The following is a 64,891-nucleotide window of genomic DNA, read 5'->3' on the forward strand; positions in this document are numbered from 1 at the left end:
CTATTGATTCCTTCCCGTCTATTTTTCATTTCAGTTATTGTATTGTTCATCTCTGTTTGTTTGTTCTTTAATTCTTCTAGGTTTTTATTAAACATTTCTTGCATCTTCTTGATCTTTGCCTCCATTCTTTATCCGAGGTCCTGGATCATCTTCACTATCATTATTCTGAATTCTTTTTCTGGAAGGTTGCCTATCTCCACTTCATTTAGTTGTTTTTCTGGGGTTTTATCTTGTTCCTTTATCTGGTACATAGCCTTCCGCCTTTTCATCTTGTCTGTCTTTTTGTGAATGTGGTTTTTGTTCCACAGGCTGCAGGATTGTAGGTCTTCTTCCTTCTGCTGTCTGTGGTCTGGTGGATGAGGCTATCTAAGAGGCTTGTGCAAGTTTCCTGATGGGAGTGACTGGTGGTGGTTAGAGCTGGGTGTTGCTCTGGTGAGCAGAGCTCAATAAAACTTTACTCCCCTTGTCTGGTGATGGGTGGGGCTGGCTTCCCTCCCTGGTGGTTATTTGGTCTGAGGCGACCCAACACTGGAGCCTACCCGGCTCTTTGGTGGGGCTAATGGCGGACTCTGGGAGGGCTCACGCCAAGGAGTACTTCCCAGAACTTCTGCTGCCAGTGTCCTTGTCCTCACGGTGAGCCACAGTGACACACACACACACCCGCCGCCACTGCAGGAGACCCTCCAACACCAATGGGTAGGTCTGGTTCAGTCTCCTGTGGGGTTACCACTCCTTCCCCTGGGTCCCGATATGTACACTACTTTGTGTGTGCCCTCCAAGAGTGGAGCCTCTGTTTCCCCCAGTCCTGTCAAAGTCCTGCAATCAAATCCCACTAGCCTTTAAAGTCTGATTCTCTAGGAATTCCTCCTCCCATTGCTGGACTCCCAGGTTGGGAAGCCTGACGTGGGGCTCAGAACCTTCACTCCAGTGGGTAGACTTCTGTGGTATAAGTGTTCTCCAGTTTGTGAGTCACCCACCCAGCAGTTATGGGATTTGATTTTATTGTGATTGTGCCCCTCCTACCATCTCATTGTGGCTTCTCATTTGTCTTTGGATGTGAGGTATCTTTTTTGGTGAGTTCCAGTGTCTCCCTGTTGATGATTGTTCAGCAGTTAGTTGTGATTCCAGTGCTCTTGCAAGAGGGAGTGAGAGCACGTCCTTCTACTCTGCCATCTTGGACCAATCTATTCACATGATTTTAATCATGACTTCTTTAACCAGGGCTTGATAATTTGATAATTTTGATAATTTTATAAAGTTAAAAGAAATGAAAGTCTTCTTTTAGTAATGCCCTATCATTATCTTTTTAACTTCAGTGTCTCAATCCCTGTAACTTGAAATGTTTATGATAAAACATTTGTTAACTTTTTGAGATACTAGCAAATGCAGAATACAGGCATGCCAGTTTTTATTCTTATCCTGTAAGAAAGCACTTCCACTTCCACTATGGTTGATTATTTCTAACTTGCTCTGGCTGAGGGCTTAGATCTAATAAGATGCCAGTCTTGCCTGCTATCTTGCTTCCCATCGCTTCAGGGGATAATGGCCAACAAAAAGCCTTTTTTCCTATGATCAGGACCTGTTTCCTTTTACAACAATGGCTCACTAGGACTGCCACAAGAAGATAGTCTGTCCGATTTTATAACATGAGGCATAGCACTTTTATAAAAGGGGAATCAATGATTGTCTCAGAAAAAGTGGCTGCACAAAGATTTCATAAGCTCCCAAATTACAATAATGTGTTGCCTTTTTTGTAGACCCCAACTTCTATTTACCTAGAACTAGAAAAGTTTGCAATAATGAAAGAAATGAAGTCTGAGCTTTATTAAGTGGGTTTTATCAAAGATAAGGTATTGGGCTTCCCTGGTGGCACAGTGGTTGAGAGTCCGCCTGCCGATGCAGGGGACACGGGTTCGTGCCCCGGTCTGGGAGGATCGCACATGTTGCGGAGCGGCTGGGCCCGTGAGCCATGGCCGCTGAGCCTGCACGTCCGGTGCCTGTGCTCCGCAACGGGAGAGGTCACAACAGTGAGAGGCCTGCGTACCACAAAAAAAAAAAAAAAAAAAAGATAAGGTACTTTAAGAAAGTGTCAAGAAAGAAATAATGTTGAAACATTCCTGGTTCTCAGTTTAGACTCTACCTCTGCTGGAACCTAATTCGACACAGAGCTGCAGCAGTGGGCACTTAAAGGACAGCCTGCTGCCCCAAATCAGACTTTCATATGAACTCATTTGCCAGATCAGGCTCAGCTGCAGCCTGTCTTGGGCTGGTCATTTTAGAGAACATTTACTGCCTCTTATAAATCTCTTCCCACCCAGCCTCAATTTTAGCTGGTGGAGAGATCCTTTAGAGGTGAGAAGAAAGCAGCTTCAATTGGAAAGTTAGAAGTGTCATCCTCTTCGTTTTTTATCAGAGTTTAGCTTCACTGATTTCACTTTTCTCTCTCACTAGCAATTTGGATTTGACTTTATTCCTCCAATGTCCTGAGACTTTCCAGATTTTCTTCTGAGACCCAAGGATAAAAATCAAAACTAGCAGGCGACATCTGCAAAGAAATAGACTGAAATGAAACTGAGAGTCCAAGGCTATCACTCAGCAGAGGAATCACTGAGAGCTATGCTAGTGAGAGAGTTTGACGTGATTTCTCAACTGGAAACTTTATTTTTTTTTTAATTATAATAGCCATTTTTATATTTGACAATTTGTTGGTATTTATTTGTGTTTGACATTTGACTGACGTTTTTTAAATTTGGAAATACTTAAGAAATACTAATTACAGTTTTGATTTGTTATTTAATTATCAGTAAAGTTATATGAATATGACAGTTATAGTCATATCATTAATCTATTTTTCCACTTGTTTGTCTTCTTTATTGGTTTATTTGTTTCTTTATAGACCTTTACACAGATGTAGAGAACAAATGTATGGATACCAAGGGGGAAAGGGAGGGTGGGTGGGATGAATTGGGAGATTGGGATTGACACATATACACTATTGATACTATGTATACAATAGACAACTAATGAGAACATACTGTATAGCACAGGGAACTCTACTTAATGCACTGTGGTGACCTAAACGGGAAGGAAATCCAAAAAAGAGGGGATATATGTATATGCATTGCGGTTTCATTTTGCTGTACAGTAGAAACTAACATTGTAAAGCACTTGTACTCCAATAAAAATTAATTAAAAAAATAAAATGTTGTTAGGGCAAAAGGAAACATAAACAAAGTTAAAAAGGAAACAACTGAGAAAAAATATTTGCAATCTAGATAACAAAGAGTAAATTTCAACTGGAAGCTTTAACTTCTATTATTAGAAGACATTTTAGAGACCGCTTATAATAAAAATGAAAGAAAGGTCCATTGGATCAATTAAAATAATGTTATTTGCTTCATGTTTGGGGCCAGTTTGAAAATTATTAGGATGAGAAAACCTAATATAATAATTTTCTAGGTCAGGTTAGACTCAATCACAGTGGAGCTTGTTACTCATGTTTAGTGAGTGAGGACTGTAAGTTCTTTGAGGGAATGACTATGTCATACATTTTGGAATTCTCTTTACCTAACCCAGGTACTGGCACTTAGTGCTCAATAAATAATAAAAAATAATGAGGATAGATTCCATTTTTTTGCACACTTGATTCATACCCAGTGACAACTTCTTTACAGAGATTAGCCCCTCTGAGTCTTATTACAAATGCTTTTACCACAATATTAGAGCGGTTTAATAATTTGTTAAAATCACAAGGCACTAAGTATGATTTGAACCCCAAAAGTTTTCTCCAGAACCCATGCTATCAACCACCTCACTTAATACCTCTGTGTTTGCTGAGTGAACAATAATAACAGTAATGTTTCTTATTTATCAATTGCTTCCCAGGCCAAACTCTTTACATATATAATTTGAGACTCATAATAATGCTTTATGATATGGGTAATTATTATCCCCACTGTCCCAGGAGGAAAAGAATCAGGAGGTAAGAAATATGTCGACCTAAATGTTCTTTGTTCAGTTTAAAGGATTATGTACCCTACAAATGTTGAGTGCAGTGTTCTATGGATATTTAATAGAACTCAACAGAATTCAGTGGAATTCCTTTCTTTGCTCTTCATTCCATTCTCTGTCTCTGAGTTTCTATCTGGGTATATATACAAATATATACCAATATAATATAAATATGAATAAAAGTAATCTTTACCTGAAATGGGACATACTCTTTAGTTGAAGAGAGAGTTACATAATAAAGTACTAAATGGGAAGATTAGAATCGGTGGGAATAAGAAGGGCGAGTGTGGACTGAAAAAATTGTAATGCTAAAGCTATAGTGGATGCCCATCTAAAATATTATCTCAGACTTATGGTTAAGCGTTATGCCCCAACCGGGAGCAGAAGGACCATCCAGGGAACATTTAGAACTGTTACAGGCAGAAATGATGAGTTTTTAAATGAATGGGCCTGGGTCAATGAATACCCATCAGGAAAAACAAGGAAATGACTTCTACCTCATACCATACACAAAAAGCAAGTCAGCGAGATTGTGGGATTCAAAATAAAAGGCAAAACAATAAAGTCTCTAGAAAATAATATGGAAAAATATTTTCAAGTGTTTGAGGATAGGGAAAGATTTTTTTAGGACACAAAATGTTCTAAACATAATTGTAAAGGCTGACGGATTTGACTATATAAAATTAAGTTGTTTATCATAAGACACCATTAATAGAGGAAAAAGGCAAAGCACGCATGTGAGAAGACATACATAAATGATAAATGACCATATATAAATATATAAATAACTATATAAATAACTTCTATAATGATAGGTACTCAATAGAAAAAAGGATAGGATACTTAGACTCTGCAAAAAGAAGATATCCAACTGATCATAAACATTAGAAAAGGGTCTAGTATCATAAATCATAAGAGAAATCAAGTGAGCATCACTAGGATATTGTTGTTCACACCTACCACAATGGCTTAAATTAACAATACTGATGATTGCAAATGTAGACTAATATATGGAGCAACTGGAATGCTCAGACATTGCTCCTGAGTAAATTTAGTACAACCACTAGGGTAGCCTTTGATTTTGATATTGATGGCACCAGGAGATGTCTCCTGGTGCTTATGCCCTTGTGTAGTCCCCTCCACATTAAATACAGGCTTGGTCTTGTGACTTGACAATGATACATCAGCAGATATGGCCCAGAGTTGTTTAAGTCTCCTGAATGGAGACTTGTGCTTTTGGAGCTGAGCCTCTATAAAGATCAGGCTAGACCACTGAATGATGAAAATTCCATGTAAAGAGATTGGTTTCTGTCTTCCAACAATCACCACCAAGACCCCATAGATGTGGATGAGTCCACCTTGTATCCTCGACCTCCAGCTATTCACCAGTAGAAGGTAATAGCTACATGAGGGTAGCAGGTGAGTCTAGCAGAACAATTCACCCAATTCACAAATTTGTAAGAAATGAAATAATTGTTGTTTTGAGCCACTAGGATTTGAGTGTTTATTATACAGCAATAGAAAATGGAGTCAACCACTCTGGAAAACTGGCTGGCATTATATACTAAAGTTGAATATAAGTACTCTATGGACTTGACCATTTCACTCCTAAGTACATTACTATCAGAAATATATGCACATGCATATCAGAGACATATATAGAATGACCGTTTCATAAGTATTTATAATATCGCCAAACTGAAAATTATCCAAATGTAAATCAACAGTAAAATGGATAAGTGGTATGTCTGCACAATGGAATATCTTATAGCCATGAAAATGACCATACTACACTTATACCCAATACTGAAAATTAATCTCCAGATTGTCATGAGTGAGAGGAGTTGGACCCAATAATGTTCATTCCATTTATGTGAAGTTCACAAACAAGCAAATCTAATCTCTGATGTTATAAGTCAGAAAGTAGTTATTTTAGAACTGGAAGGAGGGGTTATTGATTAGAAGGGGGCACAAGAAGACCTCTGGTGTATTGGTGCAAAATGAACAGGGTGGTTGTATTCATTTTCTGATATTTCACCTACTGTGTACTTTTGAGCTGAGCAATTTTCTGTTCCTGTCTTATACATACACTAACATTTTTTAAAAATGTTATGGGACATGTCTTTACCCTTATAAAAAAGCCAGCTGGGGCCTAGTTTATGAATGTGTTCTCCCCACAACAAAGAAAAACAAAATGACTATGCCCTGCCTTGCTTCTTCCCCAATGTCACAGTCATCTGACAATATTTAGATGACTTTGTGAAATAACTGGAAAATGTAAAGCCTAGTCCAAATTAAGTTTCTTACCTGCACTTTCAGGAAAATTGGCTCAGATCCTAAAATGATCGGTCACTGTGTCAACAGAGTTTGGGGACACATCAACTCTAATCTGAGAGAAACTGGGCAAGGACCCTCCTATCCTACCTGTCTCTTTTCTTGCCTTCTCTAACTTACCCTGATCAATATTTTGCAAATTATAAGGTCTATAATTCATCCCTATATTTTTCATGAATGTAAAATTCTGGTCAAAGGTAAATTTGAAACTTTAGTTACTGTTACTACAAGTGAGATTGAAAGTGCAAGTAGGTCAGGGCTGCTTTGAAATAGGGCTAATGCTGAGAAATCACTTGTTGCTTCTCCTGACCAGTACAATCTGTTGTTTTTATCAGGCAACCAAAAAATAATTCCAGGAACAGTTGAATCTTCTTATGAATTGTGTGTAATATAAGGTAAATAAAAGTGAACAACACCTGCTGGAAAAAGCTCATTTCCCTATCCCCTTTTCAGAGGGTCTCTTTGGTAACAAAGAATCAGTGTCTTTTCTCTAAACTTATGAATGTAAATAAAACTCCAGGGTCTAAATAAAACCATTGGCAGCTATACAAACCGGAGGAGTCTCCAAGTGTTTGGGCTTCACCCCTATTGAAGTATGAACACCCAGAAACCTAGAGCTTCAGGTTTCCTGACAATTGAGAACTTAGAAATGTTTTATTATTCTTTCAGATGAGGACAATTAACTGGACAGTAGCTACTTCAATTTTCAAGTGAGATTAGGGTGAATTCTTTAAAAGATAGTATAGGAAGTTCAGGATGTCACAGCAAACTGTGCTGCACAGTACTCATGGGAAAACAGGATACCATTGATCCAAGGAAACATGTCACATACTGGCTAAAAACAGTGCAAAAGGATGTTACCTGCTTGACTATAGAAGAAGTGTGAAATTTTATCCTGACTTTCTAGTCACTTTCAGCCTACCTATATGCATATACTTGGTTCTTTTTACTCAATAATAAAAGTCTTCCTTCTTTTCGAAATTGTTATGGGGAGGATGTTCTCTGTTGATTAAAATTTTAATTCACAACAATATGAAGCAATTGAATTTGCTCTCTACCCCCAAACCTTTTTCCAGATGAACTAAAGTTAATATTCATAATAAATTTGGCATGTTGGTTGAGAATAATTCAATTTATGGTAGGTATAAAATTATTCTATCAATGAAATACTTATAAATCAATAATTAGTATAGAAAAGCCTGGAATAATATATTGTATACTCCAAAATCAACCTTATTTCTCACTAATTGAAGGTATTAGAGATTATTTTTTATTTTTATACATTTCTGAATATAGTGGATTTTTTTCAATGACTACAAATTATTTTGTAATAGTAGAAAAACATACCCAACAAAAAGTAATTTTCCTTTTGAAAAAGAAAATCATTTTTTCAAGCAATATTTGTTTTGAGTATCACAATCTGTTGGTCATTCATTTTTTAGAGAAGTATTTAATAAGCAATGGTGCCATACCGTAATGTTCAACTGTGTACAGACAGGGAGTTATTATATTAAGGTAGGTCATGTAGGAAAGATGGCTTGGAATGAGGGATTGTACTGGTCTCCTTGGTTTGGACCAAAACCAGTCTCATTTGTTATAGTTGCACCATCCAATGTTTTTATCCTAGCGGGCAAACAAGAAAACAAATTATTAAATTATCCATGTGGTAATTTAAAGTATTTTTCAATAAGCAGTGTGCTATGTGCTTCCAATCTGCCTCTGGTTTAAACCTATGGGGTCATTAATGAGCATGTGAATTGCCCTAATCTGGTATCATCACCTTAGGAGTTAGCAGAGGAAGTATTCATTTCTAATTTACAACAAGGAGTTTATTAATTGACATAAGGGTTAGCAGAAATAATGAAGTCATTAGTGTTGAAATTATATGATAGCTTCGGAGAAGTGATCAGAACCTGATACCCTGCCAGCTATGCATATTCCAGGGCTAGAACCTGAGGTCCTGCTTCTCGCCCCAGAGAGAGAATCCTGTCCCTGCCACAGAATCTCACTGCCTCCACCTGGAGATGAATCTTTGCTGCACACAGAGGGACCTCCCCAGGCTGTAGAGAGATTATTTAAATGCTCTCACCTTCTTGTTATTTTCAAGGTACACATATGTTGCAGAATTTAATCTGAGACTGAGGAGGCCACAAGAACCCACCTGACACTTGCCAGCTGTCCTGAGCTTCCTTAAGCTCTTTCCTGTGTTCTTAGAGGGAGGCCTCCTCTCTCTCTCTCTCTTTTTTTTCTTTTTTGCATTTCTCATAATTTCCTGCCCCTAATCCCTACTTCATCACAGAAGTATTTCCTTAAGAAATACCCTGTTTTGAGACCAAGCTGACAGGTGAGAAGACAGCATAAGCTGTCTTCAAGCTGAAGATAAGGCTGAGAAGTAAGGAGAGAATTCTAGGAATGGCCGAGTTGCTGACTTAGTGTATAAAATACCACGTGCAAGGATGGTTGAGAAACTGGCTTCCAAAAAATTTGTGCAAAAGTTACTTGAAATAGATCTTTTATTCCTGCAATGTCAATAATTATTAATTAGTTTTCAAGTATGTGAGAGGCCTTTTGCCTGGAACTTTTGCTTTGTGTATATAAAATATGACAACAGATGACAACTTATGCTTGAACTTCAAAATGGGTGAATATTGCTTTCACTCAGCTTCATTGTCCTTTGTCTCACTCTTGACCCCTTTTTAATTGTTAAACATCTCTAATTGCATGTCAACATTCTTGTGTTGAATGTTGCATATTCCATTCACTGGTCATGTATACTGGGCAGATTGATGGAGACACAGCACTTTTCCCTGCCCCTTTATCCCCTTTCTAGACCATCCAGACATGCAGTATGGAGCATATTTCTCTAGATGAGACCAGTGGGCTTCAGGACTTGCTCAACTCTCAGACTCCTCATTCCAGTGTTGGTTGGAGAAACTGCAAGGTGACTAAGAATTACCTCACCTCCCTCAGGAAAGCAGAGCTGTGCTCCTCCGCCTTTAGAAGCAAAGAAGAAATGAAGACTGATTACAGAGTTGCTGTTTCATGGCTCAATGGATAACGTTCAGATTCTACCACGCTGTCAGCCTGTGTGTATTACGTGCACTGAGATATTGGTTCTCGTAGAAAAAGCATGATTTTATTTCAGCAGAAGCACCTGAACTGATTTAAAAAAACATCAACTACAGTGGAACTATGAGGGGTTTCCATGATTCTGGTAATTTCTTTACTGTTTTAAACACCATAATTACCCTGTGAGATAAAGGCAATAGCTTAATTCCTGGTAATTGTCATGGGAGGAAGTTTGAGGACACAGAGCATATAGAGTTTCTGTCCCTAAGAGAACAAGACAACAGGTTCAGATGGGAGAGCACGTCCTTTCTGCCTTGGTGATTCCCATCTGCACTAGTTCCTAAAACTGTGTCCAGTATTTTGAGATACCTGGGAAAGCAGGGAATATAATGGGGACATAGTAAATGGAATGGCAGTTCTTGTATTTACTCAGCCTACACTGGTTGTTTATTTGGTGGGCTCTGCACTGGCAACTAACAATATATGATTCTGACCAATATATGAGATCAAGAGACAGTAGGGGAGACAAAAGTGCACAGGCAATTTCAAGTTCACAATTATATAAAAAGTGTTGTTTCAGGAGTGACAACATGCAAGGCATGGCAGCACAGAGGTGGGTCACCCCTTCCAGCCTCAGGAAGTTAGGAAGTAGGGGATCATAAGGAGGAACAGAGGTTAACAAATAAGGGGTATCAGATGAGGAAGCACAAGTGTCTTTTTAAGACAAAAGCCCAGAGTTAAGAGAATATGTCCGGCTTGTAGAATTACAAGGAGTTCATTCTAGCTACTGCAGAGTCTAAGGCAGTAGACAGCATAAGAACTCCCCCCAAAATGGTGTTGACCCTGAAGAAAAAATTTTCTTCTAGTTCACTAACTTCACAAATTTGGGGCTGGGATTTAGATGCCATTCCAGCTAACTTCCCATATGATTTAGTATCTAAAGAGATTAGGGGGATTAGGAATTTTAAAGCTTTATTGAGAAACCAAATATTGATGAACCCACAGTATAATCAAAACTCCACCACATATACTGAGCACAGAGATATGCTTTGGGACAAAGGTGACTCATGGTTCCCAGTGACAATGATCCCCTCTTTTGGGGGTCTTAGTAGTTGCATGGGTGAACAAATAAGAATAGAAAATTTTTGAATGCACCTGGAAGTTACTATTCAGCTAGTCTTCTGGCATGTTATCAACTTGTAATAAGAGATTTTTGTCACTCATTGGCTGGTCAAGGACAAAGCACTTCCATTTTAGAAAGAACCACCTGATAAAATCTGGGCATGTTGGAATTTTGGATTTTAAGACTCTTACCTGCAGTTGTGGAAAAATAGTGACCATTGTAGGGGCAGCCTTCAGGCAAGGGTGTTGAGGACTTTCATTTCCAGGAATCTTTGCATCTTTGTAGCTCCTATGCTTTCAAAACTCCTTTAATCCAATCTAATGTTACCTTATTGCAAATCAAATTTGTGCTAATCAAGCAAAGACAAGGAAAATCATTTTCTGCACAGGCCAAGAGTCAAGGATGTACTTCAAGAGAGAAAGGAGAGGCATGCAGCGCAAGTGAAGAAGCTTATGGTTGGTTTTCTTAGCACTGGTATGGAGTTTGGTGAATTAAGTACTAATTAAATGTTTATTGAATGATCGATTAATGAAAAATATGGTCATAATTCTTTGTGATCCTAATATCTCCATGGCAGAAGTGAAGAGTGGGCCCTAAAATAAAGTAATAAACTAATGCCAGAATGAAAACAACATTGTTTGTTAAAATGTCATGTGGAAGAGAGTGATACCCAGGTCAATAAAGAAAAAACTTAGAAATCAGAGCTAAGTATATCTATATATATATCTATATCTATCTATATATATATAGATATATATATCTCATACACAATTGTGCATTACACAATTGTGCTTACACAATTGTGCATTTGGGGTGTTTTGTTTGCTTGCTTTTGTTTTTTGTTTTTACTGCAAAGTAGGATAGTTATCCAAGGAAAGAAGCTTCAAACTTCAATTAAACAGGTAAATTAGATTATTAGATTGTGTAGATGATCAACAGTTTACAAAAGTTATTATCCATAAGTCATCTAGCGTGATGATAAAAAATGTCCCAAATCCCTATTTGCAGCAAGTACCACAGCTAATTTTGATGTAATTTGTTCATGGACCATGCATTTAAAAAGTGCATGGTAAACAAATAAGAGTAAACTTTATAGTTATTTTTAACAGTTGGTGAGTGTAAACGAGATTAAATTATTCCATGTAATATAGCTTTGTAGAATTTATGAAATTTAATATAGTTAATACAAAAATAAGCAAGAAACTATATCCTGGGATATATTGTCTGAAGGTAAGGACCCTCTTGTCTTTTTTCTAGGTTTCTCCAAGGCTTGGCAGGGGGCAATTAGAAAACGTTTGAAGGAGGGAGGAGGGGTGGGATGAAGCCACCCCACGCAGCACCTCAGCAAAGGGGCTGGATTTTGGTCCTCAGTCAGAGAATGGACTTCAGCCCCCTTTCCGCAGTTGAGGTACGATGCGCTCCTTCTCCTTTGCAGGGCTTTTTGTGCAGCCCTGGGTGGATCTCGAGGGGGAGCAGCGCATCCCAGAACAAGGTGCCCTCGATTTGGCCTCGCAGCCGCGACATACCATCGCCCTGCGCGGCCGCCAGCTACCTTCCGGCTTGCAGTCTGGGGCCGGGATGGGCGGGGGTTCTGTGCGGTTGTTAGTTAACGGAAAAGTGCGCGAATGACCACATTTGGGAGGGAATTTATTTGGCGCGGGCGCTGTAGCTGGAGTACAGGCTCTCAGTTCTCACCTGCCTTTGCTCGCCCCTCGCCCTCTTCCTGCGTCTGGCTCCTCCGGAAATCGACTCTTCTAGAAGCTGAAAATCGAGCAGGATGTTAAAGCCGGTGGGGATAAGGAGAACCGAAAGTAGATGAGCTTATTTTGTGGCTTTAACTGTTGGAGTTTTTAAACTGTTTTTTTTTTTTTAAATCAAGGTTGGAGAACGGTTTGTGGGGTGAGGCTGTGGCAAGTCCGCGCGGTTCCTCAACACCTGGCGTTGGAAACCCAAGCCTGGCCCTTTTTTACAGTTGGCTTAGGTGTCCTTAGCCCGCCCTAAATACAGAACAGCAGGCGTGAATGTGAACAAAGTAACTGTAGGATGAGATAGTTCAACAGCCTGTTTCTCAGGGGTGCTTTGTCGGGAAAGAGGTTTAAGGTTTTGTTTGTGTGAGTGGTATTTTTGGTAATTTTTTTTTTTTTATCGGGAAAGAGGTTTAAGGTTTTGTTTGTGTGAATGGTATTTTTGGTAATTTTTTTTTTTTTTTAATCGGGAAAGAGGTTTAAGGTTTTGTTTGTGTGAATGGTATTTTTGGTAATTTTTTTTTTTTTTTTATCGGGAAAGAGGTTTAAGGTTTTGTTTGTGTGAATGGTATTTTTGGTAATTTTTACTTACGCATTTCTTGTTTTTTCTTTGCTCTCTCCTACAGGTTTTAAAAAGAGTACTCTTGTAGTTAACCTGCCTTCTCTATTCAGGACAATAAAAATATGTGCAGTATGTACGTGCATATATAAAACCCTTGATTTTATAGTCCAGAGATAATCACTACGATTTTGATGTACATTCTTCCTGATTTTTTTCTTTGTTTATGCTAAGGTGCATCTGGATTTTGATATCTTGAAGCTTATATAATTTGGGATTCTGCTTTAAAATAATAAAAAGTAAAAATTCAAAAGAAAATAAATTAGCAAATAAATTCTAAGTAACATTTTCTTAAAGCTGACAATGCTACAGAATTTTATCTCAGCTTTTACTTTTTACTTCTGTTAGAGTACTTCCTTATCATATTTAAATTTCATTGTGAGCAATAATTCCGGCATTCTCAATAAAGTTGAGGCATACAGAAGAAACATTTTAATGCACTTTAAAATTTCATTCGATTATACCGAGCAACAGAATGACAGTTATAATTAAATTGGCCTTTTATTATAGGCCAATTAGAGGCCTCTGTTGTCTTCTGAATAGATATAGGTAGGAGCTGTTTTGCTAGAACAGTGTGGTCTTTGGTTCATTAGCTACCTTTCTATTTCCAAAATGTTCTGAGTGAATTGAGAAGACCTTAAGAGTCTTTCCCAATTTCACCAATATATTTTTTTGAAATTGGCTCTTTGACAGTAGCAGAGGTGAAAACTAAGTACTAACATTTAGATGTTAGAGATTCACTTTTCACAGCTTTAATCAGGTTCCTAATATGGCAAACTTGTATCATAAGTAATAGAATAAAACACCATGTAAATAGAATTTCATACTGAAATTATTTTAATATTGAGTTATAATTCATGTACAATATTATATGTTACAGGTGTGTGAAATAGTGATTCACAATTATTAAAGGTTGTATTACATTTATAGTTATTATAAAATATTTGCTATAGTCCCTGTGTTGTATCCTTGTAGCTTATTTATTTTATACATAGTAGTTTGTACCTCTGAAACTCCTACCCCAATATTGCCCCTCCCCGCTTCTCTCTCTCAACTGGTAACCACTAGTTTGTTCTCTATATCTGTGAGTTTTTCTTTTTTGTCATATTAACAAGTTGGTTTTATTTTTAACATTCCATGTATAAGTGATATACAGTATTTGTCTTTCTCGGACTTATTTCACTTAGCATAATACTCTCCAAGTCCATCCATGTTGTTACAAATTGCAAAATTTCATTTTTTTTATGGCTGAGTAGTATTCCATTGTGTGTGTGTGTGTGTGTGTGTGTGTGTGTGTATATATATATATATACACACACACACACACACACACACACACACATCTTCTTTATTCATTCATCTATTTATGGATACTTAGGTTGCTTCCATATCTTGGCAGTTGTAAATAATGCTGCTATGAACATTGTGGTGCATGTAACTTTTTCAATTAGTGTTTTCATTTTTTTTTTCAGATATATACCAAGGAGTAGAATTGCTGGGTCATATGGTAGTTCTATTTTTAGTCTTTGAGAAACCTCCTTATGGTTTTCCAATTTACATTCCCATCAACAGTGTATAGGGCTTCCCTGGTGGCGCAGTGGTTGAGAGTCCGCCTGCAGATGCAGGGGACATGGTTTGTGCCCCAATCTGGGAAGATCCCACATGCTGCAGAGCGGCTGGGCCCGTGAGCCATGGCCACTGAGCTTGCATGTCTGGAGCCTGTGCTCCACAATGGCAGAGGCCACAACAGTGAGAGGCCTGCGTACCGCAAAAAAAAAAATAAACAACAGTGTACAAGGGTTTCCTTTTCTCCACATCCTCACTAATATTTGTTATTTGTGGTCTTTTTGATATTAGCCATTCCGAAAGGTGTGAGGTGACATGTCGTTGTCATTTTAATTTGCATTTCTTTGATGAATAACAAAGTTGAGCATCTTTTCATGTGCTTATTGGCCATTTATATGTCTTCTTGGGAAAAATATCTATTCAAGTCTTCTGACAATTTAAAATTTCTTTTTCATGTTGAGTTGTATGAGATGTTAATATATTTTGGATATTAACACTTATTGGTCATATAATTTGCAAATATTTTCTCCTATTCAGTAGGTTGTCTTTCTTTTTTGTTAATGGAGCCTTTTGTGTGTAAAAGCTTTTAAGATTATCTAGTGCCCATTTGTTTATTTTTACTTTTGTTTTCCTTTGCTTTAGGAGACAGATCCAAAAAAATGTTGCTATGATTTATGTCAAAAAGTGTTCTGCATAGGTTTTCTTCTATGAATTTTATGGTTTCCAGTATAAAATGTAGGTCTTTAATCCATTTTGAGTTTATTTTTGTATATGGTGTTAGGGAATGTTCTAATTTTATTCTTTTTCATGTAGCTGTCCAGTTTTCCCAACACAACTTATTGGAGAGACTATCTTTTCTCCATTGTATAGTCTTGCTTCCTTTGTTATAGATTAATTGACCATAGGTGTGTGGGTTTATTTCTGGGCTTTCTAGTCTGTTCCATTGATCTATGTGTCTGTTTTTGTACCAGTACCATACTGTTTTGATTACTGTAGCTTTGTAATATAGTCTGAAGTCAGGGAGCCTAATTCTTCCAGAGCTGTTCTTTCTCAAGATCGTTTTGGCTATTTGGGGTCTTTTGTGTTTCCTACAAATTTTAAAATTATTTGTTCTAGTTCTGTGAAAAATGCCCTTGGTATTTTGATAGAAATTGCATTGAGTCTATAGATTGCCTTGGGTAGTATGGACAGTCTAACAATATTGATTCTTCCAATCAATGAACACTGTATATCTTTCCATCTGTTTGTGTCATCTTCAAATTCTTTCATCAGCATCTTTTAGTTTTCTGAGTACAGGTCTTTTGCCTCCTTAGGTTTATTCCTAGGTATTTTGTTCTTTTTGATATGATGCTAAATGGGATTATTTCCTTAATTTATCTTTCTGATATTTAATTGTTAGTGTATAGAAATGCAACAGACTTTTTTATATTAATTTTGTATCCTGCAACTTTACCAAATTCATTGATGAGCTCTAGTAGTTTTCTAATGGTGTCTTTAGGATTTTCTATGCATAATATCATGTCATCTGAAAACAGTGATAGTTTTACTACTTCCTTTCCAATTTGGATTATTTCTATTTTCTTGTATGATTGCTGTAGCTAAGACTTCCAAAACCATGTTGAATAAAAGTGGTGAGGTTGGGCATCCTTGTCTTTTCCCTAATCTTAGAGGAAATGCCTTCAGCTTTTCACTGTTGAGTATGATGTTAACTGTGGTTTGTCATATATGACCTTTATTATGTTGAAGTAAGTTCCTGGTATGCCCACTTTCTAGAGAGTTTTTATCATTAATGGAAGTTGAATTTTGTCAAAAGGTTTTTCTGTACCTATTGAGATGATCATATGGTTTTTATTCTTTAATTTATTAATGTGGTCTATCACATTGACTGATTTGCAGATACTGAAAAATCCTTACATCCCCGGAATAAACTCTACTTGATCATGGTGTATGATCCTTTCATATGTTGCAGGATTTGGTTTGCTAATATTTTGTTGAGGATTTTTGCATCCATATTCATCAGTGATATTGGCTTGTAATTTTCTTTTTTTGTGATATTTTTGTCTGGTTTTGGAATCAGGGGGATGTTGGCCTCATAGAATGTGTTTAGAAGTGTTCCTTCCTATGCAATTTTTTGGAATAGTTTGAGAAGGTTAGGTATTAACTCTTATCTAAATGTTTGGTAGAATTCCCCTGAGAAAGACATCTGGTCTGGGACTTCTGTTTGTTGGGAGTTTTTTGTTTTTTAAATAATTGATTCTATTTCATTATTGGTAATTGGACTCTATATTTTTTATTTCTTCCTGGTCTGCCTTCAGAGATTGTACATTTCTAGGAATTAGTTCATTTCTTCTAGGTTGTCCAATTTATTGGCATATAGTTGTTCATAGTAGTCTCTTATAACCCTTTGTATTTCTGTGGTGTTTGTTGTAACTTCTCCTTTTTCATTTTTGATTTTATTGATTTAGGCCCTCTCTCTCTTTTTCTTGATCAATCTGGCTAAATGTTTATCTATTTTCTTTATCTTTTCAAGGAATCAGGTGTTAGTTTCATTAATCTTTTCTATTTTTTTTTTAGTCTTTATTTCATTTACTTCTGCTCTGTTCTTTATGATTTCTTTCCTTCTACTATTTGAATTTTGTTTGTTCTTCTTTTCCTAGCTCCTTTAGGTGTAAGATTAGGTTGTTTATTTGAGATGTTTCTTGTTTCCTGAGGTAAGTTTGCATTGCTATAAATTTCCACCTTAGAAATGTTTTTGCTGTGTCCCATAGATCTTGGATTGTCATGTTTTCATTTTGATTTGTCTCTAGGTATTTTCTGTTTTCCTCTTTGAATTTTTCAGTGATCCATTGGTTGCATATTGTTTAGCCTCCATGTGTTTGGTTTTGTTGCAGTTTTTTTTTTCTTGTAGTTGATTTCTAGTCTCATAGAGTTGTGGTCGGGACATATACTTGATATGATTTCAGTTTTCTTAAATTTACCAAAGCCTGTTTTGTGGCCTAGCCTGTGATGTGATCTATCCTGGAGAAAGTTGCATGTTCACTTGAAGAGAATGTGCATTTTGCTGCTTTTGGATGGAATGTTCTGTATATATCTATTAAGGTCATCTGACCTAATGTGTCATTTAAGGCACTGTTTCCTTATCGATTTTCTGTCTGGATGATCCATTCACTGATGTAAGTGGGGTGTTAAAGTCCCCTACTATTATTGTTCCTGTCTATTTCTCCCTTTATGTATGTTAATATTTGCTTCATGTATTTAGGTGCTTCTATACTGGGTTCATATATATTTACAGTTGGTATGTCTTCTTGGATTGATCCCTTCATTATGTGTTGTCTTTCTTTGTTTCTTTTTATAGTCTTTGTTTTAAAGTCTTTTTTTTGTGTTATATAAGTATTGCTATCCCAGATGTTTTTTGATTTCCATTTGCATGGAATACGTTTTTCCATCCTCTCACTTTCAGTTTGTGTGTGTCTTCAGTCTGAAGTGACTCTCTTGTGGGCAGTATATAAATGGTTCTTATAGTTGTATCCATTCAGCCACTCTGTGTCTTTTGATTGAAACATTTAGTCCATTTATATTTAAATAATTATTGATATATGTACTTATTGCCATTTTGTTAATTGTTTTGGGGCTTGTTTTCATAGGTCTTTTTTATTCCCCTCTTCTTCTTTTGTTGTCTTCTCTTGTGATTTGATGACTATCTTTAGTGTTATATCTGGATTCCTTTTTCTTTTGTGTGTGTGTGTCTGTTATAAGTTCTAGGTTTGTAATTACTATGAGGTAGATATAGATATAGATATAGATAGATAGATAGATAGATAGTAGATCTTAGTTGTAGAAGATCTTTTCCAGTAGGTTCAGAGTCTTTTTCTTCAATGGTTGTTCTGCAAATAGTTGTGATTTTGGTGTGCCTATGAGAGGGGGTGAGCTCAGGAGAGTGTCTTTCTACCCCACCATCTTGTGTGGTCTCCCAAACTTCATATTGAAGTATTAAAATCCTTCTTTTTTCTTTGATATATGATGTAATGCTATTAATCTCATCTTCATTAGGAAACTTTACCTTTAAGATGTGATTATATACTATTGTTCTTAATATTAAAAGCTAAAATATACTCTTCCAATATAATATCATGGTGAAATTAGATGATCAGTGTTTTTTCTTTTTTAAACTTCAAAACATGTATGAAGTAAGCATAATTTTCTATTTCAACATTGCCAATACTTCAACTTTTTGGCATTAGTCTTTCTGGCATTAGTCCACTAAGAGTCTGTAAGGACTTTGGGAATTCTGTTAGTTTTTCTTAGCTGCAGTTTATTTATCTCTAAGTGGATTTAGCTAATCTCTAGTATTCATTTGTGCTTTTACAATTTAAGATACTAAAATCAATGTAGATTTTCAATTTCCTTAACTCAAAGTTGGCAATAAAAATATTTACTCAATATCTACCTCAAAGGGTTGCTACATATGTATGCTACCAGAATGAATCTTCCAAGCAACAATGGCAGTAAACTGAAAGCTGTATTTCTTTTTTTAAACTATTTTAGCACTTAGTATGTACCTGCAAAGATGGACTGCTTAATCTTTTAGTCAATTAAAAAAATCAACACAGGTAAATGAATAATAAATGTGAAGAGCACTATATTGATTCAATTCAATTTGACAGGCATATATTGAGTAATTACTGTATGCTAATCCCTGCAGTAGGTACAGATTGTGACATGGTCCCAGATATTGAAGTGTTTACAATCATGAAAGGAGAGAGAGGTTTATGAGAAAAACATGCAAAGGAAATATACTTATTCAAATAATAAATTAGTATATGAATATGTGTGTGTTTACATGGATGAGTATATGCATATAAAATTTCAGGTGAAGATAAAGAATGGTAACAAGTCAATGGGTAATGGACAGAGGAGGTGGATATTCTAGCTATGTTAGTCAGATAAGGGTTCTCTGAGGAGGCAATATTTTTAAAAGTTGTAACTGAAGTGAGTGGGTAAGCCATTTGACGATAAAGTGGAATAGTGTTCCAGGCAGGAGAACAGCAGGTTGCGGAGGTGAAAACAAGCTTGGTGTGCTCAGAAAACCATGAGATGGCCAGTGTGGCTGCCACACTGATCAATGTTTTCAATTGTCTTTATTTGGGATTATTAAAATTGAGCAATGCTATCTTTGCCTGCAACACTTGAACTTACATTTTACTGGTACATGTAATCCAATTGGAGACCCATATTTACTGGGTATTTAAAGCAAATTTCTCACTCTTGGCGAAACTATACCTTGAAGGGGGCAAATAGTATAAAATAAAGTGAGAAGATATCAGTGCTAACATAATGTAACAAATGAAATATTTGAGTCTATTTCAAAGCAACAATTATATTTGGAAAGGTTATAGATGGCTTCATAAGGAGGTGTAATTTCTGCTGTATCTTGAAGGATGACTCAGATTTCATCAAAGAGAGATTAGAGGAAATGTATTTTAAAGGAAGGGAATGAGCAAATATATAATGGTAGTGAGTAAATGCTGCACATCACTTGAAGTCCACTGTAGCTGATGGGCTCATTGAAGATGAAGTTGAAAGGTCAATTGTAGCCTAGGTCATAGACTTTATTCCAGAGGCAGGCAGTCTTTGAAGATTATCAAGCATGCTCAGAGCTGTGCTTGTTGCATCACTCTGATTGCAGGAAAAGAGGGAGAAAAAAGAGCTCACTGGAGAAAGAGCTCATTTAGGAGGCGGTTGCTACAGCTTAGAACAGGGGTCTCCAACCCCCCGGGCCCTGGACCAGTACCAGTCCACGGCCTGTTAGGAACCGGGCCACACAGCAGGTGAGTGGCAGGTGAGCGAGCAAAGCTTCATCTGCTGCTCCCTATCACTCCCCATCGCTCGCATTACGGCCTGAACCATTGCTCACATTACCACCTGAACCATTCCCTGCTCCGCGCCTGTGGAAAAATTGTCTTCCACGAAACCGGTCCCTGGTGCCAAAAAAAAGGACCACTGGCTTAGAAGACATGTTATAGTCCTTTTGCTCTTGGCTTGAGTGGAAACTTTGCTCCACAAGATCATTCAGGGATGCAGCTTCCTTGCATACTGCTCTTCTGTACCCATCAAGTCATAGTATTCATCTGCAAGATCAAAGTTTGACTGCTGCCACGTTAGTGATCCAGGCAGTAGGAAGGAAAAAGGGATTCACAGAGTGAAAGTTCAAAGTTCTCTCATCCAGATCCAGAAGTGACATACATATACTTTTCTTTTTTAACATCTTTATTGGAGTATAATTGCTTTACAATGGTGTGTTATTTTCTGCTTTATAACAAAGTGAATCAGCTATACATACACACATATCCCCATATCCCCTCCCTCTTGCATCTCCCTCCCACCCTCCCTATCCCACCCCTCTAGGTGGTCACAAAGCACCCAGCTGATCTCCCTGTTGTTTATATTTCATGTGAAGCTTAATCACATGGCCATACCAAGCTGCAAGCGTAGCTAGAAAAATATAGTCTCTAGTTGGGTTGCATGAGCTCATCTTGTAAAATATAATCATACAATATTTAGAGGTGAAAATTCTGTTATAACTCTAAAAATATATGCAACAATATGTCAAAGACAGATTTTTTTTAATGAGTCCTGAAACAATCTTGGCCATTTTGAGAGATGAACCCAAGGTGGGCTAAGTATAGTGGCCCTGTACTTCCTGAGACACAGAGACTGACGTAGAAGGAGGGTGGGCACATGACCCAAGCCTGAATAATAACAGTCCTTTATCGCCTACCTGGATCCAAGAAGCTCCCCTTATCTCTTGTGTTTTTGGTTTTATTTTTAATATTGTTTATGATGCTATAAAGACAGGTTTCTAGAGAAGAATAATCTAAGTCTAGTTAGTTCTTTTTGACTATAAACAAGGTTTCTTGTTAATTGATAATGGAGGAAAAAGTAAATTTGGATTATTTCTTCCAGATTCCATGGTTTGTAAATGTTTTGAGGAAGAATACCTTTTAAAATTACATTCAGAGTTCAGTTATAAGAGTACAGTATTGTAAAGGACAATTTGTTAAAATGGGTTATTAAAATGATAGAATTTAATGGGACTCCATTTAGTTGATATAAAGTTTTTCATATTCTGTTAGTTGAATTCCTGAAAAGATGGTCTAGCATCTTGTTTTAGAAATTGTGGGGGTTTATTTGAAACCTAGAGTACTCAGCTACTGAACCTAGTGAAAATACTCAGACAGGAACAGTCTCATTATTTAATATCCTGCTACACAAAGTTTGGTAAAACACTAAAAAGCTGGCCTCCATCAGGTGCTCACAGAAAAATATTAAATGTAGGGCAGGAGAAATGAGGGAGCCCCCTTGGTGGGACAGGCAGGTTGGGCATTTCATGGTTTGAGGTTGCACAGCAGTACCTGGAGAACAGAGATGACCCATGCTTTCACCAGGAACCTTGAACTGAGTTACAGGTACTAGCAGCCCATCATTGTGATAGGAATAAGATCATAAAGAAATAAAAGACCCATGTGACACCAGTGTTCAGGGTCTGCTAAAACTGGGAGTGGAACAGCAATACTGAGACAAACTTTCTGGCACTCCAAGCTTTATATAAAGAACAGTGTAATTATAGAACTCCACTGGAGAAATCTGAGGCTTGTGGTACACTGAAGTTAGCTGTAGAAAAATCAAAACCCATATCCAACTGAATTATAACTACATTAAATAAATGGTCACCACAAACATCTTAACAGAAAGGACATGTACCCATTTCTAAGCATAAACATTATTTCAATCTCAACTGTTTTTTACACAATGGCCAAAATTCAATAAAAAATTATGAGACACAGAAAAAAATGAAGTGAAAAGTATCCATTGTGAAGAAATAAAACAGCAGCAGAAACAGAGATAGACCAAGTATTGGAACCATCAGACAGGGCTTTTAAAATCACTATAATTATTATGTTAAAGGATCTAGTGGAAAGATGAACACAGTGAACAGATGTGAGTTTTCAGCGGAGAAGTGGAAACTATTAGTAGAGTCAGATGGAAATGCTGTAAGTGAAAATGAAGAAGTCCTTTAATGGGTTTAACGGATGACTGAATGAGTACCCAGTGGAGGAAAGAATCAGAGAACTTTAGATAGGTCAATAGAAATTAATCAAACTGAACCATGAAGATATTCAAGGAGTGAAAGAAATAACTGAGCAACCAGTAGCTCAGCACATCTCACAAAACAATATCAAAACAATATACATGTAATTGTAATATTAGGAAATGGAAAGGAAAGGGAACTTTCTAAAATTACTGAACGCACACTACAGATTCAGAAGTTCAGAGAAACCCAAGTAGGATAAATACAAAGAAAAACACACCTAAACACACCATAGGCAAAATAATGAAATCTAAACATAAAAGATCTTGAAGGCTACAAGAAAAACAGACACTACATACAGAAAAACAAGAGTAAGAAGGTGAGCAACTTCTTTCTGGAAACTGTGCAAGTTAGGGAAAGTGGAAAAACATTTCTAAAGTACTGAATAAAAAAACAACTCAAATTTCTTTACTCAGTAAAAAAGTTTCAAAATGGATGTAAATACAGAGATTTCAAAGCAGAGCTGATAGAAATATTTTTTAATGGATTCAATGTAATCCCAATGAAAATTTAAACTGTTGTTGGGGGGAGTAAGGTGATTACGAAGATTTCATATTTGTAGGATAGACACATAGATAAAAGAAAGTATTCTAGATATGGCATCATGTATTTGTGAATGTGAAAAAAGACAAAAGGCTGTCCTCTGTCCCTCCCTGAGAGGCACTGATCTTCCTTCTGTTCCTTGTCCCTCAACACAGGTTGAGCTGACTCTACCTTGTCTCCTCTTCTACCACTAACTGAGCATATTCACTTCAAGCCACATCATCAATGGTGATCATAAGCACTACTGCAGATGCAGCCCTGGAGTCTTGATTGCTTCTCATTTTGCCCTAACTCCATTCCATAGAAACAGATTTGGTGCCTCTCAAGTGAGGCCAATTGGAAAGAGCATCTACACCCTTGGTCCTAAGATCCAATCTGTGAAATTAAAACAATAGTTAGATAATTTGGCGTCCTCTCTTACCTGTGACATCTATTTCCAAATGTTGAATATGTATGTGAGTAGATTATCATAAACTTGAAAGTATCCATTATACATTTCCAAAACTTTTCAACGCTAGTTCATTTTAGGTTAAGAAATTTTCAAATTTGTGACTTCAGCATCTGGTCAATCAAACTATGCTATCAAAAGCAATTGATTTGCATTTTGCCTATTTGTCATTATTATAGCTCCAATGCCTTCAAAACCAGCACTTGTGTTGATAAAACAGAATTAACAGACACAGCATAGTCTAAGACCAGTAAGTGCCTCTGAATTGCCTGATCTAGGGTTCCCACAAGTGCCCTCTGAAGGATTCAAGGTCCCAGGACATCCTGGATTCTAGTTGTTAGATGGACTTCCCTCATATTACTTGAGCTGGTCCATCCCCAACCTCAACATCAGAGTTAGGTCACTGATTGGACCACTACTCAGGAAAAATCCTTCCCAAAACGGTGGGAGGAATGATGCAGCCTGAAGGAAAACATCAATTCCTTGTAACAGGAGAGCTGTTATTTTTACAGTGGCACCCACTTTTTGCTGAGAGTACATGCCCAGCATATTTCAGACAAGTTTGGCAGAATCAGCATCCTTTGCTCCTTTTACCTCACTTTTCCTTCTCCTGCCTTGTTCTCTTCTTTTTCTCCTCCACTCTCCTCCATCATGCTCCTCCTCTTTTGGGGGTGTTATCTAGAGTCTGTTGAATCAGAAACATATATTTATAGCCAAGTGCGTTCTACGCATTATTTTACTAGTTTGCATGAGTATATCATTTCTAAATAGATATAAATATTTACTATGAATTCTCAGTCATTAAACACATATACATTGTTTTGGACTAAAAATACTACTACTGGAAAGCTTTTAGAAACCATTATAATTTTAAGGATGATTTTCAGTATTTTGGAAAAGTATTTGGAATCAACTACTAAAGTTGAACATAAGTAGCCAATAGCTTGAGCATTTCACTCCTAATTATACATCCAATGAAAGGTGGTAGGTAAGAATATTTGTGGATGACTGATGAAAGCAACATGTGCCTCTGTAAGTTCTAAGAGAAAGGAGGAAGCCATTTTTTTTTCCTGAAAATATAATTAAAAAGTATTATACTAGAAATCAGACACTTTGTAATATACTCTAAGCTACCAGTACCAAGCTTGGACTCTTAGATAAGTGACTTAATTTTGCTTAGTTGCAATTTTTAAAAATCTCTTCTAAGAGAGGTAGGAATGAAATCAATATTTATTTTGAAGACATTGTTCTTTTCAACCATGACAATTCCTTGGGTATTAAGATGTATTTTTTTTCCTTTATTAATTGTACAGCTTGCAAAGGCAGTTATAAAGTATTATTAGGTAAATGCTCAGTCAAATATGTTATGATCTTTGGTACCTTCGGATGTTCAGTTCAAGTCCAGAAATACAGCTGAACAGCACAAGGCCCTATCTGATTATGGGAAATTCAGCATAATAAAACTCTGCAAAGAACAGGAAAAAAGGCAGATGTTAAAATATGTGCTTTTCTTCTTTAAACAGTAAATCATATTTTGAGCAACTAAAGAATTTCAAGCTCCTATAATGTAATCCAATTGGGAAACACCTTATATAAATAAGTAAGCAATTTAAGGAAAACAAAATAGAGTTTTGTATAATGTTTCTATAACTTTTAAAACCTATTTCACTAGGGATTTATAAAACAAAGAAACAAAAAGCAAATAGAAAGGTATAAGAAAATGTGTTTTTTTTCCAATATTAAAATAATTCTCAAAAAAAGTTCTCAATATTTTTAGGGAAATTCAGAAGTCCCTATAGACTTTTAACTATTGGGAGGAAAAAAACACAAAGTAGTATAGTTATTTTAAAAAATTGTATGGTTATTTACAGTTAAAATATATATACACAGATATATTTACAGAATCCATAGTTTTTAATAAAAATCAGTAGGCTTTCATATATGATTGCAAAGAATTAAAATCATTTAATTTTAGTACTATAAGCAAGCATAAAATTAAATAAGTCCCATGAGATCTTGTGGAACATTATCTTGCATACCTTATACCAGCAGTCCCCAACCTTTTTGGCATCAGGGACAGGTTTCATGGAAGACAATTTTTCCATGGACTGGGGGAGGGGGAATGGTTTTGGGATGATTCAAACGCATTACATTTATTGTGCACTTTATTTCTATTATTATTACATTGTAATACATAATGAAATAATTATACAACTCACCATGAAGCAGAATCAGTGGGAGCCCTGAGCTTGTTTTCGCTTGTCACTCACTGATATGAGTCTGCAAGCAATTGATTTATTATGGTCTCTGTGCAGTCAAACCTCTCTGCTAATGATAAGCTGTATTTGCAGCCGCTCCCCAGCACTAGCATCACCACCTCAGCTTCCCCTCAGATCATCAGGCATTAGATTCTCACAAGGAGCGTGCAACCTAGATCCCTCGCATGCACAGTTCACAAGAGGGTTCGCGCTCCTTTGAGAATCTAATGCCGCCGCTGATCTGACAGGAGGCGGAGCTCAGGTGGTAATGCGAGCAGTGGGGAGTGGCTGTAAATACAGATGAAACTTTGCTCGCTTGCTAGCTGCTCACCTCCTGCTGTGCGACCTGGTTTCTAACAGGCCATGGACTGGTACTTGTCCATGGCCCAGGCATTGGGAACCCCTGCCTTATACCATTTATTTACAGACTTAAAGGATTATAAAAATGTGATACACAATCACCAAGTCCAATATAAATTGCTTCATAATATATAGTGTCCTATTTAAGTTATGCCCTTGGTGAGGATAACAGGAAGGTTAGGTTTCTTTAGCTCTTCAGCCTATGACACAATTTCCATGCTGGTAGTTCCTTCCATCTTCTAGAGCACCTCTATTTCATTATGATGTTATTTGCTTACAGCTTAGAATAGTCTAAGCAGACTGTCTACTGACCATGACCAGGAGTCATATAATTACCCATAGACTGAGCAGCCTCCACCCAGTTGAGAACCACACACGTCTCCACTACGAAGCTTGGTTAGTTTTTTTTTGCGTGTGTTTTATCATCAGTGCCTCTCCCTGATGGCATCCAGCACAAAACCACTTGGCAGGAGTGATGCCCACCTGAGTCCAAGTCACTGGGCAAATTCCATGTGACTTAGTTTATTGTAGAAACACCCTCCCAGGTCTCTTCCAATCCCCACTGAGACAAATATGGAAAATTAGAGGGGTGGTATTGGTGTACAAGAGAAAGTTTCCCTTTATAGATCCTGCCAAATATCACTGCCAATAGCGGCAATGATAATATGTCCCTTATAATACAAGTCATAATCTCTTTAAGGAAGCAAACAACATTTAAACTATTGAAATTAGTGAAATGCACATTTTACCAATTATGAGCATCATAACCTTATAACTCAATACAAAAGCTCAATATAATTATTATGAAGTTTATTTAAATGGTGATTGTCTCAAGTTCTATAGTTTCTTGTTCCTTCGTGTCTTCAGTGAAAGTGAACAAGAAAATGAAGTTCTAGTGTTTAGTTCTTTAGAGTAAGATACATGTATCATCTGGTGAGTCATTCCTCTGGAGATGCTGGATCTCATCCTGAAGTTTTCTGCTCTCAGCTTGGAAGCTCTCCTTGAGCTTTTCAGCCTCCTCCTAAAGAGTGATACATAAAACCAAAGAGCTTAGCAAAACGTAATGTCCAGATCTCTGCAGGAGGTGGGGGGAGGGAAGGAGCCCAAATCATTGACTTTCCCTTAGTTATTTTAATCAATCAGTAACAAAAGACAGACCCTGATTCCTCCTTTCTGTTCATGTCCATTTTACGTCTCACACTTGGTTTTCTACTTGTGTAATTCTTCTTCCATGCTTCTTTATCTAGCTACAGAAACATCCTCATCTCTCAATCCCTGAACTATTGGTGTTCCAAGAATTATATCCTAAGGCCCCTTCCCCCTTTGTCCTTAGGGAATCTGAGTCACATCTTGACTTCAATTCTCATGTATACACACAGGAATGTCAGATCTAGTATTACAAGGAGAGATTGATACAACAACTAGGTGTCTAGGTGATATCCACAATCAGGTGAGGAGTCTGAGCCTTAGATAAGGGAATTTGTTTCATGTCTCCACAGTTATGGGGTAAAAGTAGAAGGACAGTGTGGGGAGATCAGAAACACCAGGTTGAAAATATTGTCCTTCAGTGCAGGTCTGTAATTTCAAAATTGTCTTGGAGCAGTGTCTGGAAAACAAGGACCTACAGGTAGATCAGCCACCCTGGAGGAGGAGGAGGGTGTCCTTTGTCTCATAAGCGTGCTCACATAAGAATTTCAGACTAGGTTTGTAGAAACGAAAGCATTGTAGATCTCACTCACTGGGAAGGCTGTTTTGATAACTTGCTAGGATGTATGATATTGGCATTTAGTTATCTCTTTGGAACCTAATTTTTCTAATCAGAAAAATAAGGACATAATGGTTGTGATTCACAGTGAATAGATTAGATTAGAGAATATGTGTAAAGTGCTTTGTACAGTGCTTGGTAAATAAGAACTACTGTTAATTGAGTGATAATAATAGTAGAGGACTGGATGAAACAAGTTAAAGGCTTTCAGAACCAGTGACAATTAAGGAAGGGAAAGCGGCATAAACACAGTAATATGAAATTAATTTAGCAAGGTAATCTATGACCAGTGGAAACGACTAGCTAGAGCAATTAACAAGATAACAAAAAAGACTAATTACCGTGGGTTAGAAATATCCTTGGATTTTGCTTAACAAATTAATAGTGCTTATGCTGTGCCAAGCATCATTCTAAACACAAATATTGACTCATTTAAGTATCAAAACAGCCCTATAAAATAGGTATTATAACCATCTCCAAACAATATATTTATAATATATGTAATATATTTATAAGAAGTGGAGCTGGCTTTTTTACCCAGGCTGTCTGATTCCAGAGTCCTTGCCCTGAGCCACAATATTATGCTGCCTCTCCCACGTTGCCACTGCTTCATGTTTTCATCAATACAGAGAGGGGTATAGGATTAAAATCCAGAAATGAAATAACTGATGAGTACCTTGAGCCGACGTTCTTGGTCCCTCTGTTGCAGGGCCTGCTGGTACAATCTTTTTATCTCCATTTGTCTCACTTGTTCCCAATGGAGTCTCTCCCTCTGCTCCATCATTTGCTGGTGCTGCATTAGAATTGCCCGCAACCTTTCTTTTTCAGCCTTCATAAACTCTGCTTTCACACGTGCCTCTGAAAAGGAAGAAAATGGCAAACTTCTCTAGGATTAAAGTACCCTTCCTTCTGCCTCCCACTCACTTGTTATTGCTGCTACTTCATAGAGAAGATTCCCTGGAGTCATATTTCCCCTCCAGGTAATCATATTGTAGCTGACGGTATGTACCCTATTCAAATATAGACTGAGGAGCTAAGAATGGCACGTCTTTGCCATTCTTGCTCTTGTTTAATGATCCCAGGTGAACCAGGCCAAATTAATTTAAAATGTATAGAATTTCTGTCTTGCATTTTTTTTTTCTCCATTTTCTTCTCACCTTCCATCTCCTTTTCCCTTGCTGTGAGAACCAGATCTGTCTGCCAAATGGTATCACTCACAGACTCCTTGGACTGTAAATATTTCTGCAGAGCTTCCTCAGCCTAGGAACCCCAAAAAATGCAGTTAGAGCTAGGAAATGATTAGAAAAGTTATAAACCTCTTTATTTATTTTTCTTCCCAGCATCTTTTCCTCCCTGGAAGTGCTCAGTCTGTACTTGGTGAAACTATGTCAAGCCTTTTCTGTCAAGGGGTGGGCACAAGCTCCAGGCTGGCCTATTAGAGTACCCAAGGCCACTTGATGCAAAATATTTGGGTACAGGCGGGAAAATACTGCAGCTTGGGTGTTTTAAAGACTGATATGGATGGTGGGAAAGATGCTTTCTCTCCTGTGAGACTGAGGGCACAAAGGACTAGTTAAGCTGCGAGCTGTTGGTGTCATCTTTGCTGCCGTGTGGGGTGAGCCTGCCTGAGAATGACGCCAATGGTGAGGAAAACAGAACAGAAAGCTGGAGTTGAGATTGGAAAGAAAAAGGAAAGGGGAAAATTGATTACATTGTTACATGTAATCAACTGATTATGTTAAACTCTTGAACATATCTACACTTACAACTAAATTTAAACATTTTGCCTTTAGTTTATGTGAGCCAGTGAATTATTTTCTTAAGTTAGTTCAATTATTGGGATTCTGTACTGTGTAACCAAAAAAGTCCCTTTGTTGCAATTAGTGTTGAAGGTTGCGATAAAAGTCTGGTGACTATGGTGATAGTTCAGTTTAATACCACAGCTCTCATTCTTCCTGTCCAAAAAAAGAAGACCCCTAGCAATTCCCCATAATTAATACATAAAACTAGGGATACCTGTATTCCTTTCCTGGGCACCTGATAGTACTTTGCCTTCAGCTCTTCTCTCTTCTGAAGGAAGAGACGATGCCCCCCAGGTTTTGAATAAATCCCTTGCTTCACATCTTCTTCTAGAGGACAAAAAATATCCTGAAGTAAAGCTGAACAGCGATTCAGTGAAGCCTCCAAATTCCTTTTACAAAAGTCATTCTGCTTGGCTTCTAGCAGGGTCTTAAAGGGAAAAAGTCCCATGGAAAAGGCGTTAGCAACACTACAGTACTTTTAGAAATGGCTTACAAAAAGAATCTCTGTATTTTTTCTGTAAATTCAAGGACTACAAGCAATACTATATCCTCCCTACCAAACCTAGAGAAGTTCCAAGGATGATACACTGTAGAAAAATGACTTTACTTTTGTTTTTGAAATCTCCTGGAACCCCATTCTTTTGCTTTTTCTGCTTTAGATAGGCTCTTCAAACTGCAGATCTCTAGCCTCATGCCCTAATTTTAAATGCAACCAACTGTTTTACAACCATCCCAGTATTATACTGGGCTGGGATTCCCAATGAGGTAGAATGGATGAGTGTGTGCTATTAAACCTAGGGACATAATATTTTAGTAGATCCATTTGGCAATTCTGTATGCTTGATTAATAAAAAAGGAAAGTTAATTAGTACTTTATGAATACATTTTTTAAGGGATAAGATTACTTTTAAAAAAATTAGTCCATGGGTGTAACATAGTAAGTTGAGTTGTCTGCATGTGAAAGTTTCAGAATCTATAGGGTCCAGAGTAGTTACATGTTTATTTGTTTGGTTTTTTGTTTGTTTGTTTTCAGAATAATAGTGATATCTTGGTCACATAAGTGATAGTCATTGTCTCTCAGTCTACTAAGAATTGTTTCTCTTAATTAAGTCCTCATTTTGCCTCATTTTTGCCTCATAGCAATACCTTGCCTATATTGCCCCTAAGCCCCATGAACTCCAGCAATAAAACTTAATTACCTCTAATTTTTCCTGGAACCCTTGGTCTATATCCTCGAAAGAGTTCTTCATGAAGACTTCCATAGCCCCTTTCTCACTGACCCTGTGCAGGTCCAGCAGCTCCTGGAGGGTTTCCGTGGGCAGCTGCAGCTTCTGGCCCATCTGCTGGTCATAGTGGGCAATGGCCTTTTGCACTGCGGCTGAGTTCTTAATCTGGGCCAAGGCCAGGACTTCGTTCTCCATGCAGGGCAGATCCCCATTGTTGATGGCATTGACATAGGTCCATACGAGGCTCTCTAGATCTTCACAGGAGGAAGAGATGCTTGAATTATTTGCAGAGAAAAGGGACATGCTCTGAACTGAGTAATTCTGAGAATGTTAATTTAGCGTATTCAGCCTCCTGCACAGTGTTCATGTGGCCCAAATAAGTTCCTTTGGGAAATTATGTGACCAAGAAGACAGATCTTTAATTCTTTGAGAAAAGAAAGCGTTCAAAGAGGAAAGTTCAAGATCTATGTGATGATCCACATTTATCATTTTCTCATTGAGAAATGTGGAAATGGTTATATAAAATAGTGTGTATTCATTTGATTAGAATACTATAGACCTTTTGCCTCTTTATACTTCCCATTCTTTCTCTCTTCCTCAGGTTTCTGTTTCCTTCAGAATTCCATTTTCTCCTCCACTTCAACCTGTAAAGCTCGTATGACTGTTACCCTCATTGGAAAGATCACAAAGTAGGCCAATTAGACCAGTTCACCTTACTCTTTGTTGGAACATTCCTGTTTGTCTTCCTTGTCCTTAGCTATTTTTGTTTGCACTCAACTTCCCTTTAGAGCGTAGCAATAATTGACAAAGTTCCAAGACATAGAGTATTTAGGAACAACTGGACCAAGAAGTCTGCTCAGATTTCTTTAAGGGCTCTAGACAACTTGGGCATCTGCTTGTTTAACGTTTGTATCAAGCACATTCTATTTATACAGAGAATGTATGTGTTTTCCTCATCTTCTGCCTATCAAAGGCATAATAAGTATCCATGATATCGGTAGAACAAATGCTGCCAACCCATGTGGGTTAGTCTAGTTCAACAGTGGACCACTTACAGGTAGAACTTTTTTAACCTGACCTTTTCATCAGGTTATATTCCTGATTTATCTTACTTTGCAGGCATTGCTAAAAAAGCCTAGAAATATTTTTGGTACTCACCTGAGTTTAATAAATATGATACATATGGTTTTCTTGGTAGTAGCTGACTATGTATTTTCAACAGTGGAAGGAGAAAACTACAACAGTGCTCCCATTCTCTATTTTGGATTGAAGGAAAATCCTTGAAGAGGTACTCACGAAATCCATTGACCTTGATGCCTCCTGAAAGAGTTTTAGTCTTGGAATGGCTGAAGATGTAGGAACAGAAATCTGCCACTTGCTGTACAAATTCAGGATCCAGTTCATCATTATGCAGTGTCTCAAGCTGAGCAAGCTTCTTCCGATGAGTGGGCAAGTCAAAAATAAAGCATTTCTTTATTGGAAAGAATTTCTGTATACACAGACGGGGCAAATTAAAATTTTGAAGATGTTGATCGGTGCCTGAGGAAGGAAAAATAGGATTATTTAGTATAGGGTTAACTTTCATTTTAATCTCTTTCCCACAAATAAATGTGCTTTCTACCTACTGTTATTTATTTCACTACATTTTCACAAACCCTAAGCAAAAACTTAAAATGTGATCAATCAGGGAAAGGAAAATGGAAAAGTAACTTGCTCCAAGAACAAGGGAGTTATACAATTTAATATTGAATGTATTAGTTCACTTTAAATCAACAGTATTAATTATTTATGTGATGATTTAGTCAGGTGAGTAAATATAGGAAACTATAACTTTAACCAGCAACACACAAGAGATGATTTCTTGTGCTACTTTTCTCCCTCTTTCCAAAACTGAAGTCCCTGTTACCCTGCTTTGGCCTCAACGAATTCTCCAGGTACTCATCTGCTGTGATGGGTCGCCCATTTGCTTCCAGGTCAAGGTAGAAATCTCTCACAGTCCACACTAAGTCTGGACAGACGCTCATAAAGTCAGCTGCATTGTCTTCCCCATCAAGATCAGGTGAGGTAACTGTTCTGAGCAGATTTGACAGTTCTGTCACATAGCTGAGATGCAATTAAGGAAAACTGTTGGAAATAGAACTGCGTCTAAACCATATTTAATTCCATGCCCTCCTATACTTTTATATTGCCTTTGGGTTATAACCAATCCTCATTTCATCAGTAAATAAAAGGACTCTTTTTCTTGCCCCTTTTTTTCCCCAACATCTCTATTGGAGTATAATTGCTTTACGATGGTGTGTTAGTTTCTGCTGTATAACAAAGTGAATCAGCTATCCGTATACATATATCCCCATATCCCCTCCCTCTTGCGTCTCCCTCCCTCCCACCCTCCCTATCCCACCGCTCTAGGTGGTCACAAAGCACCAAGCTGATCTCCCTGTGCTATGCAGCTGCTTCCCACCAGCCATCCGTTCTACACTTGGTAGCGTATATATGTCCATGCCACTCTCTCACCTCATCCCAGCCCACCCTTCCCCCACCCCATGTCCTCAAGTCTACTCTACACATCTGTGTCTTTACTTCTGTCCTGCCCCTAGGTTCTTCACAACCTTTTTTTTTTTTTTTTAGGTTCCATATATATGTGTTAGCATACGGTATTTGTTTTTCTCTTTCTGACTTACTTCACTCTGTATGACAGACTCTAGGTCCATCCACCTCACTACAAATAACTCAATTTCATTTATTTTTATGGCTAAGTAATATTCGATTGTATATATGTGCCACATCTTCTTTATCCATTCATCTATCAATGGACACTTAGGTTGCTTCCACGTCCTGGCTATTGTAAATAGAGCTGCAATGAACACTGTGGTACATGACTCTTTGAATTATGGTTTTCTCAGAGTATATGCCCAGTAGTGGGATTGCTGGGTCGTATGGTAGTTCTATTTTTAGTTTTTTAAGGAACCTCCATACTGTTCTCCATAGTGGCTGTATCAAGTTACATTCCCACCAACAGTACAAGAGGGTTCCCTTTTCTCCACACCCTCTCCAGCATTAATTGTTTGTAGATTTTTTGATGATGGCCATTCTGACCGGTGTGAGGTGATACTTCATTGTAGTTTTGATTTGCATTTCTCTAATGATTAGTGATGTTGAGCATTCTTTCATGCGTTTGTTGGCAGACTGTATATCTTCTTTGTAGAAATGTCTATTTAGGTCTTCTACCCATTTTTGGATTGGGTTGTTTGTTTTTTTGATATTGAGCTGCATGAGCTGCTTGTATATTTTGGAGATTAATCCTTTGTCAGTTGCTTCATTTGTAAATATTTTCTCCCATTCTGAGGGTTGTCTTGTCCTTTTAATGTTTACAATGTTTTCATTCTTGTGTTTGATACAGAAGGACTCATGAACATAGCTGGTGAATAAAGCAGTTCTCTCTGGCTTTGGTGCCATCCTGGACAACAAAAGGATACTGCAAGAGGTCGATAGCCCTCTGGTCAATTGTGTTCATAGTATTATATACAAAGGTACTACTCAGTAGTAGTGCCAGTACAAATATCTGGGTGTCACTCTTCTTGTCACCCTAGAAGTCAGAACAAATTTCAGTTATGTCTCATGGCATTCCCATATGAACAGTTATTAAAAATAGACCCTTGGGCTTCCCTGGTGGTGCAGTGGTTGAGAGGCCGCCTGACGATGCAGTGGACACGGGTTCGTGACCCGGTCCGGGAGGATCCCACATGCCGCCGGAGCGGCTGGGCCCGTGAGCCATGGCCGCTGCGCCTGCGCGTCCGGAGCCTGTGCTCCGCAACGGGAGAGGCCACAACAGTGAGACGCCCGCGTACCGCAAAAACAAAAAACAAACAAAAAAAAGACCCTTGACTTACAAATGTTAGCCAAGACGAACAGAAATGGTTGTGAGAAACATATGAGCTTTGAATAGTTCTGCCATTAGCATTGATAATTTTATACAAAACCATATGTTGTTAACTTATCAGTCCCTCTTATAACTGGTTAGGCATTTGAAAAATGGATAGTCAACGTTTGTAACGGTAACCAGAGTGCTTAAAATCAAGATTTTCAATTGTGTAAAACAAAGTTGGTCTGTATACATAATACATGCATCTATTTTATTGAGTAGCTTTTATATACAAGATGGTTCGATACGTTTTTGTTTTTCTTTTTCTTTTTTTTTTTTTGTTTTAGAGAGAGGGATGGGACAAGTGACAGCATACAGCTAAGCTTCAGCACCAGAATTGCTCAAAGAGTAGGGATGTATTAGGGATACATATTCAGGAGCCTACTGGGGGTGAAGGATGTGAATAAACTGCACAGGTAATAAGGCAGTTCTCTGAACTGACTTGGTATTTCTCTGCTGCACAAATGGATCAGGAGCCCTGCAAAGGAGAACCTTCAGTGTATTCAATACAAACCTCTAAATGGTTCTCTCCCTCTTTTAGAACATGTAATCTAAACTGGATACCCCCAACCTTGGGCTCCAGGGCACTTTCTTTGCGTTGGGATCTGTACACAGAAGATGCAACAACAACAAAAAAGATGCTAAGATACAAAGATACACAGTCCCTGTACATGGGGGCCACTTCTGACAGTTCTCCAGGTGATTGTCTAATCTGGTAGGGATGAGAAAGGTAAAGTCCTTATCAGCCTGAGCCCCAGAGCCTCTTCTCCACAGACTACTGTCATACTTTTCCCCCTTGTTGAGGTTTCAGATAATGTTTAAAATGTAAAATGGATCAGAGATAATTCTGCACAGGTCAGCAGGACTGGAGCAGAAACATGTTTTGATTCCTGGTACTGTCGAGATAAGTTATTAACTACTGTCTCCATGTTACAGGTGAGGAAACTAAAGAAAAAAGGAGTTAACTATTTTGAATTGTGGTAAGTTAAAGGCAAAATGAAGACATAAAAAATGAGAGCTCAAGGGAAAGATCCAGTGTTGTGCTCGAGCCAGCTCACGAGAGCTGGCTGTGTACATCTTTCCTGAGCCCTGAGTTTAGTGACGACTTTGGTAGCTTGGAGTGAGCTGTTATGGGAGTACTTGGAAAACTGGCAAGTACTACAAAGCAAGGCTTTTCTTCCCCAGTGGGCTGGTTGTTAGACACTTACCAGCGTAGAAGTGGAAAATTCCCACGTTACTCCTGTGCAAATGATAAAATGGATGAGACCAAAGGGGAAATTGAAGATTTGAGGAGACTTTTTCTTGCTTGTCAGAGTCCGAGAGCTCCTAGTGCCTGGACCCTGATTTGGACTCAAGTCCCACTGCCCTGAAGCTTACTGCATATCTCTATCCTCTACAGGGTCAGACTCATGACAGTGATTTTGTTTGTACCACCTTTCTGCAGTTCGGTTAAGTGCCTATCTCCATGTTAGCACAGCCTCCCAATTATGATTCTGGCTTATACATATATTTTTCTCACTTCAGGTTTCCAAACTTTGACTATTAAAAATAGAGAGGGGGAAAAAAGGTATACCCTGGTCAAGCAGAAGCACAAAAAAAAAAATCTCCCTGTGTAAAGAATGTTCAGGGATGAAGAGGTTGATTAAAAAGGAATCCTGGGCTTCACTGGTGGCGCAGTAGTTGAGAGTCCGCCTGCAGATGCAGGGGACACGGGTTCGTGCCCCGGTCCGGGAGGATCCCACATGCCGCCGGAGCGGCTGGGCCACAACAGTGAGAGGCCCGCGTACCGCAAAAAAAAAAAAAAAAGGAATCCTTGTTCCTTGCCTTCTCTATGTCTCCAAGTCCCTCCGTGTCAAGAAGAACCAGGATGTGGTTTGGCTTCTCAGGGTGAGGCACACACCACATCCAGATGCCCTTGGTGTGAGACTGCACCGTGGATCCAACAGAGAAACCTGCAATGGGGAGTGGAGAGGGTGTAATTGAGGAGGGGATCTGGAAATTGGAGACTTTCTTGATAACTGAGTTACCATTTAAGGAAAGCAAGATGAAGATATGGCAGAAAGTATAACCCAGTATTGATCTGAATTACAATAGAGGGATGAGATAATAAGAATACCAAGTACTGTAGGCTGGAAATTTGATGGATTTTTTTGCAAGAATATTACACTATTAAAATTTTAATCATTTGTAACTACATATGTAGAAGTATTTTAATGATGTCTTACCCTTATAATTGGAAAATAGTATGATTTTTCTAAGAAAAAAGGGGTGATATGTCAGAAACAGAACTCAACCCTTTATCTCCCAGAAGATAATTAACTATCTGTGGCCCAAACATTAGCTTTCAATATTCCTCCGTATCTCTAACTTCCTGTCCTTGCATCACCTTCCTGCATTCTGGGAGTGTGGGTGGACAGAAGGGACTTGGCTGGGCTTTGCTGGGGCCACTCACCCTTGTTCTTCCCAGCCAGCTTGTTCATCAGGTAGGATTTGCCGGTGCGGTAGAGGCCCACGATAGCCACCACCACAACGGGCTGCTGAATGGCAGACAGGGTCTTCAGAGCTTTCGGATTAACCAACAGTAGCCCATTAATGTTCTCAATGAGGCACAAGGGTTCTGGCATGTGAACCACTGGGGCCATGTTCAGGGGGGTCACCTGACCTGCAAGGGAAGTGATGGGATAGACTGGAATTTCTAGACTTTAAACAGAGAAAAATCATTTTGCTTCCTCAACCTGCAGGCATACTACTCTGCAGCATGGCCTAAGTTTCTGAAGAAGTTTAAAAAAGACAAAAGAGCAAAGAGGGTCATAGCAACATATGTCTTAGTCCCTTCAGAGTTCTACTATAGGCTACCCCACTGGTTCTTAAATATTGGGTGGCCTTATGGAAAACCATTTTCTGAGACTAGTTTACTGCTATTCTGAGTCTGACGCTTCCCCACTGGTTTTGGCTGGCTTCTATTTCTTAGTTTTTACCTCTTTGAATCCCCAGATTGAATCTTTATGGCCACTATTTGTTACATGACGCTTCTTGCTTTCACACTGTTATCAACTTGCTTTTCTCTAATTTAGGGCTATGTCCAGTCAAAGTGTATTATACTAAATCCTGCCAGGTCATTATGTAGCATTATCTAACAAATAACAGTTGTTTACTTCTTAAAGCTCTACTTTTAAAGAATTTTTTATGTAGTTATTAATGTGTGTTCTTCAGTCAAAACTTTAATGAGTGTTCATTTTATGAATGAGAAAGTGAGTGAAAATACTTTCTTAAATAATACGTAACCATTTATTTTCTAATTTCTGGGCATCAATTTCTGTAACCTAAAGAGTCCCCAATAAAACGCGTTTAAGCTACCTGAGATTAAAACAAATGCTTGCTTTTCTGCCTTGCTACATCATAAAGAACAATTTTCTTCCATTTTAGAAGTGATTCTTTTCAAGAGAAGCTAAAAATCCACCATCTGCTTGCCTCTTTTAAAAAACTGAAATCTTACAGTGCAAAGGTCTGGATTCCCTTGATAGCTTTTAAAAAGTTATAAAGACCCATTCTCCCCCTTTCTTCATAGCCAATGCCCCAGAGATTATCCAGATGACAGATAAATAAAAACAGAAACTGCTTGGCAACAGATAATATATCCATTGCAAATATCATCGCGTCAGGGCATGGGAGCCAGGAAATGTTCAGTCCAAGCCACATCCAAAAAGAGGGGATCACACATAATTTTACATTCCCAAATGCAAAGTTTCTTTTTACTCTAATCCACTTCCAATGCAGTATTGGCACCTTATGCTTGTTGAGTTCTGTTATCTGATTTGTATATAGCAGGGGTCATAATCATTTCTAGGTTCGAAAGATATGGGGACCTGGCAGTGATGATCTATAACAGTTAGCTAGAAAGACAGAAGATACACAATCTACATCTATTTGCAGATTTTGGGAACCTACAAGCTCTTGTGCTTTGGAATGAGGTCACTAATGGGAAAGGAAACTAGCCTGTCTGAATTTTCAGACCTCCTAATGAATAACATTTAGTGCTGTGTATCTATATTAATGAAAGTATTTTATACATTGTCCCCAGATGTTACCCGGGTAACATCTTTAATGTTTTTAGGACAGCCCAATCTCCAAAACCTCTCTGCAGATTCAATGTGTTTGAGCCCCATACATGACTATTACTCTATCATAACTCAGCCTATGATGTGTGCTCTGAGTTGCATTCTTCTCCCTAACTCTGTTAGAGCCCCATACTCTTTTGTAAATAAAAACAATGCAAGAATGCATCAAAACACACAGAAATACAAATATACATTTTGACTTTGAAATAGGGCAGATCTGATTTCTAATCTCAGACCTCCACCTGGCTCTCTGTGTGACACTGGCATTTCACTAAACACTCTAAGCCTATCTTCAGAAAAAGAAAGTAAATAAATAACTATTTATATACATCAGTATAACTGCTAGCTTAAAAAAGAGAGAGAGAGCTGTAGGAAAGGAAAAAATGTGTAAAGAAGGAAAATGCTAAGAAATATAAGAGAAAAGGCTCGGAAGGACTACTGATGGAGTTTCTAGAAGAAGACATCTCTGTTTTCAGTCATACAATTCTAGATGGGTTTTGTGTTACTTTTATGTTGGTTGCCTTTACTTTGTGTTGTTTTTAGTTTGAAAAGGAAAAAGCTCTTCTTAATGAGAAAAATGGAAATCAAGCAAGAAGGAGATGCGCGAAGTATGTGCCGTGAAAAGAAATTCAAAGGAGGAGAAAGTTTCAAGGAGTAAACAAAATTTCCAGACAGTGTTAAGTGATTCGTTGGGACTTCCGTGGAGGCCCAGTGGTTAAAGCTCCATGCTTCCACTGCAGAGGGCAGGGGTTCAGTCCCTGGACTAAAGGTCCCAAGTGCCGTGCGGTGCAGCCAAAACAAAACAAAACAACAATGAAAAATACATAAAAAACAAAAAGTGATTCATAATAGTAGAATCATTAGAGGAGTGGAAACAAAGTCCGACACAAAAGGCCTTAAGGAATGAGTGGGTGTCAATAAATCAAGACTAATTCATTCAGGGTTCTTTCTAAAGGAAGAAATTCATCTTCAAAAAAGTGCAGGACTATGACTAAAATATACAGCCATTTTCATAAAACTTCTTCATTGTTCATTCTGGGTTTCAACTTTTTTCTTTCTTCTTTTTGTCCTTAACAAGGTAAGCAAACCATTTACATTACATTTCGTTCAATGCTCTTTCTCATGAAAACAGTACAGTCATAGTTCTTCAAAAGTTAAGGTTTCAGTTTGAAGGATCTTTATCAGGTTTTATCAAAGGTAACTTAAGTGGCAATTATGATCCCCACAGATCATAGGGTGGCAAAGGAAGAAAAACAGTATGAAGACATTTCAAACTCTCAGTCCCCACATGTGCTCTTGTCTAATTCAGTGGAACTGGCACTCAATGAATTCTGCTGCCTGCCTGACAACACCACAATTTACCTTTAATAAGAGCTGATACTCCACGTTGAGCTCAGCTGCAATGTATCGTGAACAGACTTTTTAAGACATCCTGACCCTTTCCACCCTTGCCCCAGACTTACCTTAACGGTGAAATCAGTAGCAGAGATCTTTTAGAGCTGGTAAGAAAGGTGCTTCAATGAGAAATTGGCAAGAGTTCTAAATCTGTCCCTCAGGTTAGCTGTGTTGGTTTCTGATATACTTTTTTCTTATCCAGTCCTGGAGATTTCTTTTCTTTCCACTCCACTCTACCAGAGGGCGGAGGATTACAGTATGAAACAACTGAAAGTGGAAGGGCTTTTTGAAATGTCGCTGCAGGAAACTGAATCCCCATCCAAACTGAAACCACAAGCCAATCTGAAACCACAAGCCAGATTGTACATGGAAGAGAACTTGGAAATCATTTGCATTTTTTTCTACTCCAAACTGTCCTCGGGGCTGTGAGAAACCATAATAAGTCTACAGTAACAGTGAATATAACCCCAAGGTGTGTTTACATTATGTGAGTTTACCATTTGTGTTTGTCTTTTGTTTTTGTTTTTGCTTGGCTGCACTGCACCGCACGTGGGATCTTAGTTCCCCGATGGGGATCCAACCTTTGCCCCCCACAGTGGAAACGCAGAGTCTTAACCACTGGACTGCCAGGAAAGTCCCCATTTGTTTGATTTTAAGGAACCAGCCTTCCTATGCAATTCAGGTCATCTCCTGCTAAACACTTAGGAATTTTGATAGAATTTTTTTTCTGAGAAAACTTGAGTTTGACACACAGAATAAACTGCTGTATAATTTCAATGAAGAAAAATTCACTTCCTCAATAGACAAACTAGATGCTAAACAATTTTAAAGAACTTAAAAAAAATCAGTCATTAAATGGTCAACAGATTTTTGTAACTGCATCTTTCATCAGTCAGGCAAACATTCAAAGCAAACACTTTGAATGCCTACTACACACTGCAGTGTTCAAAGAGAAGCAAGAAACCAACAATCAAGAAGCATCATAATCCCTATGAGGAGATTTTGCTCTAGATGAATGCAACCTACAGCCTCCTTTGCCTCCCTCAAACCCAGTCCTCCCCAACATGCAAATATTTATTTGGTTGTCTTCCTTATTTTCAACTACTGTCCGGTAGCGTTGGCACATTGTTTTTCAGAGCTTTGTAACTTAAATCTTTCAACACCCAAGATATTAATAATAGAAAGTTCTCTATGTCTTATTATTATTATTACTGAGATATAACTGATGTATAACATTGTATTACTTTTAGGTATAAAACACAATGATTTGACATATGTATATATTGCAAAATGATTACTACAAAAAGTTTAGTAAACATCTGCGACCACACAGTTACATTTTTTTTCTTATGATGAGAACTTTTACGATATACTCTTTTAGCAACTTTCAAATATACAGTAAAGTATTCTTAGCTATAGTCACCATGTTGTGCATTATATCCCAGGATTTATTTATAACTGAAAGTTTGTACTTTTCGACCACCTAACACATTCCACCTTCCCTCCCCTCACCTCTGGCAACCACCCATCTGTTCTATGAGTTCAGTTTATTGTTATTTTTTAAGATTCCACATATAAGTAAGATCATACAGTATTTGTCTTTCTGTCTGACTTATTTCACTTAGCATAATACCTTCCAAGTCCATCATGTTGTCACAAATGGCAATATTTCCTTCCTTTTTATGGTTGAGTAATATTCTATCACATATACATACCACATTTTCTTTATCTACTTATCCATTGATGGATAGTTATGTTGTTCATACATCTTGGCCATTGTGAATAATCTTGCAATGAACATGGAAGTGAATATATCTCTTCAAGGTAGTGTTTTCATATCCTCCAGAGATATACCCAAAACTGGAATTGCTGGGTCATGTGGTAGTTCTATTATGAATTTTTGAGGAACCTCCATACTGTTTTCCATGGTGGCTGTGCAAAATCTATATTCCCACCAACAGTGCATAAATGTTTGCTTTCTCCACATCCTTATCAACACTTGTTACTTATTGTCTTTTGGATAATAGCCATTCTGACAGGTGTGAGTTGATATCTCATTGTGGTTTTGATTTTCCTTTCCTTAATAATTAGTGATGTTGAACATCTTTTTCAGTTACTTGTTGACCCTTTTTATGTCCTTTTTGGAAAAATGTTTATTCAGGTCCTCTGCCCAGATTTAATCAGATATTTTTTTCCTACTGAGTTGTATGAGTTCTTATATATTTTGGATATTAACTTCATCAGGTAGATGATCTACAAATATTTTCTCCCATTCTGTAGGTTGCTTTTTCATTTTGTTGATGGTTTCCTTCGCTGGGCAGAAGATTTTTCATTCGATGTAGTTACATTTGTTTATTTTTGCTTTTGTTGCCTTTGCTTATGGTGTTAAATTTTAAAAACACTTTGCCAAGACCAATGTCAAGGAGATTATCCCTTTGTTTGTTTTAGGAGTTTTTTGGTTTCAGGTCTTAACATTCAAGTCTTTAATCCATTTTGAGTTTATCTTTGTGTGTGGTGAAAGATAGTGATCCAGTTTCTTTCTTTTACATGTGGCTGTCTAGTGTTCCCTAAACTACTTATTGAAGAGACTATTCTTTCCCTGTTGCATCTTCCTGGCTCCTTTGTTGTAAAATAATTGATCATATATGTGTGGGTTTATCTGTAGGCTCTCAATTCTGTTCCGTTGATCTATGTGTCTGTTTTTATGCCAGTACCATACTATTTTGATTATTATAGCTTTGTAATATAGTTTAAAAGCTAGACACATGATGGCTTCAGTTTTGTTCTTCTTTCACAAGATTGCTTTGACTATTCAGGCCTTTTTGAGATTCTATACAAATGTTAGGATTCCATTTATATGAAAAAACTTTGCTGGATAGAGTATTCTTGGCTGAAAATTTTTACCTTTCAGTATTTTGAGAATGTCATTCCACTCTCTTCTGGTCCATACAGTTTATTCTGAGCAACTGCTGATAGCCTATTGGGGATTCCTTTGTATGTTAAAATCTTTTTTTCTCTGGCTGCCTTACAATTCTTTCTTTGCCGTTGACTTTTGACAGTTTTAATATAATATATTTTGGAGAAGGTCTTTTTGCATTGAAGTAACTAGGTGTTCTCTTTCTTATCTTCATGGACTTGAATATCAAGTTCCTTCCCCAAGCTTGGGAAATTCTCAGCTATCATTTCTTTAAATAAATTCTCTGCTCCCTTCATCTGCTCTTCTTCTGGGAAACGCATTATCCTAATGTTGCCCTTCCTAAAAGAGTCAGATAGTTCTTATAGAATTTCCTCATTTTTTAAAGATCGTAATTATCTTTCCTCTTCTGCCTGTATTATTTCTAGATTTCTGTCTTCACACTGACTAATCCTCTCTACCATGTGGTCTGCTCTATTTCCAACACTTTCTAATGCATTCTTCATCTTGTTTATTGAGTCCTTCAGCTCCAGAATTTCTATTTGACTTTTTCTTAGAATTTCAATCCCTTTAGCAAAGTATTCCTTCTGTTCATTTATTCCTGAGCTCATTTTACTGCCTTTCTGAGGTTCTAGTGAATTGTCACTTTCTTTTTGTGATACAGTGTTACTGTTGTTCTTCATGTTGTGATGAGTTGTTTGTTGCTTTGCTGGTGCGTTTGAAGTAGCGAACACCTTTATATAAAGCTGTGTGTGTGTGTGTGTGTGTGTCTGTGTGTGTCTGTGTGTGTGTGTTTTACTTGATTCTAATGATTCAACAGGTTAGAAATTAGAAATGAGAGCCTGTCTTTTGTTTTCCAGTAGGTGGCGCTATAGCACAGGTTTTTGATTTCTGTAACCTGCGTGACTCTGGTTGGTTATATTAGAAAGTTGGCACTTTCCACCCTCCACTGCCTCTGTCAGAGGTGTACTTTGGTGCCTTCTTGTCCTTGCTTGTATCTCTAGGGTTGTTAGGGCCTTGCTACTGCTCGTGTCCCTGGAGTCGCAGTCCGGGGCACCAAAATGGCAGGTCCTTCCACCGCATCCAAGATCTCCTGAGTCATAGGCTCCACCTCTGCTGGGGGAGGAGAAGGGGGAGGGGGAGCTGGGATCATGGGCGCTTCTGCCATATCCAGGGTTGCTAAGTTCGCTGACAACGCTGCTGTGGGTGGTGATGGATGAGAGGGCTGGAGTTGTGGGTGCCTCTGTAGCTGGAGGGATGGTGTCACAGGTCCCACCGCTGCTGCTGCCTAGATATCTGTCTCCACAAGCATTGCTATGGCCAGGAGGTCAGAGTCGTGTGTGCCACCTCCCTTGCTGCTCCTGGGTTCTCTGTGGCTGCCAGCTCAACTGCTGCAGCTGGGGGACAAGTACTGCAGGCACTGCCTCCACTGTTTCCCCAGTTCTGCGTCCTTTGTGTGTTACAGTTCACCCACCTTTAGATGTACAGGTTTATGGAATTCTGGTGTGTTGGTCAGAGGTATCTATGCTGAATTGTGGATGTTTAATGGTTGTACGTTGTAGGGGGGAGACAAAGAAAGCATCTGCCTTTGCCCTAATGTTGATGTCACTCCACAGTGTTCACTTTAAAAATATTTATTGGAAAACCATATACATAAAGAGAAGTGACCAAATTACACATCTACATTAGATACTTTTAGTATCTAATTAGATACTTTTAGTATTAGTATCTAATTAGATAAAAAGTATCTAATTAGTATCGATATTAGATACTTTTCCAAAAGTAGATATGTTCTCGTGCTTTCATGTCAGTAAAGGAATAGATATTTACAAATACTCCCAGAAGCTCAGTCATAGAACCTTGCAATTTCAACTCCCTCCTCCCACAGGGAAACTGGTAGATAGCCTCTGACATGGCTCCCAATGATCCTAGCTTCATTACACTATTCCACTTCCTAGTATTCACACCCCTGCGCAATCCTCTTCCCTCTGACAGTGGGCTGAGTCTAGTGAATTTCTTCTAAAAATATGGTGAAAGTTGTGAGGTTTTACTTCCATGACTAGGCTATAAAAGACTGATCTCTCTCTCTCTCTCTCCCTCCCTCCCTTCCATGCTTGGTTTGGTGACACTGGTGCAGCCAGTTGCCATGGTAGAGACACTCACATGGCAAGACATTGAGAGTGGTCTCTAGGCAACAGCCAGTGAGGAATTGAAGCCTTTAGCCCCAGATTCATAATGATTAATGCTGCCAACAACCACAAGAGTAAGGTTGGGATGTGAATCCTTCCCTGTCAAGCCTTGAGATAACTGCAGTCCCAAATGGCACTTTGCAGCAGGGAGAGACCTTGAAACAGAGGACTCACCTAGATTCTTGACATTCAGAGTCTGTGAGATAATAAATGTTGTTTTTTCAAGCACTAAATTTTGGGGAAATTTGTTTTGTAGTAACAGATAACTAATTCCGAAACTTTAATCTGACTTCTAACACCATAGATTACTACTGTCTTTCATCTTAATCTGAATTAAATTATACAGGATGTTTTGTTTTTGTATTTCACTTCTTTTGCTTAACATTATGTTTTTATAGTCGTTCAGGTTGTTGAGTTCAGTAAAAACATATTACTTCATATATTAATGAATAGTTTTCAATGTGGTTGTCTCAATTTATACTCTCACCATCAATGTATAAGAATTTCCAATGTTCCACATACTAACCACCGGTTAGATATGTCAGACTTTTAGAATGTAATCATCTTGGTCAGGGTGTGGTGAGTGTAGTAAATGCAGGTTTACTTTGCTTTTCTTTGATAATCAGAGAGTTTAAGGATCTTTTCATATCTATCGCTTATTTGGATATCCTTTTTGTCACACCTATTCAAAACTCTTGCTTATTTTTCTAGTAGGTTGTCTTTTTTATTTCTTGATATAAAGATTGCTTTATATATTCTGAATCTGAGCTGTGTGTATGTGTGTCTGTGTGTATAGATCTAAACTCATCAATTCTTTATTTCTGTTTAATGTTCTGCGTCCTATTTCTCAACCCAGAGGATGTAAAAATAATGTCTTTGTTATTTTCAAAAAAATTTATTTTTTCTTTCATATTTTGATCTACAGTCCACCTGGAATTGATTTTTTTTTGAATGCCAGCTGGTATTGAGCAGTGCACCTCCTGGATGTTCACCTGGCTTAAAAGGAGAAATGATCAGACATAGATTATATACTGATTCATGGCCTAATGGACAATGGTTTGGCTGGATGATCAGGGACTCAAAAGGAACATGACTGGAAAATTGGTGGGAAAGAATTTGGAGAAAAGGTATGTCTACTGTTCTCTCTGAATGGGTAAAAAACATGAAGATATTTGCATCCTGTGTGAATTCTCACCTAAGTGTGACCCTCAGCAGAGAAGGATTTTGGTAATCAAGAGGGGAGGTGGCAGGGATGGAGGTCATACGTGGGCTCAGCAACATGGACTTCTGCTCACCAAAGCTGCTCTGGCTACCACCACTGTTGAGTGTCTAGCCAGTAGCGGAGATCAACACCAACCACTGACATGGCCCATGATACTGCCTTCTCTGCATGTAATGCTTTTGTCAAGATTACTATCCGTGGACTTACAGCATGCCTTATCCACCACCCTGGCATTCCACACAGCATTGCTTCTGATCAAGGAACTCACTTCACAGCAAATGAACTGTGACAATAGGCCCATGCTCATTGAATTCATTGATCTTACTGTTCCCCACCATCTTGAAGCAGCTGGCTTGATAGAACTGTGAAATAACCCTTTTAAAATTCAATTACAGTGCCAGCTAGGTGTCCACAAACCTTGCAAGGCTGGGGCAGGTTTCTTCAAAATACTGTATATGCTCTGAATCAGTGTCCAATATATGTTGCTGATTCTTTGACAATCAAGACTCTTGAGTCCAGGAATCAAGGGATAGAAATAAGAGTGGCACCACTCACTATTACCACTAGGAACCCCCTAGGAAAAGTTTTGCCTCCTCTTTTCACAACTCTATGCTCTGCTAGTTTAGAGGTCTTAATTGCAGAGGTAGGAATGCTTCCACCAGGAGACACAATAAAGATTCCAATGAACTAGAAGTTAAGACTGCCATCTGGCCACTTTGGTGTCCTTGTGCCTCTGAATCAACAGGCAAAGAAGGGAGTGACAGTGTTGGCTGGAATGATTGACCCTGATTACCTAGGGGAAATTGGACTACTACTCCATAATGGAGGTGGGGAAGAGTGTGTCTGGAATATAGAGGATCCTTAGGGCATCCCTTAATATTACCATGCATAATTGTTAGTGAAAGTGGGGTTCAGCTGCTCTCCACTTGAAAGCCAATAAAGAGGCAAGGTTGGTGGAAAGGACAGTTTGCTTTATTTTGGAGGCCAGCAACTGGAGAGAGGTGGACTTGTGTCCAAAGGCCAACTCCCCCCACTGATAGTCAGTGGGAAAGAGCTTTTAAAGGGAAATTTCAGGGATGTATAGGCAGGAGGAGGGGGCTACATGCAGAAGTAGCACAGTAAACTCTGACAGTCATCTTGAAATTGGTTGTGCAATGGGCTCAGCATCATCTCGATTGTTTTAAGTAGTGAATCTCCAGTTCCAGGATCGGTTTGTTCCCATTTCCCTGAGGCCGGTTCTCAGAATTGTGGCAGCTTATGTCATGGCTACAGTCTGGTCATCATGTAGTTAACTTCTTTCTCCTGGTGGGGGTCTCAGTACCTAGAAGACAGCTCACACGATATGGCTCAGAATATTATCTATAGCCCTTGAAGAGGGAACTAAAGGTCCTTGTCTTTGTTTAATGTCTAAACTAATATTATTTGGTCTTGTTTGACTGTTTTCTTTGCTTCTATATTTTCTCACTTCTCTGATTAAACTTATTCTTTGGATAAAGTTTTCCTACAGACAAAAGGCAGGCGGAGGACATGGGGGGGAAGGACCAGAGGCCCTGCTCCGTTTCATAATGATTAAGGTCAACAGAACACTAAAACAACCCAATCCAGGCAGGACTACTAATGGTCCAGACCCTTCAGAAATGAAGGTTTGGGTCACCCCATATCATGTAAAGAACCATGACCAGCTGAGATGCTTGTTAAAGGCAAAGAGAATATGAAGTGGGTAGTAGCAAAAGGTAGTTATACATACCACATGACTAGTTACAGAAACACAGACTGTAATTGTCATGAGTATTTCCTCCTTATTTAGCTATAACATGTTTGCATGTATGTGTATATATACAAATTTTTGTTTTCTTTCCTCTCTTAGTCTTTCAAGTAACATAAGACTTACTGATTTTACATCATAGTTTTAAGCACTGTTAACTTTACATCACAGTATTTAAGTTATGGGATATCAAGGAGAAGAGTAAACATTACTCAAGAACTTTACCTCCTTTTCTGGGGAAGGGATTAGTGCACTTTTGAATGTGTGTACTATAGCTGTATCATGTTATATGGAACTATGACCTTGTTATTGTCTTTATTTGGAGAATAACTATGATTTAAGGAACTGTGTATGGGTGCCAAATTGACAAAAGGTGAACTTATGATGGTTAATCTTATGTTTCAACTTGACTGGCTTTGGACTGCCCAGATTAAACAATATTTCTGAATGTGTCTAAGAGGGTGTTTCCAGATGTGATTAGCATTTGAATCAGTGGACTCAGCAGATTGTCCTCTCTAACATGGTGGGCAAAATCCAATCCACTGAAGACAGGAATAGAACAAAAAGTATTGGAAGGAGGAATTCATTCCTTTTTTTCCCCTGCTGCTTCACTGTTGAGCTAGAACATTTCATCTTCTCCTGCCCTTGGAATGGAATTTACACTAATGGCTTCCCTGGTTCTCAGGCCTTGGGACTCAAACTGAATTCACGACCAGCTTTCCTGGGCCTCCAGCATGCAGATGGCAGGTCATGGGACTTCTCAATTAATTACAAGAGCCAAATCCTTAATGTATGTGTGTGTGTGTGTGTGTGTGTGTGTGTGTGTGTGTACAGATAGATACATAGATAGATAGACATATTATCTTTTTATTTTTATATCTATCTATCTATCTGTACACACACACACACACACACACACACACACACACACACCTACCTCTAGATAGGTAGGTAGGTAGATAGATAGATGGATAGATAGATAGATAGATAGATCGATCCATCTCCTATTGGGTCTGCTTCTCTAGAGATCCTAACTAATACATCCCCTAAAGGGAAAATCAGATCAAAGAATGACTCCATTTTATTCCTGTGATATGACATTTAGGTGGTTCTCCAGGGCTGGCTGAGACCATACTGAGTCATTGTCTGATCTATTGTAGCATGAATTTTCAGTCATGGTGAAGGTGAACACTCAGTTTTTGGATTGGAATTTATGTGAGGTAGAGTTGGAAACAGCAGCTCTTATAAACCCTACTCTCAAATGCAGGCTATATAAAAATCATACATTAAGTGTAGTAGATTCCATTAAAGGTGTACTGAAGGGGGCATCTCTTTTCCTAAGACTTCTTTTCTCATCACAGCTTTGATGGGTATACAAGCCTTCTGCTCCACCAAAACTCATTCTCTTTCTACCTTGATGACTCCATTCTCTCTTCCTTACTCTGTCTGCTTTCCTCTACTCACTACCTTGCTTTTTGGAATAAACAGGTTTCTACTGGGACTTACATCCTTGTATTTGCTACCTCTGCTCCAACAGGCATGTCAATAAATTTTTACAGACATGAACATTTCCCCTTCCAGCAAGAATTTTGGTGTGAAATGTTCACTACTAAACATATGCTTTACCTTTTTATAATATGTTATCCCAGTAGCTCTTCCACTGCTAGAGAGTAGGGGGCTGAATTAAAAATGTGGGGCATTGTAAATTGTGCACAGACACCTGTGCTCTGGAAACCATGTGAAAAAATGTCCTACAGGAGTCCAGAGGCATGCGGCTTAAAATGAATTATACATTTTGCGAGCTCTGAGTCTTTGGTGATGTTTCCAGACAAGCAGAAGCTGCATGTGAAATTTTTCTAGCCAGGGAAACACAGGGGGCCACAGTGGAAAAAGGAGGTATCTAGTAACCATCTTCAAAGCCATCCTCAGGAACAGTGGCTTCATTGTCCTTTGAACAATTTTTATGCAGTCTGGTACAAGTTTAAATATTTTAAGAGTCATGTTCTTGTTTTGCTAGAACAGAAGAGCAGCTGATTTCCTAGAATTGAGCCTGTTATAAAAGTAACTGTTTATTGCTTTCAGTTTCGATATGAATTCCATCCCAGAACATGCTGTTTTGAGTAACCTTGAATTGACCTAAGGGATTATTTTCCTGGCTGGAAAACATTGAGTAGGAAAACATTTACAGTAGGTCATTTAACAACATAATATCTGGAAATGCCTGTAACTTTTGGGGGCTATGGAGGGAGTTCCAGCGCTTCCCTTTTATTGTTGCTTTTCAGGAGCAAGTGTGTGGCATTTAGATCTTTTAAATCTTTCTACAAACAGGCTGATCGATACAGGAAGCTGCAGAGGGAACAATTGATAGGGCTGATATCATGACTTATAATCATTATTTTTGATTGTTTTCAATTCATTCTCCACTCAGTAGGCAGTGATTTTAAAAAAAAAAAAAACACACACAATGAATTCTGTTGTTTTTATGCCCAAAAGTTTTAAAAAGTTAAAAGCTTCCAGTTGCAGTGCGTATAACATCCAGTCTCCTCTGTGACTTGCAAGAATCGACATAGTCTGGCTCCTGCCTACCTCCTCTCTAAACCCAAGCTATCTCTACTTTACCACATGGGCCTTCATTCAGGACCAAACACACCAAGCTGTTCCTCAGTGAAGAGTTTTGAACAAAGTCTCCTTCTACTTGGAACTCCATTCCCTCCTTCCTTTCCTGACTCAATCTTCTCCTAGTAAAAATTCATCTTACATGGAAGCAACCTAAATGTCCATCCACAGATGAATGCATAAAGAAGATGTGGTACATATATATTCCATGGAATACTACTCAGCCATAAAAAAGAATGAAATAATGCCATTTGCAGCAACACAGATGGACCTAGAGATTGTCATACTAAGTGAAGAAAGTCAGACAAAGACAAATATCATGTGATACCACTTATATGTGGAATCTAAAAAATGATACAATTAACTTATTCACAAAACAGAAACAGACTCACAGACATAGAAAACAAACTTATGGTTTTCAAAGGGGAAAGCGGGAAGGAAGGATAAATTAGGAGTTTGGGATTAGCAGATATAAATAACTGTATATGAAATAAACAACAAGATCCTATTGTATAGCACAGGGAACTATATTCAATATTTTGTAATAAACTCTTGATATAATGGAAAAGAATCTGAAAAAGAAAAAATATATATATATAATTGAATCACTTTGCTGTACACCAGAAACTAACACAACATTGTAAATCAACTATACTCCAATAAAAAAAATTCATCTTAACTCTCATTTTCCCAGGGAGGCATTTCTGACCAACAAATCTACATTGGGTTACCCCTCTACACTTCTTCATGCATCCTGGACTAGTCCCTTACAATGCTTTTCAGAAGCTGAAATATTACACTTATTGGTGTGACAATTTGTTGATGTCTTACTTGTGAACTAAAAAACTTTATGAGCATGGGGACCATGGCTGTTTTACTAACCACAGTATTCCTCCTGTTTTCCCCAATGCCTTCCACAGTGTCCAGCACATGGTCAGTGGTTGATAACTATTTATTGAATAAATAAATGCAATCATGTTTAAAAGCACATGCCCTATGTCAGTCAGGTCTACATCTGAGTTTGGCTCACAGCATCCTGGGTGTTTGACCTGGTAGGACATAATGTGGGAAATCTACCTCAAGATGCTCAAACATGACTTCATGAATATGACCTCCTTTACTATTGTACTTGTTACCATCATTGTTGTCATCATCATCATTATCATCTTCTCATGTTCGATTTAGCTTCATGGTTCTATGACCGAAAAGAAACCCTTGTCTCTGTGAAATACGTATGTTGTACAAGAGGCAGTAACCTTAGGGGTTTTACTTAGATTTGTCTTATAATTTTCATGATGGTGTTGGATTTTATTCTGATATAAGTTCTTTACTTAATATTATTCTGAGTAGAAATAAAAAGGAGAATTACAAGATGCTTCTGATTCTGGCAACATTTTTTTCTTTTTTTATTAATTTTTATTTTATATTGGAATATAGTTGGTCAACAGTGTTGTATTGGTTTCAGGTGTATGAGTGCTCTCTGAAGGGTCCAGGGCCCCAGGTCGTAGTGGGTTCTGGTTGTCAGATGGGCTAATTCTGTGTATCTTGAGGTGCTCCGCCCCAAACCTGACCACCAGAATTAGGTGACAGTGGCAGAGCTACCCAGCAAATATTCTTCCCAAAGTGTAGGAGAAATGATCAAACCTGAAGAAAGAGATCAAGTCCTTATAACTGAGGAAAGCTGTAGCTAACTTTTGCTAAGATTGTATGCCCAGTATATTTCACCAAAGTTTGACAGAATCAGCATCCTTGATGCCTTTTTTCTTTCTCTTTTCCTTCTTCTGTCTTGTTCTCTTCCTCTTCTCTCCTTTTCATCCATTTTGCTCCTCCCACTTCCTGGAATATTATACACAGCCTGTTGAATCAGAGATATCTACTTACAACAAAGTTCATTCCACACATTATTTTGTTAGCTGCCATGGATACACCATATCCAAATAAATATAAACTGTCTGCCACTATGAAGAGGTAGAATCATTAAATATACACACATTATTTCAGACTAGTAATGCTTCTGAAAGGTTATTTTTCTTTTAGGAAACGTGTTTATTTCAAGATGACTCAACGTAGACTCAGGAAAACTGTTTGGAATCATTGACTTAAGTTGAACTTAAGTACCCTATGACCTGGCCATTTCACTCCTAAGTACACATCCAACAGAAATGTAGTTACATGTGCATAAAAAATAGGGACAGAATGATCTAAGCAGCAGTATATATAAAAGCTCTGAAGTGAATGTAACCCAAATGTCCATCCACAGTAAAATAGCTAAATAATCTGTGATGTATTTGTACAATGGAATGTCTTATAGTAAAGAAAATAGTGAAACTATAGTTAAACCCAACAACACGGATTAACCTCACAGTTATAATATTGAGGAAAACAAACTGGACACAATAGAATACATGTTGTTGAATTCCAGTTACGTAAAGCTCACAAAGAGGCAAACTTAGCTTCTGATGAGAAAAGTAAGGAGAGTAGGCATCTTTGAGCAGGATGGAGGGGTTATTGAGTGAAAGGGGCATAAGAAAGTTTCTGGGGTATTGAGACTGCTTCCTTTTTTATTTTTTTTGCCTAGGTAACAATTACAGGAATGGGTTCATTTTGTGTGTTTCACATACTGAACACTTTTGAGCTGAGCACTTTTCTGTTTCTATGTTATGCTTTCATTTAAAGCTTTAAAACTTACTGCAAAGGTTCTTCTACTAATGAAAGGGCCACTTAGGACATTTACTTATAAATGCTGTACCGCAAAACAAAGTTGAAACAACAAAAATAACAACCGCAGCTAAAAAAAAAAACCCACAGAAAATAAAACTCTTGCTTCTTTTATGTCACAGTTAGTAAATAGAATTTGGACCCTTTTTGTGGAAAATCTGGACAATTTAAAACCTGATCTAAAATTCAGATTCTTATCCAAGCTATCAGGAATATAGGCTCAGATGAGGAAATGACCAGTAAGTCAACAGATTTGTGGCTATATGCAGTGTTTATCTGAGAGAAATTGGGGAAGAACTCAACAATTTACCTGTCTCTCCTCTTGCCTTCTCTAACTTCTTCTGTCTAATTAATATTTTGCAAATGATAAGATTTAAAGTTTATCCTCACCTTCTGTGGGTGTGAAATTTCTGAGTCAACTTCAGGACAAAATTTGATACTCCGTTTTCGATTAATATAACTGAGAATGAAAGTGAAAGTGGAGCAGGGCTACATTGAAATCCGACTAATGCTCGGAAGTCACATGTTTTTCTTCTGACCAATGAAGTCTTCGTTTGCGACAGAGAACAAAAAAACATTTCAGAGATGATAGAAAGGTTATGTGAACTTTGTGATCTGAATTTCCTGTCTACCGATCTAACCCCTTCCCAGATAACCCAAAGTGATTTATTGCATGCAGATAAACTTGGAAATATTGATAAGAATCATTTAATTTGTGGTATGTACAATATGGATCTAATTAAAAGAAACATAAATCAGTAAGGCGAGGATAAAATCCTAGAAGAATAAGCACACCAAAATTAACAGCATTTCTAGGTCATTGCAAGGATTGAAGGGTATTTTTATATTTTTGTGTGTTTTGCAAATTTATTTTCAATGAATGTGAATTATCAATATTTTTCATTATAAAAGTACACATATATGATGATATTTTCCAATTTGAAAAAGAAAACTATTTCAAGTAATATTTTCTGAGTATTTTCTATGTAGCAGGTATTGCAATTCAACTAGTTATTTATTGGCTAAAGTATTTAAAATGCACTAACTACATCCAAAACTCTATCAGACATTAGAGCCCAACTGGCCATATTTATGTTGTTTATACTAAGAGAGGTCATAGGAAATGCTGCTTGGACTGAAATATTGTCCTGGTCCCCATGGTTTGGACAGAACCTGGGCATTTGATGTAGTTGTGTAGACCAAAAAAGGTATTTTATCCTGGTGAGCAAATAAGAAGGCAAAGCTTCATGATGACAGCAGATTAGGAGTGGGACAAATTATTATTTTATCCATGTGATGATTTAAATTATACAGTTTATGCATCTTTTTTTCACTTTACATTGAATCCTGCAGATTTTCTCACATTACTTAAAATTGTATTTCTCTCTTTATTTTAGTGACTGTATTCCTTTATGCCTATGTCCCATGACTTACATTTCTAGTACCTGACAGGTGGATTTTGGAGTTGTTTCAATCTTTTGCTCTCACAACAATGCTGCAACAAATATCCTGGGACATAAGTCATTTTCCACCACAGCAAGTATGTCTGTAAGATAGATTCCTAATGTGGACTTGCTGGGTCAGAGGTTTTCATGCATTCAGAATTTTGATAAATAATTTTACCATCCGTACTGTAACTAGCAAATACGAGAGATTCCCCTCTCCCTAAACCCTTTGCCAACCAAGTGTCACAACAAATGTGTTATTTCTTGATAATTTTAGAAGTGGAAACATGTAACTCATAGTTTTGATTTGCACATCTGCTTGTTATCAGTAAATAACATCCGTATTATCTTCTACGATTTTTGCTGATTCTTTTTGTGAAGCCATTGCTCTTTTTCTCACTGATATATGCAAGGCTCCTAATGGTATGAAGAAATTACCTCCTTGTCTGATATAAGTTGCAAATGTTTTCTTCATCTTGCCCTTTGTCTAACTTTTTAGTTCGGTTTTTCATGTTTCAACTTGATCCATCTGAAACTTATTTTGGTGAAAGGAATAAGGGAGTCTCCAATTTTGTATTTTTTTCATATGGCTACCTCTCACCAAACAGGGTATAAAGGGAACATATCTCAACATAATAAAAGCGATTTATGACAAACATACAGTCGATATAACACTGAATGGTGAAAAGCTGAAAGCCTTCCTGCTGAATCCTGGAACAAGACAAGGATGCCCACTCTCACCACTTTTATTCAACATAGAATTAGAAGTCCTAGGCACAGCAATCAGAAAAGAGAAAGAAAAACAAACTGGAAGGGAAGAGGTAAAATTGGCACTATATGCAGATGACATGATACTCTATGTAGAAAACCCTAAAGATGCCACACAAAAACTATTAGAACTAATAAATAAATTTAGCAACATAGCAGAATACAAGATTAATATACATAAATCTATTGAATTTCTTTAACTAACAATGAAATATCCAAAAGAGAAGTAAAAGAACAATCCCATTTAAAATTGGGTCAAAAAAAAATAAAATATGTAATTATAAACCTAACCAACGGAGTCAAAGACCTATAAGCTGAGAACAATAAAATATTGATAAAGGAAACTGAAGATGATTCAAAGAAATAAAAGAAATAATACAAGTGAGCTTATTTACAAAACAGAAAACAAAGGGGCAAGAGGGGCAGGAGGGCTTAATTAGGAGTATGGGATTAACAGATACACACCACTATATGTAAAATAGATAACAAAGATTTACCATATAGCACAGGGAATAAATTCGGTATTATGTAATAGCCTGCAATGAAAAAGGATCTGAAATATTTATATATATCTGAATCACTTTGGTGTATGCTGTACACCTGAAACTAACAAAATATTGTAAATCAAATGTACTTCAACAAAAAAGAGAAAAATGGTATTACTTTTACTGAATTCTCCATATTCTTTCATTAATGCCAAACACCAGATCCATCTAGTATTGAAATTTCAATATGAATTTGAGTCTATTTCTAAACTTTCTCTTCTGTTTGATTGATGCTTAGTCAGGTGTCAGTACCAGTGTGCTAATTTTTGGATCGTTTTATCGTATGATTACAGAGGGATCTCCCTCATGTATAATTGTTATTTCAGAATTGCATGGGATATTCTTGCTTTAATTTGTACATGACTAGTTTAAAATAAGTTTTTCTTCTTTCAAAAAGCTTAACATCACCATGTAGTCCCATAATGATCCCATTGCCAACTTCATCAAGAAACTGAAAATCCTGAGTTTTCATTGTTTTTAGCTGTTTCGATCTCTTTTTTTCAGTAGATTTATCTCTTCATTTATTACTCAGATTTCTTTTTAAATCCTTCATTAAGCAGTTCTTCTTGAACTTGCAAAAGAGACAGTGTACTTTTGAAAATTCCCAATTATCAAGAGGTGAAATATTGCATTTAACAACTTCAGCAGCTAAGGATGCATGTCTGCTTCTCTACCACCTTAGAGTACTCTGTGAGGGGGTCATCCAATATTTTCAGACTTTTGGACCTAGGTACTGAGAGTATCCATCATTTGAATCTTCCTAAGACTCCCTCAGCACCATCTCACTGGGGTAAGGAGAGGTTAATGATAGGCCAGACCTGAGAATTATCCCTATAATGTGTTCTAGTCCAAATGATGCCTTTTGAGAGGTAATGTAGGTTTGATGCTAATTAATTCTCAATTCCAAATGAGGTAGCATGGCCACCCACATTTAAAAAATAATTCAGTGCTGACCCTGTGTGAAAAATTGTTCATCAAGCTCCATGCTGAGTCAAAGAATTTTCTTCTCTACTTTATAGGGTGACACATGCAGATCTAGAAACAAACAAAGCAAATTTTACATCGTTCAGGATCCCATATTAAGTATAAGGTCAAATCTGATACTTTTTAATTGAAAGGCTCTATTTAAGATCTCATTGATGGTTGCAACAAGAACCCTGTTAAAAGGCTATTTAAAGATTGTGGATCGAGAAGGCTAAGGCCCTATTCAGTTAGGGCACAATAAGACATTCCTCATCACTACCTCTCCTACTTCCTTTCCCAAAACCATGATTTTGCCTTGTTTCACTGAGTCAGAGTCATTCTAGAAAATCCCATTTTGAGAGCCAGCTGGACTCAAGAGTCCCCAAAGCCACCCTATGGGTTCAATAATTCAATAGAAATAAACAAAAATCTCAAAAAAGTTCTATGCTCAAAGTTACAGTTCATTACAATGAAAGGCTACAAGTCAAAATCAGCAAAAGCAAAAGGTGCATAGAATGGATTCCAGGAGAGACAAGGCAAGACTCCTAATTGTCCTCTCCCAGTGGAGTTGCACAGGCAACATCTAAGTCTCCCAGAAACAATGTGTGACAAGATGTATGGAATATTGCCAACCAGGTCAGCTGATTCAAGCCTTGGCGTCCAGTAGTGTAACTGGAGGCAGTCATGTGGGAATCCTCTTAATTACTCAGACTCCAGACCCTTCAGATGTCAAACTGATACAGTCTACCCCAAGACCCTCACCATACATCACATTGTCAGCATAAACTACCTGGTATGGCTCTAAGCTCTACATAGATATACAAAATATTCTTATGAGGCAGGGATTTCAAGGACTTAGAGGTTTTCTTCCAGGAACCTGTCAAGGGCCAGACATTTCTTTGGAATTTGAAGAAGCCCCAAATCTACTGAGTTGGCCTTTATTGGACAGGCTGTAAGAAGGGAAAAGGTGACGTTGTGAGAAAGGTAAAATGAAGGATTTTGTCATCTGACTGGTGGGTATGTCAGTGTTTTTTTCTTGACTTTTTTTTTGGTTGCACCATGAGGCTTGTGGGATCTTAGTTCCCCAACCAGAGATTGAACCCAAGCCCCTGGCAGTGAGAGCGCAGAGCCCTAACCACTGAACCACAGGGAATTCCCTATTCTTGACTTTTTAAAGTATAAATATCCTTCTCTGAAATATGTAACTACCCAGGCACTAGTAAAATATATTTTGTGATGTATGTTTTTAATTTTTAAGTCCTTTTCTTTCAATGTGATTTTTTGCATGGCAACTTCCAATCTGATTAGCTTCTTTTCTCTATATAGAACTAAAGGAGCATTTGGTAAGGAAGACAAGCATGTGAGCCTTGGGAAGTTATAGCACTGATGGTAACCTGGAACTCTTTATATGGTACAAATTTGTCTAAGATCATTTGGTCCAATATTGAGTTTAAATTTCCTTAGTGAGCTTAAACTCTGGTTGCTGAAGTTTTTCAGGTAACAGTAACCCGTTAAAAAGTATTCCTGTGTCAAGATGGCAGAATAGGAGGATGCGGAATTTGTCGCTCTTCACAAATACCTCAAGAATACATTTACAGATGGAGCTCTTCTTATAGAGCACTTGCTGAACATTAGCAGAAGACTTCAGACACTTAAAAGGACAAGAAAAATCCCCTCACAACTGGGTAAGATGAAAGAAGGAAGAAAAGAGGAATCAAAAAAGGAACCAGCAACCCTGGCAGGAAGCTGAAGGGGAGAGAGGGGAGGTCCCCGCACTCAGAAAAACTTCCTTATAGTGGGAAAATCAGCTGGGACAAAAAAGGACCTTTAGGGGACCAAAGGAGAATGAAGCAGACAGTATGTGAAAGTCAGGACAAAGTAAGAACTTATCGAGTGGTCTACACTGCAGCACTGCGCATTCCAGCCTGAGTCATGAGTTGCCTGCTGTGGAGGGGTGCTGGGTGCTGGAAAGTGGGATTTGGAGTGCGGACCCAGGGAGGGGACTGCTGTTGGCTGTGAAAAGACAACCTGAATGGACAGGAGTAAGGAGCTCTACAACCGGGAAAGTTTGCAGAAAAAGTCCAGGATGCCATAGAAGCAGGGCATCATTTTTGAGTGGTGCTCAAGGGGCGGGGCCACATTACAACCCCTTTCCCCAACAGGCAGCTTCTTCGTCCTCCTCGGGCACTGGGAGGGACTCCCATCCGAGCAAGCTCACCCACCCCTCTGGTGGGGGTCTCCTCCACCCGTGTGGGCTCCGGGGGCCTGAGCACCGAACATCCCAAAGCCTCCTTGGGAATCAACCTGAAGCTCCTGCCTGAGATGAGAGTCCACCAATGCTGGTGGGAGCTGAGCGCTAAAGCATGGGGTTGGAAGAGGATCTGGGGAAACGAGCAGTTGGTTGCATGGATACAGCAGAGGGATGGGAGTGAGGGGATGCATGACCAGGAATGTCTCTAGAGGAAGCGAGGTCTGCCTGAAAAGTGAGGCGCCATTGTTGAGTGCATGTGGAGGGTGGGGCCACCACCATCCCAAGCCACCAGCTCCTGCCTCTGTGGGCACTGGGAGGGACTCCCACCAGAGGAAGTGCACCACAGTCTGTTGCAACTGCCTGCTGGTCCCTGCCGCTGGCAACTCATGAACAACCTAATTGTGACAGCCATACCCCTCCCTGGCCTGAGTGAGTAAGTGTGCCCCAATCAGCCACTACTTTTGCTCCCTCTTGCCTGGGCAGGGAACAGATGCCTGACGGCAGGGCACACAAAGAGGCAGAGTCAAAACCAAAGCTGAGACCCAGGGGCAGTGCGACTAAGGAACAGGAGCGGAAATCTTTCCATGCAGCTGCACAAACCGTGGATTAAATCCCCAAGATAGGCTTGGTAAATCCTGCATGTGTGGAATAACTGAAGAGACAATGAGAAGAAGTTACAACTGACACCACAGAAATACAAAGGATCATAACAAGCTACTACAAGCAACTATATACCAATAAAATGGACAACCTAGAAGAACTGGACCAATTCTTAGAAAAGTACAAACTTCCAAGACTGAACCAGGAAGAAAGAGAAAATATGAACAGATCAATCACAAGTGATGAAATCGAAACTGTGGTTAAAAATCTTCCAGCAAACGAAAGTCCAGAGCCAGATGGCTTCACAGGGGAATTCTATCAAACATTTAGAGAAGAGCTGACACCTATCCTTCTCAAACTCTTCCAAAAAACTGCAGAGGGAGGAACACTCCCAAACTCATTCTACGAGGCCATCATCACCCTAATACCAAAACCAGACAAAGACATCACAAAAAAAAAAGAAAGAAAGAAAATTACAGACCAATATCACTGTTGAACATAGATACAAAAATCCTCAACAAAATACTGGCAAACAGAATCCAACAGCACACTAAAAGGATCATACACCATGATCAAGTGGGATTTACCCAGGAATGTAAGGCAAGGTGGGAGGGAGGTACAAAAGGGAGGAGATATGGGGATATATGTATACATATAACTGATTCACTTTGTTATGCAGCAGAAACTAACACAACACTGTAAAGCAATCATACTCCAATAAAGGTGTTAAAAAAATAAAATAAATGTAATGTTTGAAATAAAAGAAAATTACAGACTAATATCATTGATGAACACAGACACAAAAATCCTCAACAATATACTAGCAAACCAATTCCAACAGCACATTGGAGAGACCATACTACATGATTAAGTGGGATTTATCCCAGGGATGCAAAGATTCTTCAATATACAAAAATCAATCACTGTGATACATCATATTAACAAACTGAAGAATAAACACCATATGATCATCTCAATAGAGGCAAAAAAAGCTTTCAACAAAATTCAACACCTATTTATGATAAAAACTCTCCAGAAAGTGGGCATAGATGGAACCTACCTCAATATAATAAAGACCATATATGACAAAGCCACAGCAAACATCATTCTCAATGGTGAAAAACTGAAAACATTTCCTCTAAGATTGGGAACAAGACAAGGATGTCCACTCTCACCACTATTATTCAACATAGTTTTGGAAGTCCTAGCCACAGCAATCACAGGAGGAAAAGAAATAAAAAAGAAACTAAATTTAAAAAGAAGAAGTAAAACTGTCACTGTTTGCAGATGACAAGATACTATACATAGAAAATCCTAAAGATACCACCAGAAAACTACTGGAGCTAATCAATTAATATAGTAAAGTCACAGGATACAAAATTAACACAGAAATCTCTTGCATTCCTATACACTAACAATGAAACATCAGAAAGAAAAATTAAGGAAACAATCCCATTTACCATTGCAACAGAGTGAATAAAATACCTAGGAATAAACCTACCTAAGGAGGCAAAAGACCTGCACACAGAAAACTATAAGATACTGATGAAAGAAATCAAAGATGTCACAAAGCTGGAGAGATATACCATGTTCTTGGACTGGAAGAATCAACATTTTGAAAATGACTATAGTACCCAAAGCAATCTACAGATTCAATGCAATCCCTATCAAATTACCAATGGCATTTTTCATAGAACTAGAGAAAAAAAATTTACAATTTGTATGGCAACACAAAAGACCCCGAATAGTGAAAGCAATCTTGAGAATGAAAAACGGAGCTGGAGGAATCAGGCTCCCAGACTTCAGACTATACTACAAAACTACACTCATCAACACAGTATGGTACTGGCACAAAAACAGAAATATAGATCAATGGAACAGGATAGAAAGCCCAGAGACAAACCCACGCACCTATAGTCACCTAATCTAAGACAAAGGAGGCAAGAAAAGGCAGCCTCTTCAATAAGTGGTGCTGGGAAAACTAGACAGATACAAGTAAAAGAATGAAATTAGAACACTCTCGAACACCATACACAAAAATAAACTCAAAATGGATTAAAGACCTAAATGTAAGGCCAGACACTGTAAAACTCTTATTTGAAATCATAGGCAGCACACTCTTTGACATGAATTGGAGCAAGATCTTTTTTGACCCACCTCCTGGAGTAATGAAAATAAAACAAAAATAAACAAATGAGACCTAATTACACGTAAAAGCTTTTGCACAGCAAAGGAAACCATAAATAAGATGAAAAGGCAACCCTCAGAATGGGAGAAAATATTTGCAAATGAAGAGACTGACAAAGGGTTAATCTCCAAAATATAAATACAAACCGTTCATGCAGCTCCATATCAAAAAGAACAAACAACCCAATAAAAAAATTGGCAGAAGTCCTAAACAGACTTTTCTCCAAAGAAGACATACAGATGGCCAACAAACACATGAAAAGATGCTCAACATCACTAATTATTATAGAAATACAAATCAAAACTACAATGAGGTATCACCAGTCACAATGACCATCATCAAAATATCTACAAACATTAAATGCTGGAGAGGGTGTGGAGGAAAGGGAACCCTCCTACACTGTTGGTGGGAATGTAAATTGGTACAGCCACTATGGAGAACAGTATGGAGGGTCCTTTAAAAACTAAAAATAGAATGACCATATGTCCCAGGAATCCCACTGCTGGGCATACACCCAGAGAAAACAATAATTCAAAAAGATACATGCACCCCAATGTTCATTGCAGCACTATTTACAATAGCTAAGACATAGAAGCAACCTAAATGTCCATCAACAGAGGAATGGATATAGAAGATGTGGTCATATATACAATGGAATATTACTCAGCCATTATAAGGAATGATACGGGTCATTTGTAGAGACGTGGGTGGACCTAGATACTGTCATACAGAGTGAAGTAAGTCAGAAAGAGAAAAACAAATATCGCATATTAACGCATATATGTAGAATCTAGGAAAATGGTATAGATGATCTATTTGCAAAGCAGAAATAGAGACACAGATGTAGAGAACACATGTATGGATACCAAGGGGGATAGGGGGATAGGAGGAATTGGGAGACTGAGATTGACACATATACACTATTGTTACTATGTATAAAATAGATAACTAATGAGAACATACTGTGTAGCACAGGGAACTTTACTTAGTGCACTGTGGTGACCTAAATGAGAAAGAAATAGAAAAAAGAAGGGATATATGTATAGCTGATTCATTTTGTTGTACAGTAGAAACTAACACAACATTGTAAAGCAGCTATACTTCAATAAAAATTAATTCAAAAAAGTATTCCCAATCATTTTTCAAAAATCAGTAATCACCATTAGCATGGGTCTCCATCCAGTCTCAAATAAAACTTCAATGCTGAATCCCACATCTTACTGAAATATCTACCACCCAGGCCACACTCTGATACCTGGAATCTGTTTCAAGGCATCCCCCAGGTTTTCATTTTTGATGTTGGGGTATTGGTTTATCTTCAGTTTCATTATGAAATCCCATACAGTCCAAACAAACCTAGAGAGAAACACAAACTCACTGGAATCATCTACTTTTGGGGGTTTAGGGGAGGATTTACCTTGGTTAGCTCTTTCAGTCCAGCCATACAGGTGGGATATTATCTAAGGAAAGAGAAGCACTCTAGGAGACAATTTCCAGATGTCACTTAGAAACAAATTTTATAAAAGTTCCATTTGGCATCCTCTTATCTTCAACCATGATTTTGAATCACAGGAAAGAGAAATAGTCTTAGTTATCATTTCTTTTAGCTAAATAAAACATGGTCGTTCAGTTCCTGGAAGGATACTGTAGCTGCTTCAGAGCAGTGGTGTTTGATGGTTCTCATGCTGTAGTGGGCATTGGTGCTGCTCAGAAACACAGCCAAGGCAAAGATCCATGAGTCATTTTTGCGGTCAGCCTAAGAAACATGTTGCAGAGAGGGATTTAGGCATCCACTTCTTCATTCAATTGCTCATTCACTATTTCAGCTGAAGTATATATAAACTAAATAGTAGGGCAAAAATCATAACTTTTGAAGACAATCTGAAGTTCAAACCTCAACTTTGGTGTTTATAGTAACCACTCTCAGGGCATCCTTTAACTGTTAAAAGAAATGAATGATGTCGAGGGTTTTTTTGCATCTGTATTAATCAGAGATATTGACCTGTATTTTCTTGTTTGGTAGTGTCTTTGGTTTTGGTACCAGGGTAATGGTGCCCTCTTAGAATGAATTTGGGAGTGTTCCCTCATCTTACATCTTTTGGAATAATTTGAGAAGGGTAGGTACTAGCTCTTCTGTATGTGTCTGGCAATATTCCCCTGGGAAGCCATCCAGTCCTGAAATTTTATTTGCTGGGGGCTTTTTTTATTAATAATTCAATTTCACTACTAGTGACTGGTCTGTCCAGATTGTCTA

The 64,891-nt window shown here is 38.0% G+C and overlaps 1 protein-coding gene across 1 annotated transcript; it reads right to left on the minus strand.

Moving 5' to 3' along the window:
- Positions 1-25,320: 25,320 nt before the first annotated feature.
- On the minus strand, positions 25,321-40,868 carry LOC132433845 (guanylate-binding protein 5). The gene is made up of 11 exons (XM_060025147.1): positions 40,522-40,868; positions 37,393-37,602; positions 36,765-36,892; positions 34,495-34,604; positions 32,925-33,121; positions 32,315-32,557; positions 30,992-31,272; positions 30,007-30,219; positions 29,148-29,250; positions 28,667-28,848; positions 25,321-27,246 (listed from the first exon to the last, which is right to left on the minus strand). Exons 2-11 carry the CDS (start codon positions 37,580-37,582, stop codon positions 27,133-27,135), a joined length of 1,761 nt encoding a protein of 586 aa, XP_059881130.1. The 5' UTR covers positions 37,583-37,602; positions 40,522-40,868; the 3' UTR covers positions 25,321-27,132.
- Between the last annotated feature and the right edge of the window lie 24,023 nt (positions 40,869-64,891).

Source organism: Delphinus delphis, chromosome 1, assembly GCF_949987515.2.
Source record: "Delphinus delphis chromosome 1, mDelDel1.2, whole genome shotgun sequence".
Lineage (NCBI taxonomy): Eukaryota > Metazoa > Chordata > Mammalia > Artiodactyla > Delphinidae > Delphinus > Delphinus delphis.

Excerpts from the sequence above, each read along its gene's own strand:
- LOC132433845 (XM_060025147.1), bottom strand. The coding sequence starts at position 37,582 with ATGGCCCCAGTGGTTCACATGCCAGAACCCTTGTGCCTCATTGAGAAC. Across the intron at positions 31,273-32,314 it reads CATCAAGGTCAATGGATTTC|ATCTAGAGAGCCTCGTATGG; the intron begins GTGAGTACCTCT and ends CCTCCTGTGAAG. Across the intron at positions 28,849-29,147 it reads AAGGGAAAAGGAGATGGAAG|AGGCACGTGTGAAAGCAGAG; the intron begins GTGAGAAGAAAA and ends CTTCCTTTTCAG.